Here is a 69,403-nt window from a genome sequence, read left to right as displayed (position 1 = left end):
CTGGAATGCTGGAAGTGTATCTACCACTGTACCCCTGTCCCTAGCTCGGCCCTGCTCTGTCCACTTGAGCCTTTTAAGCAGAGAACATGGATACCATATTCTCACACTCCTTGCTTAGACCTGTTAGCAATTACTGACAGCTACGCTGAGCAGGTGAGTGGCCACATGAGGGACAGGGTGGACAGGAAGATGGGCAGCTGGATGAATGGACAGATAAATGAATGGGTGTGAGCTACCCAAGCACCCCCACCCCCAGCAGGCAGCAACATGAGAGTAGAGGCCTGCCCCCCCTCCAGTACCCTGGTTGCCTGGTTACAGGATACACACTCACACAACCCCAGGGAGCCATGCACTCAAGAGCTCTCCTCACTTCTCCCAGGGCTTTGATCAGCTTTTCCTAAGTGCTTTGCCAGGCTCTACTCTGCTGAGGGCGGGAGGAAGGGAGGGAGGCCCTGACAGGTAGGTGGGGAGGGCGGGCTTTATCCTCTTCCCGTTCCTTTCAGGACCCCCAGCCCACCCCTGCTCTCAGGAGCCTGAGACAGGAACACCGCCTGGGACAATGGCAAGGTGCTGCCTCTCCTGCAGAAGCAAGGTAAGCTCAGGTCTGTGGAGAGCAGAAGCCCCTAGGTAGAGTAGATACAAGTCTGGGCCAGGCCACACCCCGCCTGCCAGTTCTTTCCCCTGGTCTATCCACTCTCTGCTTGAGGCCTGGGAATCTCCCTCCCCCCTGCCCGCCCCCCCCCCCCCCCCCGCCGTGAACAGGGCCAAAGCTGACCCTACCTGCCTGCTCTGTAGCCAGTGCTTTCCTGGCAAGCCCTGCTAGCCTCAGCTCTGCTGGCCCCTGGGGACTTGCTGCATCTAAGCGTGGGAATAAGGAATGGTGGCAGGAGTGAGGTCCTCGTTCTCTGGGCCTGGCCTCAGCCTTGCTCTTTGTCTCAGAGGAAAGAGCAGGGTCTCTACCAGGCTTGGGCCAGTGAGACTTCAAACAGGCCCAGCCACCCTGCCTCAAAGCCCTGATGGCCCAGTCGATGGCAGTGGGCTACTGGCCTTTTCTGAACATAAGACACCCCAGAAGGGCAGTAGGAACAACAATCACCCCCCCCTCCATGGTGGCCCTGGGGAAGCCAGGTGATCCCTAGGCATCTCCTCACCCTCGGGCTAGCCCAGGAAGCCTTGAGCCTAACCCATCAAGGTAGCAGGGAGGGACAGGAGTCTTGGGAAAAACAGACTTGAGTCACCTGTCACCAGGGCTTGCTTTCCTGCTGGGAAGAGACTCTCATTGGAAGTAGTGGGTGGGCAGGGGAGCAGAGATTTCAAAGGGACCCTAGGGCCCCACTCATGCCTCTGGGGGATTTTCCCCACCCAGCTGGAAACCTGTATGGGCTGATTAGGGGTATGTACCCCACTAAGCCTCACCTCAGGGCCACCGCCAACAATGCCAACAACTCCAAAGAAAGCAGCCTATCCCAGAGCAAGGGCCATTTCATCCACAGATGGGGAAGTGTCGGCCTCTGCCCCGCCCCCATGTCCCTACCCCTACCTCCTAACAAGCCACTCCCCTTTCCTAACACTTCTTTAGCACCCAAAACAACCACCTAAAATATGATGAGTCCAGGCTCAGAACAAGTTGAGAAGCGGATGCATGGTGGCGGCGGGTGGGAGGTAGAGAGGTCACTTTAAAGAAAAGAGGATAGGAGAGGTGGGGAGGAGGGGAGGAAAGGGGGTGGGGAGTAAGGGGAGGAGGCCCAGGAGCCAAAGCTCTGCCAGCTTCGCTTTCCAGTCACTCCTGCTACCCGGTGGTGGCTGCCAACCTCCTCTGCTGCCACAGCCACTGCTGTGGCCACAACTTCAACAATAGCAGGGATGCCTCTGCCAGACTGTCAGCTACCACTACTGGTCCAGCGGCTGGGATGCCAGCCAGCCCAGCTGGGGCAAGAGATGCAGTAGGCAGAGGCTGGCCGGGTACATGCCAGCCAGCCAGTGTTGAGAAGCCTCGAACCACAATCACACAGTACCCAATGCTGGCGGGGGCCCCCACACACCATGCCTCCAGACCCGTCCTCGGTACTGTTTAATTGACAAGGGCCCCCGCCAGGGTGGCTCACCCCAAGCTTCCTGCTCTTCATCTTCACATAGCCTTGCTTGACGATGTCGTTGAAATTGGTCGCCATGGTTGCCCCTCCGCCTTTGGGGTGCCGGCTGGGCTGAGGCCGGGAGGGGTGGGTGCTCAGGTGATAAGCCCAGGTGTCTTGGTCTTCCCTGATCACCTGTTCAAGACACTCCTCACCTCCCCCGCCTCAGCATTGTTCTAGCAGCTGCTTCGCCCAGCTCCTGCTGGAAACCCAAATGACAGGGAGATTAGAGCCAGTGACATCTTTCTCTTCCCCTGGTTGTCTCCTTTTTTTTCCTTCCTCTTCCCACACTCCTCCCTCCCTCTGCCCGCCTGCCCGCCCGCCCTTCCTCCTTCCCTTCCTCCCCACCCCAGGACGGCAGAACCATTCAGGAAAAGCGAGGTGGAGGCAGAGCAGGAAAATGGTCCAGCCCAGTCCCCTCCCTCAAGGCTGGGGCTGGCAGTTAACCCCTTCCTGGGCTGGCTGGCTGGCTCCCGTTCTGCTTGCTGTGGAGGCGAAGGCAAAAGAAGAAGGGAGGTAGCTGACTCTGGAGTAGCCTGGCCCCTCAGCTTGGCAGCATCTGGCCATCCTGATAAAACTTTGGGGCAGACTTAAAGGAACTTGCCAGAGCACCCGTCTCCTGGGTGCTGGAATCCCAGCGGAGAACTTCCAGAAAATGGCCCAGGGTCCTTTATCTACAAAAGCCTGTACTTCCAGGTTAAAGACAGTACACTTTTGGTTTCACAGACCCCAAGCCCTCTGCCCGCCACACTATACCTGGTTCTCCCCAGCCCTGGTGAGAGGCTGGGAGTCACCAGCTCAAGCCATTCAGATCCTGCTCCTGGTCCCTGGACTCTTGGGCAGCTCTGCTGGGTGCTGGCGTTCCCTGGGTAGGAGGGTAGAGTCCAGGGGGTGGGGCCCCGGATAAGTCTGAGGAATGTGTGGGACTGCAGGCTGTGGCCTCTGAGGAAGTAGACACTTACCCTGGCCCTGAGCTAGGAGGAGTAGGCCAGCCTGAGGGTGGGGACATGGCCCCACCAGGCCATTTGGTCTAGCCAAGCCAAGCTGTGTTATGTCCTGAGCATGGTCAGGCATTAATTATAGGAAGGATGACCCAGGGCATGGGCTGTAGCCTACGCAATGCAGGAAAAATGGGAATAGCCGGGGAAGATTTGGGATCAGTTAACACAGACTCAGGCAATCTCAGCAGTGACCCAATCTAACACCTTCATAGTATACACTGGAAAAGAAAGTTGCCCAGAGAGAATTAGCCACCAGCCTAAGGTCACACAGGAAGCCCAGGACACAGCCAGAGAGGAATGAGGACACTCCTGAGTGGAATGTTGTCCTGTAGCCCCCTTTGGCTGCCTGCCACCACATAAGCTTTCTCTGTCATGAAGCCTCAGGAGTCAGGGCTATGCTAGCAACATGGCTCCCCGCATCTCCAGGAATACTGGGTGGCAATGCAGTAGCGTTTCTGGAGTTAGCTGGACATCTGCGTCTCCAGGATGGGGCCCTAGGGCAAGCACGAATCTCAATCCTCCAGCATCTTGGCATTAATTAATCTCTTGGAGGCCTGTCTATTGCATCCCTAACGAGGAGCAGATGGGACACCCCAGTGGGCACATGCAAACAAGAGGTGGGGCAGAGCGATTACTTCTCTCCTGTGCACAGGCCCTTTACATCCTCTCTTCCAGCTCCCATGTCCAGGATGCTCCCACGGCAAGTGCTCTGCCTCTCCCGGGTCTAGTCCTCGCCAGCCCTGTCACACCTGGGCTCTGGTAGAGGGGTTATTTTCCCAGCTCTGTCTCCACCGCCTGCCTCTGGGGTTGTCTTGTCCCAAGAACAAGGACTGGCTCTATGGAGTTCCCTCCAAACTGACTATCAAGCTAAGCTGGCCCCTGGCAGCTAGTCCACAGCACTCAAGGCCAGTTTCCCAAGCAGCCTACAAGAAGCCACAGGCTTAGAGGCTGGAGAGAGATGGCTCAGAGGTTAAGAGCACTGGCTGCTCTTCCAGCGGTCCTGAGTTCAATTCCCAGCAACCACATGGTGGCTCACAACCATCTATGAGATCTGGTGCCCTTTTCTGGTGGGCAGGCATACATGCAGACAGAACATTGTATACATAATAAATTAATTTTTAAAAAAGAAGAAGCCACAGGCTCAGTGGCCCAGACAACCAGGAGTATGACTGCAATTCCTCAGTTTCACATTGGTTGTTTTTGTTTTTGTTTTTTTCTAAAGAACCTAGGCAGGATGTAGCGATGTATGCCTGTAATCCCAAAGCTAGGGAGGCAGAAACAGGAGGAATGCCAAAGGTCCAATCTACTCTGACTGAGGAAGTGAAGCCAGAAGGTACACATGCTCCAGACCCTCCTGCCCAGTCCAGGCCATAACCCCACTACAAACCAACCTCCATATGCCCAGTGCAGACCACTCCCTGTTGGCTCCATCAACCATCTCCCCTATACAATCCATGGCCACCAAGGTCCCAGAGCTTCCTGCTGAGTCTGTCCATAGAACATCCAGCCCCAGAACCACTAAAAATCAACATTATGGGAGAGCCTAAGACCGGCCAGCATGCTCTGGCCTCTGGTCTCATTCAATACTGACCCAGGACCCCAAATGGAGTGAGTGCAAAGAGGATTAGGAAGGTGAGGATGGAGAAGGTAACACCAAGAGAGGGATCCATGCCCACCCCTGTCCCTGCCAAGAGGGAGTATACGGTCTTAAACAGAAAGTCATTACTAACCTGCCCCAGAAGGTCCCTCAAAGGCTAAATAGACAAAAAACTAGGGGCAGTGAGAAAGCCCCCGTCCCTCCATGGCTCCCACCAGCCTCTCCCAGGCCTGCAGAGACAGATACCTCCAACGGTGAGAGGACCTGAGCTATACCACCCTCCGCTTTAGGATGAAGCCCTTGAGACAGTGCACATACCTAGATGGCTAAGCTGGGTTGCCAGTAGCCATTCCCATGATTCTAGGGGCAACCCCCCACCCACCCACACACACCTCCTCTATCCTGGAATCAATGTGGCTGGTTATTCTTGGAAAGACAGTAGCTGCCCTGGGCCAGGCCAACACAAAGAGCCAGACTGGACAACACACTGCTGCCCTCCCCAGGAAGGGCAGCATCCCCTAATGCTCCATGGGCAACACTGAGCGCTCCTCCCAGAATCCCGCCTGGAGGCTTTGGCTCTAGAACAAACACAGAGGTTCCACCGGTGGCAGAGCCCAGTGCTGCCTGCCTGGCCATGCTGCCCCGCCTCTGATAGACCAGATCTTATCGGGGGCTGCGGATCGGCCCTATCTGGACACAATCTCACCTGTCATCAGTCTGTTTCCACTTCGCAGCAGAGACACCTGATTGCAGGTGTCTCCTGCAGGGAGAACTCTCCCCACTACCTACCCCGCTGTCCCATCCATCTGTGATTGCTATCTGGGGCCAGCAGGGTGCGCTCCCGCAGATTCCCATGCCCCAGAAGGTCCTGTCTAGGGAGAGCCACAAAGACAGACCAAACACTAAACTGGGTAGAGGAACAGAAGGGAAGCAGGACATCTGAACACTCATGGCCCCCAGGAACATGGTCCAGTGCCCCACACCAATGCTGTTTCCCCTGGTGCCCTGCCACTTCTCAATATGTAAATACCTTCTCAGGGCAGCTCTCGGTATTTGCCGCTCCCTACCTCTAACACACTTCCCTCCTATGGTCTCAAGTCTACTCCGCTGCCTCATTCAGATCTCGGCTGAAAGTCTGCCTCCTCCTAAAGGCTCTCCTGACACCCTGGCCTTGCTAATTAGCTGTCTCGCAGCACCCAGTGTTACGGTCTATCACGCGTCACTATGAGATTTTCCTGTTCCTTCAATCTGTCACTTGGTCATGTAGAGACACCTACAATGACAGTTCCCCGATGTCCAAGCCTTTTCAGTCTAGCTATAGCTCCATCCCAGTGACCAGGACACTGATAGAGGACAGAGTAGGGAGGGACACTACTTTAAATCTATGATTGTCCCCATCCTTTCCCCCTCACCAACACTATCTAGCACCAGCACTATCTAGCTCTGCTCCGAGAGTGTGCGAGAGGCAGCAGGCTCTCACTTCTCTGCAACTCCGTGCCAACCGGCAGGACCAGCAAAGTCCAAGAGACCAGGGGGACCAGTGGGTTCTATGCCCCACAGTTTGGTTCAAAGCTGCCCCAGGGGACGTGTGCTGCTGCTGACACCATTTCTGAGCTTGGCTAGGGGCCCCACCTTAGCTGGGGTTGTTGGGTGAGGTCACATCCAGCCTGATGCCCTGCCCAGGAATACCCAGCACCCAGGCACACAGAAAAAGCAACTGTGAGAGGAACAAAGCTTCCAGGATCCACCTGGGACGCCACATTTCCCCGAAAAAGGCCAGCAAAGAATGTGGAGAAAGCACAGCCCTGGCGGCTGCTGGAATGTGCTGGAGCTGACACCCGGCCCCTGGCTGCCCTGGCTTATCAAAGCCCTCCATCCCAGCCCTCCACCCAAGTGCTTGGTAACTGTTTTGCTCCCACAGCTCCAGGCAGGCAGGTTGCACAGAGCTCCTGTCTGCCCAAGGCTCTGCTCCTGTCCCTTTTCAGTGACAGAAACCAGTTAGCTGGCCCCAAGGTGGGCAGAATCCCAGAGACAGAGGAGGAAGATTTTAGGGCAAGAGACTGCTGGCCCGGAGGACTGCAATCAATCGGAAAGCCACTTGCAGGTCCGGTAGGCAGTAGGGAGAAGTCTCTTGGAATTTGGGGATCAGGAAGGCGAGGAAGGCTGCTTCCGGAAAGAAGCTAAGGAAGCCAGAGATCAGGGTTTCTCTGTTGGAATACGTGGTAGGGCAGGTGAGGTAAGGTCCAGACCTAGGCTTCCCAGAGATGGGAGCTGGGTGGGGGACGGCTCATGGAGTTTCAGGGTCCCGCTGGATTCGGGGGGCGCGTCTGAGCCCTCCTCCCTTAAATCAAGACACTCCCGTGGCTGGGAGAGTCCGCAGGTTCCTGAGGTGACCGAGGGCGCCCCAGGGTGAGAGTCGCCGGGATCTCTCACAGCTTGGTGTGGCCTAGGGACCCTCTCCCCGCTTCACACTCCCCCATTTACCTGGGCACCGAGGAGCGGGCTGGGGACTCTGGCTCATGCCCGCGTCTAGGCGCAGCCCGGCGGTGGTGGCGGGATGGTGGCTCACGACTCGGGCTGGAGACTGGAGTGAGGCGCAGCCTCCAGATCCGGATCCAGCGGAGGCTCGGCTCGGGAGGTAGCCGGTTCTGCTGATCCCGCGACGCCACGCCCCTTGAGGCCACGCCCCGCGACGCCCTGGCGCCACACCACGCCCCACCGCCACACCCCCGCCCATCACTGGCGTTGTGTCACGCCCCTTCCCGGAGCCACGCCCACCCGAGAGATCCGCCCAGTCCCGGAGCTCCGCCAAAGCCATATTCCTCCGAACTGCAGGACATGTTCCAATCCTCAGCTCACTACTAGTACCAACTCAGTTATACCAACTCTTCTCTGTATTTCAAAGCCCAAACTCACGTTGCCCCGCATCTTCTGGAGGTGAACCCCACATCAATTCCCAGCTTTTGAACCTCACCAACTTGAAGAGTCAATACCCTGCTAATGCCCAGACCTGCCCAGGACTCGCTCGGCTTCACCATCACTAACCTCACACTCAGCTGTACTCACCTGCTCCCTCTGCAAGCCTGGGCAGACTACATTATCATACTTTATTTTTTACTTACTATATTTCTTGAAACTAGGTCATATATGTGTGCGTGCGTGCGTGCGTGCGTGTGTGTGTGTGTGTGTGTGTGTGTGTGTGTGCGTGTATTCATGAGTAGAGGCCAGAGTCTGATACTGGGTGTTTTCCAGATAGCTAGTAAGAGCCCTGCAATTTAGGCGCACTGGTTGTCCATGAGGCCTTGGGATCTATCTCAGCCCCACAGTGCTGGGTTACAAACTTGCTTGGACATGGATGCTGGGGACTCACACTGAGGCATCTCCCCAGTCCAGGGTCTTGCTATGTAGCCTAGGCTGTTATTGATCTTGCTATGTAGCCTAGGCTGTTACTGAACTTATTACAATCTTTCTGCCTCTATTTCTGGATACCGGGCTTACCTCTGCCACCAGGCCAGGCTACATCTACACACTTTGAGATCTGAGGATTTGAAAGCATGCTCTCTCAACCAGAAGTGTGGGTGTTCTCATGAAACAAATTCCATCCCTGACATGTGAAATCAGAATTTGTGGGAGTTGCAGCCAGAAATATGTTAGATCTCTCCAGGTGCTTTTGTCAAATGTTGACACCTGAGGACCCCTACTTTAAGCCATAAGTACAAGGCCAAACAAAAGGCTATACCTAATTGACTGAAACCCTGAGAAATGAAAATGCACAAGTTTGACCTTTGTCTCTGAGGGATTAGCCTAGTGCATGAAGAAACCAGGAACTCAGCACCAATGCATGGAGTCCATCTGCCAGCCTCCAGGATACCAGAGACTTACAGTGAACTTCTAGAATCATTTTCTGTCCCCTGAAAACGTCCCAGGGTTGTCACTGAAATGCACATCACGTGCAAGGGAGGCCATGGGGCTACGGGACAAGGAGGTGGCTTTCTCTTTCCTCACCACTAAGCTGGACCTCCTGACCTTCCCATGACCTCATGACTTCCCGTGCATCTTCCAAACTTGACCCCACCTGCTTTACTGCAAACAGCAGCTCATAAAGTCCTCAGGCCTCGAGTCACACAGTGAACTGCTTTCATCCCCAGACACTTGGAGGAGTTGCCTGGCCACAAAGAAAACATGAGTTTCAGCAATAAAGAGACCTTTCAGCCTGGGCTGGTGGCACATGCCTATAATCGCAGGCTGAGGCAGGAGACTGATGAGTTCAAGGAATGTCTGCAAGTCTGAATGACTTAGTGAGACTCTGCCTCAAAAGTAAAAAAGCCAAGAGAGCTGAGGTAAGGGTATAATATAGCTCAGTGGTGGAGGACTTGCCCTAGGTTCAGTCCCCTGAATTTCAAAAGTAATCATCATCACAATATAATGAAATTTAAGAAGCATCTTCTCTAAGTGGGATTCCTGAACTTCATTCTCTCACTCTCAAAACTTTCACCCAATCTACCCTCTCCACCTACTGTGCTACCTAATCTAATTGCCATTTATTTATTTATTTATTTATTTATTTATTTATTTATTTATTTATTTATTTTGAGGCAGGGTTCCTGGCCATCCTGGAACTCATTCTATAGACCAGGCTGGCCTCAAACTAAGAGATCTGCCTGCCTCTGCCTCTTGGATTAAAGGCAACCACTGTAGAGTTTTCTCTCTCTTTTGAGACAGGGTTTCTCTGTGTAGCCTAGCTATCCTGGAGCTGGCTGTGTAGACCAGGCTGGCCTTGACTTCACAGAGATCTGCTTTCTAACTCTCAAGTGCTATCATACCCAGATTTTTTTAAAAATCAAACTTTTGCATTTACATTTCTTATTTGGCTGTTTGTAAATCCACACTCAGGTAGATGCAGAGGCAATCTGAGTCCCTTGCAAGGCCACAGTACAGGATATTGGCCCTTCGAAATCACCATAGGGAATGTTTCTAACCCTGCAAAGGTGTCCCCTGCCCCCATCCCTTCTTTAACCATACCCAATTCCTTTCTCTCTTCTGTAAGCCCTGGCAGACACCTCCAAGTTCCCCATTTCTACACTTGTTAGAAGGCTTCCCAGCCGGCAATTGTCCACTCGGTGACTTTTTTAAAGGTGGTGCTGGAGACGGAACTAGGACCTCTCTCTGGCAGGCAAGCGTCTTATCACTGAGCTACAACCAGGCTTACTTTTACTTTCTATTTCAAGACAGGCTCTTGAAAGTTATCCAGACAGGCCTGGAACATATGGCGTTTCCAGACCAGCCATAAATTTGTCATCCTGCCTCAGCCTCTGGATTAGCTGGATTTATCAGCTATTCTAAAGAGCCCATCCTTCTTAGTAATGTTTGGCAGTTTATGCAAGTCATAGCAGGAATCAGTAGTTTGGTTTTGTGCTGGTTGTATAGTGTTCCTACATTTTGCTGTATGGGTATACCACCATCTGTTTATTCATGCACAAGTAGTCTGGGGATGATGGCATACCTTTAATCCCAGCACTCTAGAGGGGGAGGCAGGTGGATCTCTGTGAGCATGAGGCCCGCCTGGCCTATACAGTGAGTTCCATGCAAGCTGGGCTACATAGTGAGACCCCTTATAAAACAAAATAAATAAAAAATAGAAATATTAGCATATTTTACATGAGCATGTTAATGTAATCTATATTAATATATTGATATTATTGCATGTTATTATGTATTTGTTAGAATATTAGGTGAAGATGTGTTATATTCATTTATGCTGTAGAACATTTGTTTAATGATGCAAAGATGTGTTACATTCTTTTATGTTGCATTTGTTTAACTCTGTGAAGCTGTGTTACTTTGCCTGTCTAAATCGCCTGATTGTTCTAATAAATAATAATAATAAACAAATAATCACCTGAATGACCAATAGCTTGGCAGGAGCAAGGATAGGTGGGGCTGGCAGGCAGAGAGAATAAATAGAAGGAGAAAAAGAGAAAAGGGACAAGTCAGAAAAGGAGAAGAGGAGGATGCTGAGAGCCAGTCACATGGCCACGCAGCCAGACACAGAGAAATGTAGTGATGAGCAGCGGGCTGTGTTCCTGCCACCCAGCTCCCGGCCACCTGCCTAGCTTATGCCCCGAAATAATAACACACAAATAGTATTCATTTAAACACTGCCTGGCCCATTAGCTCTAGCCTCTTACTGGCTAACTCTTACATCTTGCCTAACCTATTTCTAATAATCTGTGTAGCACCACGAAGTGGTGGCTTACCGGGAAAGATTCAGCATGTCTGACCTGGTAGCTGGCTCCATGGCGTCTGACCCAGAGAGGAGAGGCATGGCGATTGCCTCACTTCCCTCTTCCTCCCAGCATTCTGTTCTGTCTACTCCACCCACCTAAGGGCTGGCCTATCAAATGGCCAAAGCAGTTTCTTTATTAACCAATGATATCAACACAAAACATCATATCCCCTTTTTCTGTTTAAACAAAAAAAGAAGGCTTTAACTTTAACTTAGCAAAATTACTTATAACAAAACAGTTATCAAGTAAGAATTACAGTTACAATATTTATATCTACTTTATCTTTTATCATAACTAAGGAAAACTATATCTATTTATTCTTCAACTCCATCAGAGACTCCAGAAGGACACAATATTACCTAGGTGAACAAGAAGTAAGCAACTTCCAAAATTCTAGAAATGACTGAGACATCTTGCTACCTGGACAGTCACCCAAAGTTCCTCTGTACCGTTGGGGCATCCATCTTCAGCCTACAGGCCCATAGTATCCAGCAGACTTCCATGAAGCAGGAAATTTCAAAGGCAGTTCAGTCACTATCTGCTATGTACCAGGTGGAGCGATAGGTGGGAAGAGGAGCACAACTTCTTCACTTGGCTATGTGGACACTCTGCAGATTCTTTTTTTTTGGGGGGGGGTCGAGACAGGGTTTTCCTGTAGTTTCTAGATCCTGTCCTGGAACTAGCTCTTGTAGACCAGGCTGGTCTCGAACTCAGAGATCCTCCTGCCTCTGCCTCCCGAGTGCTGGGATTAAAGGCGTGCGCCACCACCGCCCGGCTCGCTCTGCAGATTCTTGTCGCTCATCACTGTAGGGCAGGGGTGGCATAGTTCCACTGACAGCACTGTGTGGGATGAATTCTTATCCCTGGGTCACATGAAAGTCTCCACTATTACTATATTTCCTCAATTAACCACTCCAAAAGGGAGGGATTGGGACAGCTCATAACTGCACTGCTGGGCCGGACAGCTCCACATGGACACTTATTTCTGAAGCAGGAAGACCTCGTTATTAGCTGGTAAAAATTTTGGGTGCTTTATGATAGCCTAGCAAGTATGAAAAACTATAGGGTCCCCACTCTAACAAGAGTGGAGAGATTCAGCTACAGATTTTTTTTCCTGTGCTTTTTAACCAGAGTAAGGTGATATTAACGGAAATTTTTTGTCTAGTGAGGATGCCTCTCTCCTGGTACTTAGATTAGAGACAAAGGCTTTCTGTGTCTGCTGTTTGTTACTGCCTTTATCTGGGCTTCCAGCACTGCTGAGCTGTTGCTATCTTCAGCTCCATGTGACGTACAGAGGACAGAATGAAAAGCCAGGGATTCCCGGTTGAGCTGTTTCCTAGGCTGTGAGTCTTCTCTCTGCCTTTCAGCATCTTCCTGGGTCTTGTTCCACCTTCCCAGAAACAGCTGTCTCTCTCTCTCTCTCTCTCTCTCTCTCTCTCTCTCTCTCGCACACACACACACACACACACACACACACACACACACAAATCTAAGTAAACGCCATTCCTGATCTTCCCTTAAACCAGGCAATTGGTGTCTATTAAATCATAGGTCTGATGGTGCTAGACTGAATGTGGATGTATGTGGGTGCATGCATGCACATACACTCACACACATGTGTTGCAGTAGTAGTCATTGATGTATATCTGACATGTAATAAACTTCACATATTTCAACCGTGCTGAATTCTGATAGGGATACACTCATGAAACTATCAACATTCAACACAGTGAACATCTCCCTCCCTCGGAGCCCTCCCCCAGCACTCCCCTTGCCTTGCCAAGCCCCAAGCATCCATATGTGAGTTTGTAATGCTGATGAGCTGGAGGGGTGGTGCATGGTTTTAGTCAGGAGTTAAAGGCCAGCCCCAGCTGTGGAGCCAGGCCAAGGTCGATCTGGGCTCCCTGTGAATTCAACAGCATAGGTAACTATTTCTAGATAATTATGCAGAGTGAACATGAAGAAAGCCATTCCAAAACAAAAGATCAACAGAATAACTTCATATACATGCTCACACAAGGCATACATATACACAAACATATGTGTCACCATATACCTGTATGGTGTATACATGTACAGAGCATATCTCCATATGGAACTGTTTTGTTCCTATCCTATCTAAAATTCAGCATTCATAAACAGCTGTTCTGAGAAATCTTCCCAGAGGGAAATGAGATGGCTTTCCTAAATAAAGGCACTTGTCAAGATTGATAGCCTGAGTTTTCTCCCCGGGACCCACACAGTAGAAGGAGGAAACGACCCTGTAAATTATTCTCCAACCTCTACATATGTGCTGTGGCATATCTCCCCTCCCCCAACGAATAAGTAAATGTTAAAACATTTAAACCTTATCCAGACGTGATAGCGCACACCTTTAATCTTAGCACTAGGGAGGCAGAGGCAGGTTTATCTCTGTGAGTTCCAGGACAGCCAGGGCCACATAGTGAGACCCTGGCTCAAAAGAAAAGAAAATCATCTCCCCAAGGTCCACTCTCAGAATCTGAACTCTGAAGCTGCACACCCTAAACGGTCTTTCAAGTCTAGGGGACAGGAGGGGGTACGATGATGGAGGGTGGTGAGGGTGACTAAGGAAAGACTTCAAAGGAGACTAGAGGGTGTGTCCCAGCCTCAGCCTGATCGTCCTCTGCTTACAAAGCAAGTCTTTTCCCGTCTCAGAACCCCAGGTCCTCTGGTTTGCAATCACAGCTGAGATCAGGACTGGCTCTGAATCCAGGGGATGAGATTGCTAACAGCCCCAGTGCTGAGTAGGGGAGGATGGTGTCTGCTCATAGGACGATGGGCAATGCCCATTGTCTGCTGGGCTGGGGGCTGGGGCAGCTAGCAGTGTGCTGAGCTAATGGACCCGGGTCGTAGGAAGCTCACTGGGGCCACTCAACCCCAAATGCCCCTTATGGAGGTCTACCTGCCCTACCAGACTGATCAACTTTATTGTATAAGACTTTCACTCCCGCCTCATTTCCCTTCAGAGCCTGTAGGACACCTGTCCTCTCTAGCTCCCCTTCAGCTTAAAGAGGCCCTAGAGCCTACAGTTAGAAAGCAGTGCCTGGGGGGCTGAGAGAGTGGAAACGATACACTCAACTTTGTGCCTGTATTCCCCCTCTGAGTTCATGGAGAAAGAGCTCTTATGGTGGGATGAGAAACTGTGCTTGGGAATCCAGAAGAACCTAGAAGACAAGAGCTGTGCTCAAGCACACGAGGCCGGGAAGTCAGGCTGTGGTTCCACCGTTGGGAGACTTCTCTTTCCCCTCTGCACCTCTGTTTGTCATCTGTGAGGCAGAGGATGACGACAACAGAGTATTTTCCCCTTAGAATGCAGAGAAAATATATACCAAGGCCTTGGGATGGGGGACTCCCCCCCAAATACTTATTTTATTTATGTGTGAGTGAATGGCGTGTGTTCACAGGGGCCCACAGAAGATGGTATCAGATCTTTTGGTGACAGAGTCACGGGTGCTGTGTACTGTCTGGCATGGGTGCTGGGAACTGACCTGTGTCCTCTGCAGGAGCAGCAAGGCTCTTAACCTGAGCCAACCCTCCAGCCTCTGTTACTTTTTTTTCTTTTTTAAGATTTATTTTGCTTTTTTTTTTTTTGCTATCTTTTACACAGGGTTTTCTTTTTCTTTCTTTTTTTTAAAAAATTTTATTTTATTTTTACTTTTTTTCGAGACAGGGTTTTCTCTGTAGCTTTGGAGCCTGTCCTGGAACTAGCTCTTGTAGACCAGGCTGGTCTCGAACTCACAGAGATCCGCCTGCTTTTTGCCTCCCGAGTGCTGGGATTAAAGGCAGGTGTCAGAACCCTTGGAACTAGAGTTACAGACAGTTGAGAGCTGCCATGTGGGTGCTAGAAACTGAACCTGGGGCCTCTGGAAGAGAAGCCAGTGCTCTTAACTACTGGGCCACCTCACCAGCCCCGATTTATTTTACTTTTTCATCTTGTACCTGGATGTGTCTGTGTCAGTGTAGGTGTTGGGTCCCCTGAAGCTGGAGTAACAGGTGTTCCGAACATGGGTCAGTTACTTGCCTTGCTGAGTGCTGGGATTACAGGTATGTACCATGATGTCCAGCTGAAAAGGATTATTTTCGCTGAACAAATGCAATTATTCCTCCTGCTTCCTGTCATGGGTTATTTGGGGGTGGGGTGGGGATAGTGCCCAGTGAGGGATTCCATACCAGATTCTGATCAGCCTTGTGTGCAGTAGGCAAAGGCCTCAGCCGGGCATTGTGTGGAGAGAGTGTGGGGAGGGTGTGTATGTGATGGCGGGGGCATCGGCCCTGGGCTCTTGCAAGTGTCTCTGAGAAGGAGATGTTCAGACCCAACCCAGCTATGTCTTATAATGAACACCATCTGAGCTCAGAGGGGGTTCTTGCCCTGCTGTGGCAGCACTAATGTCAACAAACAGCAATTACAGGAGCGTGAAGTGCCCCGGGTGTGCAGAGGGCGGCTGATACAGGAGCGTGCGGTGCCCAGGTGTGCGGAGGGCGGCTGATACAGGAGCGTGCGGTGCCCAGGTGTGCGGAGGGCGGCTGATACAGGAGCGTGCGGTGCCCAGGTGTGCGGAGGGCGGCTGATACAGGAGCGTGCGGTGCCCAGGTGTGCGGAGGGCGGCTGATACAGGAGCGTGCGGTGCCCAGGTGTGCGGAGGGTGGCTGATACAGGAGCGTGCGGTGCCCAGGTGTGCGGAGGGCGGCTGATACAGGAGCGTGCGGTGCCCAGGTGTGCGGAGGGCGGCTGATACAGGAGCGTGCGGTGCCCAGGTGTGCGGAGGGCGGCTGATACAGGAGCGTGCGGTGTCCAGGTGTGCGGAGGGCGGCTGATACAGGAGCGTGCGGTGCCCAGGTGTGTGGAGGGCAGCTTCATTTTTATCATTTCAATTCTCTCTGGGCTTTCCTGAGATTTTTCCTCCTCAGGAAGGCGTAGCCTTTCTCCGAAGCTGACCCTTCAGGTCCCTGACTTCACTCCACATTTTTATCCTTTTAGCAGCTTGGAATCTTTGCCCACCTCACAGCAGTAAATAACCCCAAGTTCCGGACACTTGGCCATGTAGAGTTTTGCCAGATTCAAGCAGCTCCCGTTATTTACTCAGGGTTTTCCTTATGTCTACTGCTTCCTCCTCCCTCCTCCCGCTGCTTCTTTTTGAGTGCTTAGGCAAGCTTCTACCTTTGAGCCATGTCCTCAGCCTCTTTTGCTGCCTAAAACCAATGTGTCTCTCCCTGTTCTTTCCCCCTCCTCTCCTCTCTCTTCCTTCTTCTCTTCCTCCTCTTCCACTTCAAAACTATTTATCTTTGTTGTTTGTTTTTGGGACAGGGTCTCTCTGTGTGGCCTTGGCTGGTCTGGAACTCACAGTGTAGCCTAAGCAGTTTTAAACTCAGAATAATCTCCCACTACTGGGATGATAGACACGAGCCACCACACTGGGTTATTATTTCTTCTTCTTCATTTCTTATTTTATTTTAGTGTGTGTGTGCCTATATATCACAGCATGTATGTGGACGTAAAAAGACAACTTGTAGGGGTCAGTTCTCTTTTTTGTCCTTGTAGGTTCCGGGATCTTCAGGTTTGGTGACAAGCCCCTTTAGCCACTGAGCCAGCCCCACCCCCAGTTCATTCTACTTGGGTTTTTTTGGTTTTGTTTTGCTTTTTTTGTTTTGTTAAAGGATTTTGTATATTTTAATTTTATGTGGCTGGGTGTTTTGCCTGCATGTATGTTAGTGCATCATGTGTGTGCTGTGCCTGAGAAGGCTGGAAGAGAGCACTGGACCCGTGGGAACTGGAGTTCCAGAGCATCCAAATGGTGCTCACAACCAGCTGCAACCCCGATTTCAGAGGATTTGACCCCTTGTCTTCCTCTGTCATGTCTGTGATGCATATGCATACATACCTACCGGCAAAACATTCATCTGCATAAAATAAAACTAAAAGTAAAAAGCCCGCAGCAAGAGCTAGGGAAGGGTGAACTTTAGGCCCCACCTGCCCAAGACTTTCTCCTTGAACACAGTCAGGAGATGGGGAGAAAAGGAAGAGAGAAAACCAGGTGTGGTGGTACGGCCTTTAGTCTCTGTTAACAGGAAGGCTGAGGCAGGAGGATTATGAACTTGAGTCAGGCTCCAAAGCTACAGAGAAACCCTGTCTCGAAAAAAAAAAAAAAAAAAAAAAAAAAAAACAAAAACCTCACTATATAGACCAGAATGGCTTTCAAATCACAGAGATCTGCTGCCTCTGTCTCCTGAAGGCTGGGATTCAAGGTGTGTACCACCATGCCTGGCCAGACCATATCCCCCCTCTTTTTTTTTTTTTTTTAAGAACTGGGACTATAGCACAGTAAAGACTTGCCAAACACAAGGTCCTGGATTCAAACCCCAGTACTGCAAAGGACAAAGCAAGAGATCAGTAAACATCTTCTCCGTGCTCTGACCTGGTGCTCCACAGAAACATGGACCTAGCTTCCTGGGAACACCAGCTCTAACCAGAATAGGCAGCACCGGTCCCATTTCACACAGAAAAACTGAGGCCCAAGAGTAGAAGAATCTGTCCTACGGGAGATGGCTCAGTCAGTAAAGTACTAGGACCTGCGTGGTATCCCTGGGACCCATGTAAAAAAGGCCAAGCTGTGTGGTGTCACACGCTTGTAATCCTGGTGCTGGGGGAGGGGGGGTGCAAAGACACGCAGCTCCCTGGGGCTTGCTGGCCAGCCTAGACTGCTTACCGAGCTCTAGGCAAATGAGGCATCCTGTCTCAACAAACAAGATGGATAGTGTTCTTGTGGAAAGGTACCTGAGTTTGACCTCAGGCCTACACATGTGCTCAGGCACATTTACACCTCCACACATGAAAAACACACACCCCCACATCACATACACACATCACACACACACACACTCACACATCACATCACACATTATACACACATACCACACACACCACACACTCACATAAAAATATGTCTAAGACAATATAGTTGCTCAGAACGTGAACTGATGACCATGGAGATTGTTTCTTGGGGTCTTAACGTAACCTATTGGGGTCCTTGCCCGTGTCACTCCCACACATGGGGTTACACCTACAAGGTTTTTTATGCCCTCCCAACAGCCCAGCTCTACTCTCAGGCAAAGAGCAGGCTTGGCCACACCCAAGAGATGAAACCAGGTGGGTGCCTCAGGAATCTCCAGCTCCCAGCTGCCCAGCACAGCCATTGGGCCTGGTGAATTCTTTTAAGCAAAGCTGGTGAGTGTGGTGAATGGCCAGTATCTCTGAGATCCCAGGTTCCTCTGCACAGGCACACTGACGTTCCCGTCCCTTGGCCAGTTAAGACGAAGCCCCTTGTGTTTCCCAACCCCAGCTGACAGTGATAGAAGCCAGCCTCCCCAGGAAACTTTACATCAAAGGAGATGGACCAGGAGGGGTGGAGAGGAAAGAGGAGGGCCCCTAGCTGCTTCTGTTTCCTTCCTCTAGACATGCTGGTGAGGGGCCACTTCCTATTCCTGATGGGCCAGGAGAGCGGACCTCAGGAAGGAGGCTCAAGACAACAGCCCATCCCCCCTCTAGCCACATTCCTCACAGCTAGTATCCAAGGTCCCTGTCTCAAGCACGCGCGTGTGAGCAGAATGGCAGGTAAGACAAGCTGTTTCGGGGTGAGCACGCCCATCAGAGTAAAGAGAGACTCCTCGTCCTCCTGGACTCACCGATTCAATGAACACCTGTGCACCTGTTGTAGGGCAGGCGTTGTGCCGGGCACTAGTGGTCCACCAGCACAACGCATGTTCTTTCACAGTCCAGGGCCAGAGACAAGCCTTGATCCAAGCACCCACTAGTTACAGGTAGGACTCTAAGAAGGGCGGAGAGAACAATGAACTGCAGTGCTGACCAGGATCGAGGGAGGCCAGACTTGCGGTCAGTGAGCCAGGTGAAAAGGAGATGGCTCTGGCATGAAGGAGCAGCACATGCAAGACCCTGGGTCACAGGCAAGCACGGCCTGCCTCATAACATGGGAGGAAGCCAGAGGGAAGCATGAAGTTTGGCGGGCCTGGCCACACAGGATCTCAAAGGACAGCCTACGGATCGGTCTCCATCGGAAGAGTGATAGATGGCTAAACAAGGTGGGAAGAGGAAAGGACTCCAGTGGCATCTTGAAAAACATCCCTGGGGCTGCTTATAGAGAATACACAGAGGGGCCTGCATGTAACGGAGAGGAGGTCAGGAAGTGAAGGCTGGCCTTTGGAAAAGAGATATCGGGCCAACACAGCAGGAAGACCCGAGACTCTTCGCAAGACCAGCATCCCTGACCACAGACGTTGGCTCCAGGAAGCCAGAGATTTAAAAAGAGGTCAGGAAAGCAATGACCTCAAGACCCCACTGCAGTGCCGGCCTCCCACCCCTACCCCAGAGATCCTCCCTGTAATGTAAGCCTTTGCGAATATGGCTGGCCTTCCTCCTCCTCCTCCTCTTTTAAAAAGGCAGCTTTGTGAGTGTCCAAGTGCCCCGGAGGACACTGACACCCACTCCTCCACCCCCCCCCCCAGATCTTTATACAACAACACTACAGTGAGTACTTGTGCGGCTGAATATTTGCACCCACGCCTATAGATTGCATGTGCTCACACATGTCCCTGGGGGATATGCCCAAAAGCGAAAGGTCTTTGTTCTTGATGCATTTTGCCAGACTGCCTGTTGCCATCTAAGGATAGGCATCATGGGTGTAGGAAAGCTTCCCAAGGCCTAAGGTCAAAGCCCTTGTACCTTTAATATACATTCCTGAATTATAAAAAAAAAAAACCAAACAAACAAACACAAGTTGCCCAAACGTCACTGTGATGTCTCTAGGTCACTTAAATTTATTTGTACTCCCACTGGTGTGCCATTTCACACGTCCCTTGGATGATGGTTGGGTGGATGAAGGGAAAAGGATGTGTATTCAGTTCACAAGTGAGTCTTACGAACACAGGGATTCAGGAGAACCCACCAGTGCCTGCAAAGGTCTGTCCCCACTAGTTAGCTATTAGATGGGAACCTAAAGGGCTGTAGTACAGTGTGTGTGAGAGATTTTGATGGCATCTGGCAGGACATGGTGGGACCTGGAGACAAATGAGGTGAAGGGAAGGCATATACCAGCCTTCCATAGGAATAGCCTATCCCCAAGAAGCAGAGAACTATCTTTGGGACCCAACCTGTGGCCATTTTTGGAAACAGCACTGTCCCTTGACAATAAATCCAGCTATGTAATTTGTGTGGCCCTGTGCAAAACCACCCCATCACAAATCATCAATAATTCTAGGGAGGCAGAGACAGAGCATTAAGCCACATAAGGGGGGGGGCCTCCAGAAGTGCAAGATAGCACCAGCACAGGTTGTCTGCATGCCCACCTTGCCTGGTACGTGCCTTCTCTCCCAGTGGCCATTGGTCATGGGTTATTCCAGCCTGACCCAGTCCAGTCCCGACCCACTGCTGCCCAGCTGCGGGTAAGGATGATGGGCTGAATACATGGTGGTGGTTGGAGCAGTAGATGGAGCCCAAGTGGGGCTAGAGTGTGGGGGCCCCACACACCACACACTAGAGACCTGGAGGACAAATGTGTACAGAATAAGGCTGGGAAGTACAGTGTGAGAGAGAGAGAGAGAGAGAGAGAGAGAGAGAGAGAGAGAGAGAGAGAGAGAGAGAGAGATATTCAAGGCTGCAGAGCCAGCAGAAGAATGCTGGGACCAACCCAAAGCTGCCGTGCACATCTGTTGTTTAGCAGGCTCTTGGCTCAGTCCTCAGAGCCAACCCACCCTTGGACCTATGAGAAACAGAGGTTCAGAGAAGGGAAAGGGGCAGAATGGATGCTCCGCCTCCCACTCGCTCTCCTCTTTCACCTCTTAGCCCACCAGCCAGGGATGGCAGGGAGCAAGTACCTGGAGTGGGTGTGGCCTGGCCATCAGTGTGGCTGGGGAGGACCCAGGGTCCTTAGTCAACTCATTCCACGGGGCCCTCTGCTTCTCCTGCCTTCATGAGACTTCACTAGGTCTGGGAGAGTGCGGGGGGCGGGCAGTGTCCTGGCCTCCCAGGGATGTCCCACCTTCTTTGATGGAGTCAGCCCCAGCCAGCTAACATCCAGAGCCAAAGCTAGCACCATGGCCATGGCCCCCATGTGCATCCTTGGCGCCTTGGCTGCCGTTCTGAAGCACTGTGTGGCAGACTTTCCACTCTACCAGGGTGTACTCATCCATAAAAAAATTAATGGTCCCTGCGAATAAAGAGGCACAACAGCAGAGGAAGGCTTTTTAGACAATCAATTAAAAGCCTAGAAGAGAGATTATCTCATTGAAATATCAATTTTTAATAGCCTTGCATCTTTGAGTTTCCTCTAAAAAAAAAAACTTTGCCCAGGCCCATTAGCTTGCTTGCTTCTGACTTTGACTCCTGCTGCCTTGACAGAGTGGGCACTCCCTGTAGCTGGGCCCAAGCAGAACAGAAGTGCTGGCTCACTTGTTCAGTGCTCTCAGGCTCGCTCGCTCGCTCACTCACTCACCCACCCATCCTGTACAGTGAGTTCAGCTGTGCTGGGTAACCTAGTGAAGCCAAGAGGAGGAACCACAAGTGAGTGAGGGACCTGGAGGGCAGCACCAGCCAGGTGACCATGTCAGCAGTCACAGAAGGTGGACCCATTTGGAAAAATGACTATCAAGGAACAGAAGGGAGGAGCCTTGGAAGACAGGAGAGGGAATCTCTGGGTGGCTGGAGGAGCCAGGGAAACACCTGTCACTCCCTTGTCCTTGGGCAGTGGCATTTGAAATGAGACTAGAAGCGTGTAAGGATGGAAAGAAGGCCCCAGGCAGAAAGAATAACGTGTCTGGTGGCCCCAAGGCAGGAAGGGGTTTGGGGTCCTACAGGAATGGAAAGGAGGCTGTAGGTGGGAACAACGAACGAACGAGAGGTTGTGGGGGGAGCAGGGAACCTGGAAAAGAACACCATGAGCATCACGGTCCTGCAGTCGAGAAGGGGTGTGTGGAACGTTCAGCTGCCCCACGAACCTCTGGGACAGCAGCGTGCGCACATCTGCTCTGGAGAGTAGCCCCAGTTCAGGCTGTGCTTCCGAGCTGCTACAACATTTGGGAGGCTGCAAAAGGCCTTGGTCTAAGTTCCTCACCTGCAAGGTGGGAGAACAACTTTGATTGTCCCCCTGGGCTGTCAGGGGTGTGGTAGCTGACCCAGGCAAACTGCTCCACCCAGCGCCTCCTCTTCTGCCCATCTTCTCTTGGCAGCCTCTTCAGTTTACCCCCCAGGGACTCTGGGATCAGATAAGCTCTGTCTGATGAAGGGTTCCCACCAGCCAAGTTCCCAAGCAGATAGCTACACCCCTAAGTTTCAGTGCCCCAGCCAGCAAAGGGGACCAGGAACAGTCAAGGCTGCTCACTGCGGTTGCTCCAATCCATCCCCTCATGGAACTAACCACCAGACACCCGAGTGACCATCAGGTTGGGAGTCTGAGATGGCGCTGAGTGGGAGAGAGTGGGAGGAACTTGGTGGGGTGGTCCTTGCCCCTGGACAAGACTCCAACCCCAATATGGACACATACATGTTCCCTTTCTGGACAACTGGCTTCCCACCCAAACAGGACAAAGGTGGAGGACTGACCCGTGTCTCTTCTTATTTCCCATAGGCGTACGTGGAAACCGAGGCTCAGAGAGGTGGTGTTTCTTGCTTAGTTAGCAGTTAGCCAATCCTCATTTACTTGGTTGCTCCTTTCCCAGTTAATAACTTTATCCGCCCCATCTGTGTGTGCGCATGCAAATGTGCATGTGTATTTGTGTGTGTGTGTGTGTGCATTCCCGTGTGTATACATGGAGACCGAAGGTCAACAACATCAGGCATCATCCAATCATTCTCCATCTTATTTTTTCAGCATCTCTCGCTGAACTAAGAGCTCACTGTGAGCAAGCTATGAGGAGTAAGGCAGGAAGCAGCCCCCTCTTGGGCTCTGCATCAGCTCCTGCCTCCGGGTTCCTGCCCTGTTTGGGTTCCTGTCCTGACTTCCTCTGGGGAGGAACAACATGGAAGTGTAAGCCCAACAAGCCCGTCCCTCCCCAGTTGCTTTGGTCCTACTGTTCCATCACAGCAACAGTCACCCTAAGACGGTCCCTTCCTTCTTTGCGGTGCTGAAGATGGGACTCAAGGTCTTGCACAAGCTGAGCAAAATTTCTACCATTGAACTCCATCTTCTTGAGATACCTGAATATAGGATCAGGGACTGTTGGAAGGAGCTATGATTCCCAGGATGGACCTGCAGGGTCAGGGATAACCTCACTGGATCTCAGCTTCTAGGTAATGAAGATCCTAGCTTGAAATTCCTAAATAAAGATGGAATGAAGCTTCGGATGAAAAAGGGCTCTGCAGAGGACCCAAATTCTGGTTGTGGCTGTGGTGGCATCCTTAGCTCGGGCCTCCCCTCCCCCATCCTTCCCTCTCTTCCCCAACAAGTTAACCAGCAACTACTCAGAATCAGGCTTCAGAATCAGTGGCTGGCCCCTCCCCTCTGTGGTCTCATTTTTTCCTCCACTTCCCAGGTAGCTAAGAAGATTAACATTCAACAGCACAGGTGGAAAGGAGGAGCATGATTCTAAAACCTCGGGCTCCTCTGCTGGGAAGACCAGGAGTCCTGCAGGCAGGACTCCTTCTTCCTTAGAGGTTGAAATCCAATCCAAGCCCTGTGGAGTAGTCTGGCATCCAGTATCCAGACTGACCTGGTCAGGGATGCTCTGGCCCACAAGGCAAGCTCAGAGACGGGCAAAGAGGGTCCCCCCCCCCCAGAAGGAGGCTTGTCTTGACTGTGGGTGAGTGCCAGGGTATGTGCTCAGGGCAAGAGTGGGTCCCCGGGTTTGTGGGTGGAAACTTGTATAGCAGAGGACAGCCGTGGCTAGTTCTTGGGTGGAGAGGGAAACCTGTATGTGGGAGCCAGAGGCTTCTGTTTAGAGCCCACCAGGCCCCTCCTTTGGGAGGATAAGGCACCACAGAGATTACCCAGTACAGCAGGGGGGGGGAGGCATGGACTGGAGGAGGGCTGGAAGGCCTTTCCAGGGAGCCCCTACTCCCCTGAGAGGCACCTGCCTGGGGCCAGGGAGGCAGCTGGCATCTCAAAACCCTGCAATTAGTAGATGAAGTCAGCAGTCTTCTGCTGATGGTGGCAGTGGGGGCCGCAGGCTGAGCTGCAGCTGGCTCCTGAGGGCTACCTCTGCCTCTAGTCCCCACCGGATGCCTTGGACAGGTTGGCTGGCGGGAATGGCTGTCAACCTCCTAAGTGGGCAAGGCACTAGGATCTTGGGTGGCTCGGCAGAGCAGTGGAGGAAGGAAGAAAGAACATGGTCTTACAGGAGGTGGGCTTGGCCAGCCCATGGTTGAGCTTCCCTTTGTACAGAGAAACTAAAGCTTATCACGGGCCGTGTCATGTAAACCTGGAGGGCTCCAGTGAGACCGGCTTTCCTGGAGAGACAAGACCCGATAAAGGCTCCTAGGGTTAATGATATTGGCTAAACAGCAAGGACAGACTCTACGGTCCCCAACCTTCAGTCCCAATGCAGAGTGAGGCGTTACACTTGGTTCCAGCCTATTGGGAACTCCAAGGCCTGGGATGAGAGGCGCTGAGTCCCTGGGCTGCCCGCTCTCTCCAAAAGTCTTGGATGCCCCCTCCCCAGACAAGTAGCTGGGGTGGGCCGGGATCTGGCTTCAGCCTTCTATTACCTGACCCTCCATTTTCCTCCACTCTTTTTATAATACCCCTCCGCCATTCAAGATAGGGTCTCACTACGTAGCTGTGGCTATCCTGGAACTCACTATGTAGACCAGGCTTGCCTTGAACTCAGAGGTCTGCCTGCCTCTACTTCTGAGTGCTGGGATTAAAGGTGAGCATCACTATACCCGTTTTACTCTAACTTTCTCTATCCCTCATTCATTCCTCCTTCCTACTATCCCAGGACACTGTGCTGCAGGCTGGTGGGGCAGGGGTAGCAGACAAACCACCATTCACACTAAGAGAGAAATGGGTAGGCTGAGGCTGAGAAGGGCTGTTGAGGGAGGGTAATCCTGGGTGGGGCCGGGGCGAGGGGAGGTGAGTGCTTCAGGAAGGCTTGGAAAGGCCAGATATGCAGAGAAGTGGGTGAAACCACAGGCTCCATGTCATGGATGGGGAGCATGGGCAGGCTCAGCATTCAGGCTGCCGGGGTCGGGATGGGGCCATGGCGACAAGGCTGTGTGGTTGTGGGATAAGTACTTGTTCCCTCCGAGAGTCTGGATCTCGGCATAAATGGGACAGCGACAGTGGTACCTGTCTCACCGGCTGGTGGGGGAACTGCTGTGAAACTTGGCCATCACCCTTCCAGTGACCCAAGCCTGTAAGTGACGCGTGTGTACTTGAAATGGCTGTACCTCACACTGACTGCCTTCCGTCTCTCCCCTGCATTTGTTCAAAAGGGATCCTGCCCCAAATGCCTCCCAAAGTAGGTAAGAGATAAGGCTGCAGGGGCTGGTGGGAACTGGGGTGCCAAATGCCTCTCATCTCCTGAGAGCAGCCTCGGCCACGTGGGAGCTGTGGCCACGTGGGAGCAGGGGCTGTGCGGTCAGAGGTGCTGGCGGCTCAGGAGAGGGAAACCCACATTTGGACGGGCAAACTTCCCAGGACTAATATTAGCAGAGCATTAAAGATTTTCCTTAAGGCACCATGTGAGCCGAAGCTAATGCTTCTGTGGGCCATGACCCCTAGGTGACTTTGACTGAAAGTAGCTGTGACCCATGGAAGCACTGTGAGAAGAGCCCAGCCCCCATCCTCCACATCCCCCAGAAGCTCGGAGGCTTCCCTTTCCCAGGCCTGATCCTCTGTCCACTGCCACTCTCCAAGCAGTCTGGTGGGAAGATAGGCACTGCGAGGAGGCCCCCGCGCCACACTATCTCTCTGGAGGTGCCAGGGAGTCTGGGGGAGCCAGGGCTCTGCTCTGTGTCTGGAAATAGCAGCTGCCAGTGGGGGCCTGGCTTCTAGCTCCTAGAGGTCAAAGGGCAGCTGTCCCAGTCTTTCCTTGGGCCCATTTCCTGTTTGAGAGAGGAAGAAGACAGATCCCTGGCAGGAGAGGGTCTTTTCCTGCTGGGCTGGATCCTGGGGACAGCTTTCCGGGGGGAGGTGGGGTGAGGTAGGGTGGGGATGGGGGTGCAGCTGCCTTTTTCTCCCTTCTTCCTTCACCTGAGAGCCCAGGAGGAGACCTGGAACTTCTGACACACCACCAACACCATCAGTTAGGCCTGGTGAGGACAAAGACTCAGGCTCTGCCTCTGACTCCCAGCTGGGGTCCCTTGGCAGCCTTATTCCCTCCTTGGTCCCCAGGCTCACAGCACCTCTGTTTCCCAGCAGTGTGGCCTCCAGGGACCTTCTTGACCAGATCACACAGAGATAAAGTGTTTACTGCAGCTCTCCACTCTGAACGGGGAACCTTTTTATGAGCTCAATTTAACTTCTCTTGGTGCTAGGCTGAGCCCTAGCCCTTTTGCATACCCCTGAGTACAGGAAGCTCACCACCTGCCCATGGGAGCGACCCTGACTTCTGCATAGCCTGCCAGGAAGGCAGGATCCCTGGATTCCCTGACTTCGGAACATTTAAGGGTCTGCGGCTGTGGCTCCAATACTGATTTCCTTCATATTCTATATAAATATTCTAATTAAGTTTGGAAATTAGATGTCAAAAATAAAATTACCGTCTGGGTGTGGTAGTACATGCCTATAACCCTAGTACTCGGAGACTGAGGAAGGGGAGCTGAGTTCAAGGACAGTCTGGGCTGCATAGTTCCTTACTAGCCAGACCCTACCTCAAATAAACAACCAAAATGGGCCTTCCTATTTCCTTTGAGGAAACCTCCCCCAATCAGCTAATCCCACAGCAACCGGCTCTTCACCCTGCTAGCAAATCCTCCTGCCCAAAGTAAACCTCCAAGAATTTTTAAAGTAGCTTTTTAGTTACAAAATTTATTATTATTAGTGTGTGTGCACCTGCAGAGGTCAGAAGACTTTTTTTTTTCTTTTGGTTTTTTGAAACAGTGTTTCTCTTTGTAGCCCCGTCTGTCCTGGAATGAGTTCTGTAGACCAGGCTGGCCTTGAACTCACAGAGCTCCGCCTGCCTCTGCCTCCCAGGTGTTGGGAGGCACCACCATCTGGCTGAGGTCAGAGGACTTTAAAGGGTTCATTCCCTCTTTCCATCTTTATGTGGGTTCTAAGGATGGAGCCCAGGGTCTCAGGCTTGCCAGCAAGTGTTTTCCCAGCGACCCACAGATCACTAAACTACAGCTGGAAACCCCGAGGCTCACAGAGGGTGCGTGATGTCCCCTAGGCTGCAATCAGTAAAGGGAAGAGCAGAGATGGAACCCGCGAGGTCATGGAACTGAGGCCCCTTCCTGTGCACATCAGACAGGCACCACACTTCCTTCTTTCCTGACACACTGGACCCCAGATTGGCCAGCCTCTCGGACACTCATTCGTTCATGCAACAATCCTGGACTCCAGTTCAGTGTTAGGGTGCAGGTGATGTGGACCCACCAGGCCTCCTGCAGTTTCAGAACTCCGTCTTGAGAGCGTGAACTCCATTTATTACAAAAGTCTGAGTTCATGGTATCTTATTATGAATAGCCCCTGCAAAGACCACCAAGCCTCCCTCAACATGTTCCATCCCTGCATGGGGTCTGAAGAACTGGGCGCTGGGCTATCCTGTGTTTATAAAATCAAATGGGTCCAAGCAACCCCAGGCACATATACAATATACATATCCAACAGGATCCCCATCAATGGGGTGTGAGTGGGTGAGATTGCAGCCTTCCTGGGAAAGGAGGAAGTGGTCCACAGCAGGGGGATGGGACCCAGGGGAGTGCAGAGAGCTTGGCCAGCTGCAGTTTGGTTTGAGTGGATGCTCAGCTGGGCACCTGTGGCATTGGGCCAGTCCTGTTCTGCCCTGGATGTTCTAGGCCACCTGGATTTGCAGGTCCTCATCCTCGTCGAGGTCACTGGCTCCATCTCCGGCTTCCTCGGTGCCAAATCGGGTACTACGGATCTTCCCAAAAAGGGGGGCATTTTGCTGCTGCCTTCGGAGCCTGAGGGGTGGGGGTGACAGGTCAGAGCAGGACTCACAGAGCATCTGTGCTGGTAGTGGCTCCACCCTTTCCAGCTACAATGCACTCAGATGGGGGGGCAATGCTATTGCCACCCCAATTTATGCACAAGGACAGAGGCACAAAGAAGTTAAATGACTTGCCTAAAGTCACTCAGACAGGAGATAGTGGGGTTGTCCTCTGAGCTGCAGTGCCAGCTCTCATGTAGACGGCAGACTTAGAGAGGTGACTGGGATAGGGGGTTGGTCCCTCATAGGGATCCAAGACACCAAGGAATAGGGTGTGGAGCGCACTACGCTCCTAGTGTCTGCTCAGCCCTAGTTCCTCACGGTATAATTTCCAAAGGCAAAATGTGCTAGACAAACTTCGTCCATACAATGAGGAGGAGGAGGTGGAGGAAACACACTGCCCCCAACAAGGCAGTTGCTCTGCGCATCTTACTGGAAGGCATGAATTATTAACGAGGCAGGGAGGGGAGAGAGTGCGGGGCCCCATTACTGCTCAGTGATTTAGTGCGCTGTCCCGGAACATTAAAGCAAGAAAAGTTACAAACTAAAATGAGGCAGCAGTCCTGGGTGGCCCTGCCCACCCCGGCAGAGGTGCTGGGGAGGCTGAGCAGAGCCAGGCTGCCCATTTTTGGGAGTTTATGGCTCCCCAGGAATGTGGCTGAGACTTCTGGAAAGGCTGTGAGTTGACCTGTTGGGGTGTGTAATGTACAGGGCTGGACCGTGTGGAGCTGGGCATACAACAAGCCCGACTCGGATCAGTGCCTGGGCCCTATATAAATTTCAGGTGTCACTCCAGGCTATGGGGAAACCGAGACTCCAGTTACGCCACATAAACGTGAGGCCTGGCTCCAAAACTTCTCCCAACCACAAGCTCTCAGCACACAGTAGCACTAGGTAGATGCTCAATAAACCCATTGCTGACCATCAGGAGATTCCACTAGGCCACCCACTATTGGGCAGTCATAGAAGGGCTTTCCTTTGTCTTCTAGTACTGAGGGGGAAGGATCGGGTCCCTTCTTTGCCTCACAGTAGGTTCTTGACACAATATCTATCTAGCCCACACATAAGTCCCCTTCCAGGAGAGGCAATGAGAGTGGCCAATCAGTGCAAAGAGCAACTCAGTATTTGTTGGTCCAGATGCTTCCCCCCAATCTTCATGCAGCCCAGGCTAACCTCCAATGCCCTATATAGCTGAGGATGACCGCCAGTGTCTCTACCTCTTGAGTACTGGCATCATACCCATGGAACCCCAGGTTAAGTTTATGTGGCGCTGGGAATCAAACCCAAGTGTAGAATATTTGCAGCAAGCTGCCGAGCTACACCGCCGCCCCGTCAGGTGCAAATGACATCACAGCCTCTGTTGGCTCAGGTGCTTTTTAAAAGAGTCAATTTTTAAAGAGTCAATAAGCCCTCTTCACTTCCACAGTGACTTGTCTCCATTTTACAGTGGGGAGAGCTGACCCACAAGGGTTCAGGGTCCTAAGATCACCCAGTGTTTCCCCTACCCAAGAATTCTGGTTGCAGGACCACAGGTAAGAAGGCAGGTATGGGTGTGGTCACACTGGCCACATGCTTTGGGGCTTCTTAGCTCTGATTCTGGAGGGCTCTGCCTGAAGTGCTTTGACACGTCCAGGTGGTCCTGGAAGTGAAGGATACGAAGGAGGCAGGATTTCGAGTGTCGGGACAGGGCATGGGGACAGGAAAGGAGACGGTGTGCCAGGTGGGTGGATCTAAGCACCTCTCCACTTCCTTCAGGGGTCGACAGTTCCTGCTATAGCTGAGGGACTTGGCCTGTCACTCTCTGCCATTCCCTGCCCTTCAACCTTTCATATTCCTGCTGACCCTGGGGTCACCCGTCCCTAAGACCCTGGCGCATGCTGCTTCCTGCCAAGGACTCCCAGCATCCCTGGCCCTGCCCAGAGCCCGGCCTCCCTCCTTGGCAGCCCTCCATGTACTCACACCACCGGCTGGCCCACCCCAAGGAGACAATTCCAGAGCCTACAGATGGGCTGTCTTCCTGCAGCCACTCCCCACTGGCTTCCTGGCCCTGGCCCTTCCTGTTCAGAGGGGACAGGATTCAGGCCCCAGGAGCTCTTCCTTCTTGGTCTTCCCCTCTGGCTCTCTTGAGAGTTCTGGCCCTCACCCCGTGCATTTAGGGTCTTCCCCGCCCCCCTCCCCCCCGCAGAGCACCCCTGCCCACCTGGACTGCAGGTGTTCCAGCTGCACCTGCAGGTTCTCGCTCTGCTCTGTCTGCTCGTCCAGGGACCGCTGCAGCTTCCGTGCCTGGTTGTGGGCCTCATCCAGCTGGGTCGAGCAGGACAGAGAACAGGAGGATCAGCTTGAACAGAGGCCGCCTGGCTGCTCCTGGCTGCTCAGTCACGTCCCCTGTTCTCTATGCCCAGTTTCCAGCTCTTGTTCCTGAGGGTCCCTAGGACCACTTCCATTCTGTTCTCCATCGCTGTCAGCCGCCAGCCTCCAAATCTACCTAGCATGCATCAATCTAACCAGCACCTACTCAACTGCCCAGCCACATAGCTGCTCCACCCCCTATTCACCTGCTTCTCATCAAATGCCTTTCATGCCCTGTCCACTCACCCAGCCAGTCATCAATCTGTTTGTATACCCATCACCCAGTAGCCACCTGTTCCTTTAGCTCATCCATCTGTCCGTCTAATCCTCCGTGCACGTGGAATCCTCCTGCCTTCCACCGAACCATCCACACCACCATTCACCTCACCTCACCCACTATCCTTCCCCTCCACCTGCTGTCACCTGCTCCCTGCCTTAGGTGCCAGCCCCTCCGTATACAGCAGCACAGGTGGGCACGTGCCCCAGTCCTCTCAGGGCTGCCGGTACTTGCCTCATCCTCAGCCTGGGCCAGCTCTTTCTTGAGTTCCTCCACCCGCAGCCGCAGCTTCTTTACCTCCGTCTCGTGCTGCTCCACACGCCGGTTGGCATGTGCCAGCTCTGCCACCTTCTCCTGGAACTGCTTTTTGAGCTTGCCATGCATATGCTTCAGGTCTGCCAGCTCCTACAGGGGTGGGAAGGCTCAGGTCACATGCTCACTCGGGGAGTTCCGGGGGTCAGTCAGGTAGTGGGGGGCCTGGCATCTCCTCTACAGGAATGTCATATTTGCTGTTGAAGGTTAAGGCTTAGTGATCAGCTGGGAGCTGGCAGTGCCATCTAGTGAGGTCAGAAGGCTGGCTGGGTGGGTGACTCAGTGGCTCCATTTGGATGTATAACTACAGTGGTGAGCCAGGAAGGTGTCCAGTGGGCTGGGGACCTTCAGGTCAGGGTCTGGGGAAGCAATGAGGTCTACAGTCTTGGTGACAAGCCTATGTTAAACTTCTAAGTCTGGGATGAGCCAGACTGTGGAGTAACTATGTGGCATGGGAAGAGAGCTGAGGTCAGAGTGGGACAGCCAGGAAGAGAGATGGCCACCCCGCTCTGGGGTGTCTCAGTTCCCATCTACAGAAGGAGGGGGTGTTCAGCCCTGTCTTTACTCTCTCCTGCACCAGCTCCAGCAGGGTCTGGTTGTCTGTCACCCCTTGCAGCCTTGGGAACTGCAGTGGCTCCCATCCTCTGTCACCACCTTCCACCTGGCAGTCACCTACCCCACTCCGCTTACTGCTCTCGCAACACAGCCTACAGTTCCTGCTTTCTCTACCTGGGCCCCCTTGTCACACCCGTCCAGTCGGGAGTCCCCATTTCTTTTGTGACTCCCCAGTTCTCGCTCTACCCTCTGGAAAGTCAGTTCACTACCAGTTACCTCCTGGAGGTCTCAGCTCAAGCTCATGGCTCCGCCCCCACCCCCGAAGTCTTTAGGACTAGGTCTAACCACGTGTGATGAGAGCAATATGTCCTTCTAAGCCATCAGATCCATGGGAACAGATAGACACATCTGTCTGTCCATTGCTGTCACTATCACACAGCGGGTGTTCAGTCTATGTAGCCACCATAATTACCAACGGCTTAATCTTATAGTAGTTGTTTAATAAATGTTTTATAGGTTGAGTATCTTTTATCTGAAGTGCCTAGGCTCAAAAATATTTCAGTTTTCATCGAATTTTCTCTGTAGGCAAGGATGACTTTGAACTTCTGATCTTCCCGCCTCTACCTCCTGGGCACTGGGACGACATCCACTACGTTACATGGTGTGATGGGACCCAGGGCTCTGTGCATGCTTGGCAAATACTCTACCAAACTTTATCTTCAACCTAGATTCCAGAATTTTTAGACTTTTGGGGTATTCACATATATATTATGAGATCTCTTGGGGATAGAACCTGGGTCTAAACATAGAATCCATTAGTTTCACGTATGTCATTAGGGCCTGATTGCAATTTTCTTTAGCGTTTTTATTGCCCTCGCATTTTGACTGAGACCTACCACCCCTAAGAGTGAAATTTTCTGCTCTTTTGAGGCATCCTGTTGATGCTCAAAGTTGGGGGTTTGGGAGCCTTTTGGATGTCTGGTTTGGGGATCAAGGAGGCTCAGTCTGTACTGCAGTTATTCGCATGCAAGACATACAGTGAGTGTTGATTAGCTGGATGGGAGCCCTGGACATCACCCCCAGCCCCACCTTGTTCTTCTCGAAGAGAGCGGCTTGGCTGGCTCTCAGGTCACAGTCCAGGGCACTGGCATTCTGCCGCCGTCTGCGGGCCAGGGCCTCCTCCAGGTCTCCGACCTGTGCACGCAGCTTCTTGTTCTCCCTCTCTAGGCCCAGCTTCTCCGTCTCCAGCCTCTCTCTGCGGCCCCACTCGGCTGCATTTTCTGCCTGAAGTCTTTCCATCTGCAACAGCAAGGGATGCAGTGAGACTCCTGGGGCCAGGGGTGGAGAGACAAGCTAGATGTACCCCCCCCCCCCCCCGTCCTGCAGCCAAAAATGGCACCAGGAAGCAGATCCAGCTGCAGCAGCTATAATTATGCCGGGTTTTTTTTTTTTCATAATGTTCAGGATGTGGGGGCGCTTCTGGGTTTTGTTTGGGAAAGGGGGTACCTCCTGCAGGCTAGGCCCCTAGAGTGGGGCTGGCCCCTCACAGCACAGCACAGGTTTCTGTTTTCCACGGATTGCTCAATAGGTCCCCTGAACCCCTGAGCCCCTGGCACTGCCCACTCCCTCCTGCCAGCCACTCACCTCACCCCTCAGCTCAGCCATCTTGCGATCCATGCTAGAGCGCGCGCCCAGCTCATCCTCTAGGTCTTCAGACATGCGGCCCAATTCATCCTGGTGTGTCTCCTTGAGGATGCTGAGCTGCAAAGACATCGCCCAGCCTGCTCATGAGGACCACCAGGATACAGCCCAGAGGCAATGCTGGATGAAGGTAAGTACCAGCCAGGGTAATGGGGTCCCCAAGGGACCTGAGCAGGCTGAATCTGGCCACTTGGTATTTCAGATGTCTGTCCCCTCCTACCTCATCACAGCCTGGCCTTTTGGTACCTGCATGTGACTTGGTCAGCTCACTGTCCATCATGGGGATCAAGAGTGAACTTTAACAAAGTTAATTCAACCCTACACACACACACACCCCAAAGCCCCTCTGAGGTTTTTCTCAGTCCCTTTAGATAGACCACCCAACCCCTGTGTTCTCACAAAGACATACAACATCATGTTCCTGTGTGCTCCTCCCATCCACCTGGCCTTGTCCCACTGCCCACGACTCAAGCCTAGGGAACTTGCTTGCCTTCCCCATGCCTCTCAACACACACTGGTGGCTCTAAACACCAGTGTGCATGTGTAGACATAAGAACCACTGTGGGCACTTCTCCAAGCTCTGCTTCCCACAAGCACACAGTGAGCCTCTAAGACAATGCTGTGGAAGGAAGCCAGGCACAAGAGGATTTCTCTGCTCGACTGTACATTGGTGCTCCATTTGTGTCCTTCTGCAACTATACTTGGTAATCTGAATAGTGTGGGGGCCAGGTTCCTGGACCCCAAAAGAAGAAGAGAGAGTCAAGTAGGCAGGGAGGGGCCTGGGACTCTTTTAGGAGCTTGAAGAGATTCCCAGGGAAGACCAGGTCTGGACAATTTTCCTATGCAAGTCTCTGCTCTTTGACCTCTGTGATCCCAGAGGATCCGGCAAGGCTTTCCCAGGATGGCTGCGCCCCCTGGTGGCCATACCCAATCTGTACAAGGGGCAGAAGTGGCAGCCAGCTTCCCAAACTCAAGAGCCTCACTGCTAAGATAGGAACGTGAGGACACAGCTCCTTTGACCGCAAGGAGCTTCAGTTTCACTTGAAATACATTCATTTGACATACATACATCTGATACCTCCATTCTGGCCACAAACCCTCTGAAATCCGACCTCTGACACAATTCTCCAGCCACATGAGCCTTCTCTGTGTCCAGCAGATACACTGGTGTCTGCCCATTTCAGGACTGCCGCAGTGAGTACCCAGATCCCCTATCTTCTCACAATGACTTTATCAAGCCCCTTTAGGTCTTGGTCTCACTCCAAACAGCATCTTGTAGGGAGTGGAGCAAGGATGTTGAGACAGGGGCTCACTCTGTCTCAAACTGGCCTTGAACTCAAGGCAATCCTCCTGTCTCAGTGTCCCACATGCTAGGATTACAGGTGTGACCTGCCACTCCTGGCTCGGACGTCATCTTATAGAGACCCTCCTCGGCCTATTGACGCCATCTCCTTCATGCTGTTCCCCCCCACACACACACCCAAGACAGGGTTTCTCTGTGTAGCCCTGACTGTCCTGGAACTCAGAGATCCTCCTGCTTCTGCGTTCAAGTGCTGGCATTAAAGGCACACACCACCACTGCCTGGCTCTTCATGCTGTTTTGGTGCCTTCTCAACACACAGACCTTAGCTGCTAGGCTACCAGCATCTCCCTGCCTGCGCTGGTGCTGGTACTCAGAACCATGGACAAGTGAAGGGATTCCACCCTAACCTGTCCCCAAGACTGGAACTCCCCAGCATGCGGATGCCACCACCAGGAGCCCCCCAGCCTTACTTGCTTGAGCATCTCCTGCTTGGTCTTGCTTAGCTCCTCGTATTTGATCTTCCACTGGCTAAGCTCCCCCTCTAGCTTCTCGATGCTCCTGCTCAGGGCCAGTTTGTCCCTGGGGAGGGGAACAGGCAAGCACACGGACTTTATTAGACTCCTTTTGTTTTTACTTCATATTTCAGGGGCTGTATTAGCTTGATTTTGCTGTTGTTATTTAAATGGTAGACTGTATTCTCCCACATTCTGCGGCTAGAAGTCCAAGATGAGGTGGGCACGGGAGGCAGTTGGGAAGACGCCGCCATTTCGTCTTCTCCCCAGCTTCTGCCGGTTACTGGTCCCTTTGGCTTTCCTTAGCCAAAGATGCAATGATACCCACAGAGGCATCATTCTGACTATCATCACAGGGCATGCTTTCTTCCTTCCTCCCCTCCTTCCCCCGACCCATGGAACCCCAGGCTTTATACACGCCTGGTGAGCACTCTACCACTGAGCTGGTCCCCTCTTCCCAAGCCCTTATTTTGATTTTTTCAAAAGTAAAATCATATGTGTGAACCAAGTATATAATCTATACGCTTATTTCCTGGTCACCAGGGCTGCAGAATATTCATGAGCATCAGATCATACCCTCTGGATGCTGTCATCCAAGTTACTGATGAGCTACACATTCTAAATCCACTGGTCAGCTAAGTGCTCAGCCCATCCACCCACTCTCCTACTCCACAGTCTCTCTTCCTTCTCTCTGCAGATGTCTCCCTTTCCTCTCCCCCCACCCCTTCCTCTAGCCGGCCTCGGAACCTGACCGAGCCAGGACTCCATGTCATAACCTACTCCTTGCCCATCTACTTCTGATTCTCAGATTCCTGGCTTTCAAGGTCACTTGTTCATTGAGGACCCCTGCCTTCCAGACCCATCCACCCACTCACAAATTGCTACCTTCCTGTGCCAAACACAACTCCTCTAAAACCAGACTTTCCAACTTCCTTTCCCATTCCCGCTTTCCTTGAGCCTGCTACCCTCTGTCACCAGAAGTTTGGGGTCACCAGAGACTGCACAGCAAGCTCAAGGTCATCTGGGGTTCATGTACTGAGGCTCTACTTTATAAAAAAAGGATAAGGGATGGAGAGATGGCTTAGAGGTAAAAGTACTTGCTCTTATGGAGGACCCAGGTTTGGTTCCCAGCATCCAAAATGGTAGTTTACAACCATGTATAATTCCAGTTCCAGGGGGATCCAATACCCTGTTCTGGTACCCATGGGCACCAGACAGTCACATGGTACACATATATACAAATCACTCACACACATAATTTGTTTTTTGAGATAGGATTTCTCTGTGTAACTGCCCTGGCTATCCTAGAACTCACTCTGTAGACAACTCACTCTGGTCGCCAACTCACAGAGAACTCCCTGCCTCTGTCTCTCTGGTGTTGGTATTAAAGGTGTGTGCCGCCACCACCATCCAGCAAAGAAGGCACACATGAAATAAATTTTTTAAAAATCTTGATTAAAAAAATGAAAAAGACACAGTAGTAGTGGATTCACTCACTACTCTAAAATCTTAGATTGTGGGGCTGGAGATTTAGCTCAATGGTAGAGTGCTTGCCTCGCAAGTCCAAAGCTTTCTGGCTGGGTTCTTTCTTCATCTGGCAGGGGCTGGGGAGGGGGCTGGGGCAGGGATTGGGCAGGGGTGGGGAGGGGGGGGATGACAAAAAGACCAAACAAAACAATAACAAAAACAAAAACCCCCCAAACCATCCCAAGGTAACTAAAATCCAAACTTTTGCCTCAGTAGATTTCATGTAATGGCCTGGGATCCCAGGGTGCCCAGCCCCAGGTCCGACCTTCCCCTCAGGACTCACTCTCGTTCCTTGAGCAGCACCTTCTGAGATTCATCCAGCCGCAGCCGCAGGGCAGTGAGCTTGGAGGCATCCTCCTCTGTACTGGCTGTGTCCTCCCAGGGCAGGCGGTTGCGATCCTGGCGGCCTGAGCTAGCCCGAGAGCCCCCAGCCGCCACACTGCAGGTATCCCAGCAGCCCTCAGGCTCCTCTGCTCTGCTCTTCAGCAGGCTCTCTACCAGGTCCAGCTCCTGTGGGGACCAAGGTAGGGACTGCACCTGGCCCAGGGCTTCACCCTGGCCACCATCCTCACGGCCATCTCTGGCCCTGCTCTGGAATAAGTGACCTGGGGCAGGTGACACAGGACCTCTGGGCCCTGGTTTCTTTTGTTGCTTACTTCATTCTCTTTCTCTGGGCCTCTTCCTTCACATCTTGGAAGTACACTGCCAGCCCCCAGAGCTTCCTATATCCTGGGAGGGCTCCCTGTCACCCCAAGTATGCAATCATTGGGTGAACTAGTTGGAAAAGATGCTGAAGTAGGGATTTCTACTACGGCTTAGGATTCCAATTCAGGGGCAAACATGGTCACAGGGAGATTGGTGGCTCCGAGGACTTTTGAAGGACTGACCTCCCACCCTACTGACCTCAGGTGGTCCTGGCGGGGCACTCTGGTTGCCACTTGGGACAGATGGAAACACCAGAAAGGAGGATCACAGGATAGAATGACTGGGCTGGTGTGCAAACACACACTGCAGATTTGAGGGTCCCTAAACTGTCCCTAGAGACTCCGGGGCTGTGAGGACAACCAATCCAAAAGAGGGCAAGAAGAGGATGAGGTCCTGGCAGCTAGGTTAGAGAATGTCTTCAAATACCAGGCCACACAGAGAGGGCTAGGCCAGAGTGGAGGGTGTCAGCTAAGAGTCTCATTGATAGGATCCGGTCTCCCAGGGACCAAAGCCCAGACTTTGCCTGTATGGCCTGCCCTGGTACCATTATCCTGTCCCAGCCATACTACATGTTACCACTCACTATCAGGAGCAAACCCAGCAGCTGGAGAAGCATCACAGACCTTGCTTGGTTCTGCATCTTCCTGTCTCAGGGACTGCTATAGGGACTAAGGAGATAATGCATCTACAGGCACGAGGTTAAGGGTATAGATACCACTACTCCCCAGGCTCAGCAGGCCTCCAACCTCCCAGCTTTAGCAATGACCCAACTACCTACTATGGAGTCTGGCACTTTCCACAGCTGATCTGAATGCCTCCTATCAGTCTGGGCTTAACTAACTTCTTTGGGGAAAGCTTTTCTGACGCCCCTCCCAAAGGCCTGGCTCAGGACCAGAGAGCCAGCTCTACCACTAATCTAAGCCAAGTCCATGGATATCTCCTGTGCTTGGTGTGGAAGATTCTTTGATTTTGATGACATCTAAGGTATGTGGGGGTGGGAGGGGCGAGGGGTGGGCAGACCGCCAGAACTTGGAGCTCTCCAATGCAAGATGATTTTTACCTGCCCTCTCCACTACCACCACGTGGGGCTGAAAGACTCCCCACTGGAAACCAGAGCCTTTCTAGTTCTTTTTCATTGCTCCCTCCCACCTGTGCCCCTGTGCAAGGCTGGCCCAAATGCCAGCCTTCTTCTAAGCCGTGTAGTTGGGCGCACCTGGCTACCAGGCGGCCTCTCCGCCCCGATGTCGCGCACAGGTTCATTCTCGCGCTCAGGCTCCGGGCCATCGTGTGTCTTGTCCACTGTGCCACGCGCTCCCCGCAGCCGGGCCAGCTCGCGGCCGCGCGCCTCGCACTCGCCCTGAGCCTCCTGGCGCTCGCGGCGCGCGCCCGCCAACTCCTTGGTGAGCGTGTCCAGGCGCTGGCGCAGCTGGCGCACCTCCTCGCGCGCACGGTTGCGCTCGGCGCGCACCTTGCTCCACTTCTCGCGCCAGTTCGCCGTGCAGTCGGACCACCAGCGCATCGTTTTCTCCATTTGCGCGGCTCGTGCGCGCGCCTCCTCCAGCTCCCGCAGCCGCAGCTCCTCGCGGCTCTCCCAGTCGCCGTCGGCCAGCAAGGCGGGCGCGGGCAGGGGTAGCGCGGGTGGCGGCCCCGGTGATGGCGTGCCGCTGGGCGGCGTGGGTGGCAGCGAGTCGGCAGGGCCCATGCGATCCGGGGAAGGGCTGCCCAGGATCGTAAGCAGGCTGCTCTTGGACAGCTGCGGGGATTCCGCCAGTCGCGGGCTCGGGCCGTGGCTCATAGTGAGGCTGGGCGGGCCTTGGGTGCGAACTCGTCAAGGACGATGCGGGACAAGAGACCTACATGATACCACTGTGTGTGATGGACGCCGCGACTCAGCCGCGACCCACTGCTCCCTAGGATAGCCGTCTCGGACGCCTTTTCAGACCTGAGAGAGAACACAACCATTATTGGGCTGTGACCCCCACCGACAGTCACCCAATCAGCCAGCTCTGTGCAGGCTCAGGAAGAAGTGGGCAGTACCGGCAGAAGCAGGAGGAGGGAGGTGTGTTCCAGGGCGGCCCCAAGGAGGCCACCCTTCAGCTACTTTCTCCCTGGCTCCCAGTTCCCCTCATCCCTTCAAGGCGGTTGATCCGAACCCTTGATTTGTTGTCTGAGCTTCATGTAAGCCACAGGGCCTTTCTGGGCTTCCACTTCTCCTCTATGGGGGCAGGGTGCAGGGTAAGGAAACCCAGGATACTTTCATCAGAGTGCGCTTCTGGTTCACCTGGAGCCTTGCTCAACAATTAGCAGTTCTATGGCCTGGGGTGTTTGGCAGGTATACAGCAGAGCCTACATTTCAGGAATCCATGTTTGGGGCTTGTGAATATTCAAGTAATCTCTGGGCAGGTCCAAGTCTCTGTCTCCCCAGCTTCTCCATGGGACGCCATTAGCAAGCCCTCTCCTACTGAGTTATGGCCCCAAGCCCGTGTCACCCTCATTCCTTAAGGTTCCATACACATCTCAACCCCAAAGGCACTGTATGGACAGTCACCAGGCAACCACAAGGACCCAGGCTCTAGTTCCTGACAGGCTGTGTACCCTTCCTTTCTGACTCAGTGTCTCGGCCTGTGTGATGAGTTGGTAGCTTTGGCGCCCACAAGCATCTAGACGTTTCTGCACACAGACACATCTGTGAACATACGAGCAACCCCAGCCACACAAAACAGGGATAAGTAACACATACAGTCAGAGGTGGACCTACAGGCACACAGCTATACGCATACAGATACACATGTATACATACACCAGCATGCTAATGGACCCCCAAAAATACACTCTGAAGAGAACTCTGAACACACACACACTCCTTCCCCATTTTCCTGGCCCAGTTCCACTAGAACAGCCCTAAGAGAAACAATACGAGCATCTGCAGGGGAGAGGAGAGGAGGGAGTTGGCAGGAAGCCCAAGCACAGTGTTGAAGGTCGGTCTTCCCACAGCCCTACAGCAGAAGTGTGGCAGTGGGGGCTGCCGCCACATCCACGGCCTAGAAGCTGCCAGGCCTGGCATAGGGCTCTGCTTGGCTGAGAGAGGACTCCAACTGGCTCCTTCCAGAAATTCTAAGCCCCTGGCACAGGAGCAGGGCAGACATCATCCAGGCCCCTAATGGCTTCCAGGCTGGGGCCTCCAAAGTCAGCCCTCTGGGGTGCACAGTGGGGCAGGGAGGCTGTGAACGCCTTCTGCCTTTCAACCTCAGGCCCAGAACAGGTATGCACATGCATGGGGGAAGAGGTGGAGCACACCTACCCCACCCCCACAAGCACACCTGTGCAGACCCCTGTGCAGCTGGCCTCTGCCTAGCAACGCTTCCCCACCCCCTACTCATATAACAGCCTTGGAAACACTCAAGGAGCTGTGGAAACCCAGGTACACAGAGGCCCTGCTCATGCCTCATGCTATAGATAGGCAGGCAGGGCCCAGCTGCCTGTCACTTGCCCCTCCCTCCCCAGGGTCAGTGCCTTGTTCCTGTGGTGACATTAAGGGGGGTTGGGCTCCTGATTACCTTCACTCCGAGGAGCAGCTCAGGGTGGGGGCAGCCCCCACATGCTCAGAGAGTGCCTGTCTACATCCCTTCCAAAGCCAGCCAGCCCACGCTTCCAACTCGGGTGCCACTAGGAAATGTCCTGATATGCCCTGTCCCATCCCGCGGCCATACCTGGCCAAAGACCCCTTCTAGCACTGCCTGCCACTCCGTAGGGACATCCGTGCCACTTACAACTTGGTACTTGCCTCAAGTACTTGCTAGTGGGATGGAAGATGTGGAGCTGTATTATACGGCCTTGCATCTGAGCCGAGCAGCAGAGCTGAGCAGGTTCCGGAGCTCCTGAACCTCAGCCAGAACTCAGTCCCTGCCTGCTCCAGGAAGCAAGCACACTTTGACTGGACACTCATTGCAGGCCACAGGTTCAGCGCTCTCCATAGAGAGTGGCCACTGTCTTCTTTTCGTTCACAGACTCATTGGGAACCTCTCTCCCTCTTCTTGTCTACATCTGCAAACTCCCGCATATCCCTCAGGACCCATCTGCATCACTGCCTCGTCTTTCCTAATCTCTGGGTATTTCATGCCAGTTTTCCTGAACCCCAACTGCCTTGTTTTGGGGAATGAACATACTGTGATGCTCTCAAAGGCTTCTTGGTCTTGTTGGCTATCTGAACAGAGCTGAGGAACAGGAAAGGATGCTATGTGAATGTTTCCTGAGCTCAGGGAAGACGGACAAAGTTCCTATTAAGGGTTCAGACAGTTTGGGAAAGTTGTATCATCCCATAAATCAGAAGTCAGTTTTCGGCCCAGTGCTAGTATGAGTAGGTGCTAAGCCCATCTGTGGTCAAGGTCAGAGTCACACATCTGAGCTCTTGCCCAAGGAAGTCTCTTTGATTGGGGGGAGCAGGGAGATACTCAACTTTGTATTCCGTCCTCAGTGTTTGGTTGGTTCTCTCAGTATCCGTGGAGAAGAATGAGCATCATTAAGACCTGGACGGGGGCCAGTTGAGGGACTGGGGTACCCGGGGACCTCTCCACAAATCAGACTCCTCCCACGTCCTCTTAGAATCTTTCAGGTGGACTCTGGGCTAAGCCCAGGGCCACAGGCCTAGCTGTGGGTAGGGATTAGAGCCCAGTAGGAAACCACAGGGGGACTGCCTGATTGGATAAGTGCAGGGCCCAAGGCTGGTCAGCCCGCAGAGTGTGGGATATTGAGAGAGCCGGGCATACAGTTGCTGGACCTCCAGGAGAGAAACGGAGGAGTGGGATAGAGGGAGGAGAGCTAGGTCTCCATGCTGGAACAGAGCCCAGGTAGCCCAATATTGAACTAAAGAGTCACAAAAAATATCCTAAGTCACAGATTCCAACATTTCCCTTACAGCAGGGTCAACCGAGGCCTAGATGAACAGTTACTTGCCTGCCACAGCACAGCATGCTAGTAGTAAACGGAGCGGGAAAAGTGGAATTGGATGCCTCTGAGGCTGGGTCATGACTACCCGAGGAGCACCACCTCCCTGGGAGCATCTACTGGGGGGATCTTCAGACATGAGGCCCACCAAACAAATGCAGCTTGGATAAGGGAAAGGGAAAGTCTTCGTGGGCACTGACTCCAGTCCCAGGGACTCAGCAACTCTTGGGATGGCGCAGTCGTGTACAAGAGACGTTAATCCTAGCTTCGATATCGATATGCCCTGTGGAATGTGCAGGTCCCTGGTCTCTGGGCCTGTTTCCTTATGTATAGAATCGAGAGGCACCAACATGATTCTTAAGACCTTCAGCAGGTATGCAGACTCCGCGCTAATAAGAACCAATCCAACTCCCACAAAAGCTTAGGGAGCAGGCCGAATAAGGGACATATCTCACTTACACAGACTGGAGCCGCGGGATGGGGAAGAGGCATGCAGACTTCACCCCCTGGCAGTGGGCTGCTGAGGCCCCTCCCTTCTCTTAGCACCGAGCCCTTGCTCCACCTGTCCCCATTACTTCCCAAAGTTAAGTTTTCTGCTTCCCAGGGCCCAGTGTAGCCTCAGTCCCTACTAGGTCGCCCCTTCCCGGGCCACTAGCCCCGCTCCCCCTAGCGGCTGGCGGGGGTGCGGGGGTCCGGTCCTGCAAGGGAGGTCCCGCCCACCCCACGGCGCGGCTTCCATTGGCAGTGCCGAGGGTCTGGGAGTGAAACCGGGCTCTGATTGGCCAGTGCCACCCGTCCGTCTGGCACTCGCCATGGTGACCACGTTGGGTCCCCCGGGAGAGTTCCACATTCCGCCCCCGCCCGCCGCCCCTCCCGGCCCAGCGGGCATTCCACGGGCGCCCCTTCCCCCACTGTCCGGCCGCAGGACCCGGTCCCCGCCGGGGCGGGGGAGGGTTGGGGGACCCGAAGAGGGGACTAAAAAGTTGGGCTCAGAGTTTGGGGTTCGTCGGGCCCCGCCCCGGCTCCTGTCCCGGCAGCAGAGCTCGTCCCGCGCGTGAGAGGCTCCGGGCCGCAGCAAATCCCCAGCCGCCGTGACCCTCCCACCCCGCGATCCCCTCTCACCTCGGGTCCCGGACGTCCGAGATGCAGCGCAGGGTGGAGAGGGCGCGGGGCTGGCTGCAGCGGCCGTCGGGAGGCCGGGGGAGGGCCGCCGAGTCTCCTCCTCCCGCCGGGGGAGGGGAAGGGGAGCGGGCGGGGGCCCTGTGTGGGGCGCGGCCTGCGGCGGGCTGGGGCCAAGCCGCGGGACCCCCGCTGGCTCACCCAAGCGTGGGATCTCCCACGCATCTTCCACGACCTCGGCTTTCCCGCCAACCAGGGACAGGAGTGGGCACCACGGGCCCACGTGGAGCGTCACCAAGTCCTCACTTTGGTTAATTGCATTCTTCTCAGTGCCAGCGTTGTCATCGACTGGACCTGGACCAAAGAGTCCATGTCCTCCACCGGCCTCAATTTCCCTTATTTGTACAACCAAAGTGACCTCAGGCCTATAACGGGGCGTGATGGGGACCTACCCACACTGTGGAGTTTTTTCCCCTCTGGTGTGTGATGGTGCTTGGCAGAGCCCTCCAACCCCCTGTGCACAGCCCTTGGGGTCGAGGTGGGGCTACCTCTCTCCTGGGGGTAGAGTGTAGCCTTGTCAAGGGGAAAGGAAGATCAGGCTAGCCAGGTATGGTGGTACACACCTTTAATCCCAACACTTGGGACCTTTAATCCCAGCATCTGTGAGTTCGAGGCCAGCCTGTGCTACCTACATAGTGAGTTTCAAGACAGCCAGGGCTATTGTGGAGAAACCCTATCTTACAAAACAGACAAGGGCTGCCTCGGAAACAAGGATCACTTTGAATCTCTTCCCCGGCTAAGAGCACCGTGTGGGTATCTGGTGCCCTCGGATAGTTGTGAGTCACCAGGAGGGTGCTGGGAACCAAACTGGGGCCCTCTGAAACAGCACTTTGTGCTCCTAACCTCCAAGCCACCTCTTCAGCATCTTCTGAGAGCTTAGTACTTGTTTTGAAGGCAGTCACTTCCCCCATAGACCGCTCTGTGGTCTTCTGCTCCCTTTTCTGCCTCGCCTCCACCGACTTCGTGAAATCCCACAGATTTTGCAAATTCTGTAGTTTCACTTGCCGTGTGTGGCGGACGCTCGACAGCCTTCTCTGACTCCACAGTGCCCACTATTGAGATTCAGTCGCGTTCTACTAAATGTCCTTCCAGATAGAGTTGATGGCATGTGCCTGTGATCCCAGCATTTGGGAGGCCAAGGCAGGAGGACCAGGAATTCAAGGTCGTCATTAGCTGTGTATCAAGACTAAGGCCAAAATGATCTACAGGAGCCTGTTTCCTGCCCTCGGGGGGAATAGGCAGTAGAACCAAAGGCTCCAAGCCAGCCTGGGCTATATAACCTTTGGAAAAACTGTCCTTTTAAGATGTTTAATGATATTCCACTGTGTATAGGCAGTTTTTCTACCCATTCACCTGTGGATGGGCAGGGTCTCCCGCTGCCTACTGACTGCTGTTAATACCGCCAGTGCACACGGGTGAACAAACAATCTTTTTGGACAAAGAGAATGTTTCTAGCTAAATTTTATTTATTTCGTTTTGTTGAGATAGGGTCTTACTATGTAACCCTTGGCTGTCCTGAAACTTACTATGTAGACTGGGCTGGTCTTGAACTCAGAGACTTGCCTGCTTCTGCCTCCTGAGTGTTGGGATTAAAAGCATATGCCACCACACACAGCTTTCTAGCTAAAATTTAAGAGTATTATTTTGTTTGAATGCTATTCATTTTTATGATTTTCTTTTATTTATAGCAACTTATACATGGATCTTTTATTTACTCTAATAATATGAAGCATTCCCTTAAAATATACTTACATTCTAAAAAGTAAAACGACTCGAAAAATGTCAACATGGGGGGCTGGAGAGATGGCTCAGCGGTTAAGATCATTGCCTGCTCTTCCAAAGGTCCTGAGTTCAATTCCCAGCAATCACATGGTGGCTCACAACCATCTGTAATAAGTTCTGTTGCCCTCTTCTGGCCTTTAGGCATACATACAGACAGAATAATAAATAAATAAATATTTAAAAAATGTTAACGTGTTGATGGCTAGGGGTGTGTTTCAGTGTGCAGATACTGGCCCTGTGTGCACAGGGCCCTGAGATTGAGGCCAAGCGCCACAAAAGACAATAACAAGGCAAAAAAAACCCCAAATCCATAAAGGGTAAATGCTTAACTAAGTCACCCAGTGGGAATGTGGCCAAGGAGATGAGACACAGTTGTAGCAGGGTTCCTGCAAAACCTTTGATGGCATCTAGGCGGGCGGGGGTGGGGGAGCGGTGCCCCTTTTCCCTCTGAGCCCAGTGCACCCACTGTGAGCTGTGCTGAGTCAACACTCGAAGGAGCTGGTTTGGGTGGCAGAGAGGAGGGACACTGTGCTGGGACCTCCCTGCTTTCTCCCTTTGGCTGGATCTCTATCCTCCCCTCCATCCCCAGGAGTAGAAGGGCATGTTGTTGGGTCATGGTTTCCCCAGGGATTTGGATAGACTGGGCAAGGGCCAGCATCTCTACTCCCCATCCCTGAATCACTTCCTCATTCTCTTTAGGGCTCTGTAGAGAGCGAGGCTGGTGTTATAGGGTAGGATTGTGGGAGTTCTGGCTAAAGACTGATCAGCTTCACTTCCCCTGCTGCTCTGGCTATACTTTCTGAGCTCTGCCCTGGGCTACCTGGAGCTGGGTCCTTATCCTCTCTAGGTGATCATCTCAGCACCTGTAACACTTGTCGGTCTTATTGTTGATATGTCCCCACCCCAAGATATTACTACCAGCACCTCCATCTTACAGAGGGGATATTGAAGCTCAGTCAGTTTAAAGACATTACCCCCACTCTCCTAGCCCATGGGAGGCTTGGAACTTGAACCCAGCATTTCCCAGCCTCAGATCTCTGGATCGATCCACGGGTTGTCATGTACTTAGTGGCCATTTCCCCCTTTCTATAAATGGGGAAACTGAGACTCAGGGAGGATCCATAGCTTGCCCAAGGTTGCGGAGCTGCCAGCCAGCATCTCGAACCCTCCACGTTACCACACTGCCCTTCCTGGCACACCTTTGGAGTTCCAGCCCACTCCTACCCTACCCCCCTCCCAGGAAGTACGGGAGGGGCCCCAGAGTGAGCTCAAGGGTAGACTTTGGTTTGGCCAACAGCTCAGAGGAAACAGAGGCTGCTACCACGAAAGAAGAAGTGAGGCGTGGTGAGCATAGGGTGAAGTGAGACCAGAGAAGCGAGGGGACAAGGAGCTGAGGTGAACTGAGAAGTCACAGCTCTCTGCTCCCCACAACTTCCTTTTCTCCCTGCAAACGCTGGAAGGCTGAATCAAGACAGCTCTGAGGACGTGACTGCAGCAGCTGCCACAGGTTAGTCCTAGACCCCTCCACCCTCCCACCAGTTGGTCCCCATCCGCAGACCCCACGAGCCCCTTCCCAGGTGTACAAGCTTCGGGACATCCCAGGCGTCTTGACCTAGGGATCCGCCTCCTTCCAATTCTAAAGAAACCCCTGCTTTCGGAAGTAGCTGCTGAAGTCGAGGCATGGCTGTTTTGGGGCCTTGCTTTCTGGGACCCCAGTTTCTCATCTATAAAGCCCTGTAACGTGGGTCTTAGGTGACAGAGTGTGGATCGTCAGATGCTCTGCTTTGGGCTTAGCGCAGAGCCTGTGTCCGGGGAATGGGAACTGCTGAAGTTCCTGAGCAGCCTGGACGCAGTGACTCACAGAAAGTAGACTCCTTGGTGTCTTGCTGTGGCTTTCCTTGCCCAGCTGTGACACAGGCTCATAGTGGCATCTCTGTGGGTTGTGGTTTGCAGATCCACACTGGTGCATTTCTCACCCAGGCCAGAGGCAGCTAGAGGAAGCCAGAATCAGGGTCCCCTCCTGTGGTTGGCAGGGGTTTGAGGGAGCATGTATATAGGAACATTGTGCTGGGCATGCCCTGGTGCTGCTGGTGGGGTACATGATCTGTTCTGGGGAGGAAACAGGGGCTCCCAAGCCTCAGGCACAGATGCCTTCCTGCCCAAGGCCTTTAGTTAGGGAACCAGACCTAAGGCAGGGCCTGATTCCCACAAGTAAGGATTCTGGAAGGGGTTATTTGAGTTCTTCTGGGGAAGTAGGTCTCTTTGGCCACATTTTACACATGAGAAACTTGGAGCTTAGAGGGTCATTGAGGCCAAGTTTTATGTTTTGGTTTTTTTTTTTTTTTTTTTTTTTTTTGGTTTTTTGAGATATGATTTCTCTGTAGTTTTGAAGCCTGTCCTGGAACTAGCTCTTGTAGACCAGGCTGACCTCGAACTCACAGAGAGCTACCTGCCTCTGCCTCCTGAGTGCTGGGATTAAAGATGCATGTGCCACCACCGCCTGGCTGAGCCCAAGTTCTTAACTCAGTGTCATACAGCCTGGGCACTGGATAGTGGAGCTGCTTATTAAATCCAGAGCTTTCTAAGCTCTTTCCTTTGTTCACAGATATCTTAATCTCCCCGTTGACCTAAAATAGGTCTTGCCTACTTCCACTTGACTCTCCAGCCACCTTTGGGAAGCTGGTGCTGGTGCTGGCTTAGAGCCTGGAGCCCAGGTTTGGGTCCTATCTTAGGTACCAGGCTTCTGTAGAACCCCAAGCAAACCCTTTGCTTTCATGGCGTGTGTTGTCTTGCAGTCTTTTGGAACCATCTGGAAAGTCAGGAAATGGATTCCTGTTTCTCAGGGGGCATCAAGTGATGGGTTACAGGGTGGTGGTGCATGGGTCCTACTCAGCAGGGACAGGAAAGGTACCTGGAGGTTACAGTAAAGATAGTGGTTTACCCTGGGAGTGAGGTAGAAACCACAACTTCTGTCTGTTTGGAAGGGGGGACTTCTGCTCTGGCCTTGATTTTTATAGTCATACGTGGAGTCAGGCTGCTCCTCTCTCTGTGTCTGCTTGGGAGTGGCATAGCTAAGGCCTGCATACCAAGCCTCAGGGCCCAGCCCCTCGAGGTCGAATACTTCTGCCCACTGAGTTTCAGTTTCTCCGCTAATAGTTCTGTCAGCTGAGGTCTTCTGCACTACCAGGTCCTGGCTGTCTCACTGGAAACAGCTCACGTTGTCCCTTCCAAAGCCTCCTCAGTCGTCCCAAAGCTTGCCCTGCATCCCTTCTCTGAGATCTCAGGAAGGTAAGTGAATCGTGTCATCTAGCAACCTAGCTCAATTCCTCTCTTAAAACTGGCTGATATATTAATATAGTATTAGGGAAAAACTGTGGGCAAGGAATGTAGTTCAGTTTGTAGAGTGCTTTGCCTAACATTTTACAAAGCCTAGGTTCGATCTCCCGCACCACAGAAAACCAGATGTAGGGGTGCATGCCTGTGATCTCAGAACTTGGGAAGTGGAGGCAGGAGGATACTAGGACTGAGACCAGCCTTAGCTACAAAGTGAGTTTGAGGCTAGCTATGCAGTGTGTGACCCTGCCTCAAAACCCAAACCAAAACAAATCAAAAGATTAAAAATGATGCTTTTACATCACAAAATAAAGAGCCATGTGATGTTAAAAAAATAAATGTCAGACTAGAAACTATTTGTGTTCATGTAACAGACAGGGGCTGATTTTCCTGTTATAGAAACTTCCTATAAAGCGATAGGTACATTGTACCGCAGTGTGCAAATGGTGAACCTGCACACGTTGGGATGACACACACACAGTGACAATTCTTTTTTGTTTCTGGCAGCACTGGGGATGGGACCCAGGGCCTGGTTGTGCTCAACAAGTGCTCTATCACTGAACAACTTCCTAGCCTGGCTGCTTGTTTGTAAGGGCAAAAGACTAGAACCGGCCAGAGAGTTTAGAATCCTGCCCCGTTAAATGTTAGTCACAGAGGGCTGTGAGCTAAATCCTGACTCATCCCTAAGATAGCATTAGCACATGCAGTTGGAGAGGTGGCTTCCCTGGATACAGCTGTAGCAGACGCTCCCAGATGTGTTTTCAAGAGAGAGAGAGCGGAAGGCAGACTAGTACGGCCCAGGCGCCACTTTGTATAGTTGATGGCAGAAGTCTCGTCTGTCTATATTTGTTTAAAAAAACATCAGAAGCTAGCTTGAGCAGACTCCAAGAAAGGGAGTCTCCCGCAGGCCATGGAGTAGCTGGGCCTGTAAAATGGAGGACTGCTTTGTACTTTACAGCTTTTTGTGGTTATTTCTTTACTTGCTGTTTATATTTGAAAGATGTGAATGTCTAAGCTGTCAGGGAAGTAACTACAAACAGAGACGTGCAAGCATAGCATATGGGTAAGTCTGAGGAGCCCAGACGAGGGCGGCAGAGAGAAGCGGTGTCATTCCTACACAGATGTACACCTTCCGCTTTTGCACATGTAAGAAAGGCAGCTTGCGCCGGGCGGCGGTGGCGCACGCCTTTAATCCCAGCACTCGGGAGGCAGAGACAGGCGGATCTCTGTGAGTTCGAGGCCAGCCTGGTCTACAAGAGCTAGTTCCAGGACAGGCTCCAAAAGCTACAGAGAAACCCTGTCTCGAAAAACCAAAAAAAAAAAAAAAAAAAAAAAAAAAAAAAAGAAAGGCAGCTTGCTTTTGCACGGATGGAATTACATTGTTTTACAACCTTAAAATCTTTTTATATGTATGGATGTTTTGCCTGTATATATGACTATGCACTACTGTGAGCCTGGTGTCTAGGGAGGGTCAGAAGAGGGTGCTGGATCCCTTGGGACCAGAGTTCAGGTGTTCGTGAGCTGCCATGTGTCCTCTGGAACTGCAGCCAGCGCTCTTAACCGCTTGAACTGTCTCTCCAGGCTCTGGTGTTTGCAACCGTAAAGCATTATTTTTCTCCTTTAGTGCTGACAATCCCCAGGGCTTTGTGTGTACTAGGACAGTGCTCTGCCATGGAACCACACCTTGGCCCCGGTGTGTGTCACTTTCAGAATCTCTTTCACTCAAAATGCTGTGTTGTGCATTTTTAACTTTCAAAAGAAAAAATTTAATTCATTGTACTCTCTCAACACTGGTCATCAAACCTAAGCCCCGTGGTTGCTAAGCAGTTACCACTGAGCTACGTTTCTGGTTCTCCTTTTTTAAATGTTAATTTTGGGAGAAGTTTCAAATCCACAGGTGCTTGCAAAAAAAAAAAAAAAAAGAATCATGCAGAAAAATTCTGTGTGTTCTTCACCCAGTTTTCTCCTATAAGGATACATAGTGTAATCACTAGCTCAAGAAATTCACATTAGTGTGATTCTCAGAGATCACTAGCTCGGTATGTGTTTGCTTGCACACCAGTACAGTGTGGGTGGGGATCAAGTTCTAGGCAGTTTATCAACTGTAAAGTCCCGGAGCAGTCAACAAACACAGTCACAGCACAAACTGCTCCATCCCCACATGGGTCCTAGATGCACAGGAGCCCTCCCTTGCCCGTGGCAACCACTGATCTCATCTGCGTCTCTGTAATTATCATTTCAAGCATGTTCTGCTAGTCACAACACAAGTCTTAACATTTTGAGATTTTTTTTGTTTACTCAGTTGAATTCCTTTGAGATATATCTAAGTATATAGTTTCTTGTTTTTTTTTGGTTTGTTTGTTTTGTTTTATTTTGTCTTTGGTTGATACAGGACTCACTAGGTAGACCAGGCTGTCCCCGAACTCAAAGAGATTCACCTACTTCTGCCTCAAGTGATGGGATTAATGGCATGTGCCACCACACCTGGCCAGTATATAGATTTATAAAGAAATATACTTCTCTGAATTGCTGAGTTCTTACGGCATGGCTGTGTTACAGTTGTACGTCGTGTGTGTGAGCGGGGTGCACACACGCTATTGAAATGTTGATGTCAAAGGACAACATCATGGATTTTGTTCTCTCCAACCTTTACTTGGGTGGCAGGCACCGAATTCATGTCACCAGGCTTTTGTGGCAAGTGCCCTTACCCACTGAGCCATCTTGCAGGAGCCTATTATTTTTATGAGATATTTTCATTTGTTTCTGTGTGTAAGAGTTTGCCTATGCATGCACACAGAGGCCAAAAACGATGTGGGGCATCCTACATCCTCTGTAACTGTTCCTCTTAGGTAGAGCCTCGTGAACCTGATGTTTATGCCTCGGTTAGGCTGGAAACCAGCAAATCCCAGACATCTCCCTGCTTCTCTCCACTTGGCACTGGGGTACAGGTGCTTGTGGGGAACAGTGGCTTGTTACATGGGAGCTGGGATCTGGATCTCAGGCCTCATGATTGTAAGGCAAACAGTCTTAACTGTGCGGCTATCTTTTCGTCTGCAAGCTAACTAACTCCTTCCTCCTTCCTTCCTTTCCTCCTCCTTCCTTTCCTCCTCCTTCCTTTCCTCTTCCTTCCTTTCCTCCTTCCTTCCTTTCCTCCTTCCTTCCTTTCCTCCTCCTTCCTTTCTTTCCCTTTTTTTTTTCTTTTTGTGGTACTGAATATTGAATCCAAGGCCTCACATATGCTAGGCAAATGTTCCACCACTGAGCAATATTCTGCGGTTCTTTTTATTTTTGTAATCTTTAGAATTTATTTATTTATTTATCTGGTTTTTCGAGACAGGGTTTCTCTGTAGCTTTGGTGCCTGCCTGCCCTGGAACTAGCTCTTGTAGCCCAAGCTGGCCTCGAACTCACAGAGATCCATCCGCCTGTCTCTGCCTCCCTAGGGCTGGAATTAAAGGCGTGCGCCACCACCGCCCGGCTAGAATTTATTTTATTTATTGTCTTTGGGTTTCTGTTGCTGTGACAAAACCTCATGACCAAAAGCAACCTGAGGAGGAAAGGGTTTATTTCAGCTTACAGTTCACAGTCTATCATGAAAGGAAATTAGGGCAGGGTCTCAAGACAGGAACCAGGAAGTAGGAACTGAAACAGAGGCCATGGAGAAATGTTTCTTTCTGGCTTGTTCTTCATGGCTTGCTCAGCCTGATTTCTTTCTTTCTTTTTAAGCTTAAAAAAATTGTGTGTATTGATGCTTTGCTCACCTGTGTATTTATTCACCTTGTATGTGCCCGATGCTGAGGGAGGCCAGAAGAGGGGGTTAGGTCCCCTCGAACTGAAATTACAGATGGTTGTTAGCCACCATGGGGGTCCTGGGAATTGAACCCACCCAGGTCCTCTGGAAGAACACTCGGTACTCTTAACTGCTGAGCTGTATCTCCAGCCCTTAGCCTGCTTTCCTATAGCACCTAGGACCACCAGTCCTGGGGTGGCACCTCCCACAGTGAGCTGGAAACTCTCACATCCATCAGCAAAGGAAACGCCACGCAGGTCAGTCTGGCAGGATGATTTTCTCAGTTGAGTTTCCTTCTTCCCAAATGACTCTAGCCAGCACATTATTACTTAATTATCATGTTGTACAAAAAGTGTGTACACACGTGGGCATGTGCGTGGCTTTATTTTTTAATTATTTATTTATTTTGTGTGTGTGTGTGTGTGTTTGTGTATGCACGCGAGAGCTCGCGTTCATACTCCTCCACAGCATGTATGTGAGGTCAAGGCACAACCTTTGGGAGCGGGCTTTCTTCCACCATGCACTCTGCAGAAGGAATTCAGGTAGTCAGGCCTGCGCAAAATGCGGTGTAGTCGGTTTTTTTTTTTTTTTTGTTTGTTTGTTTTGTTTTGCTTTGCTGTCAATGTGACATAAGTTAGAAGCGTTTTAGGAAGAGGAAATGCCTGTTGAAGAATTGTCTCCATCACACTGCCCTGGGGGCATTGTCTTGACTAACGATGGGAGGGGAGGACCAGTGTGGGTGGTGCCCCCGTGGGGGGGGGGCGCAGGTGGTCCTGGGTTCTATGGGAAAGCAGGCTGGGAAAGTCACGAGGAGCAAGTCAGTAGGCATGTTCCTTCATGGATTCTGCTCTAGCCCCTGCCCTGACTTCCCTTCACGGTGGAATGTGAGCTGTAAGCTGAAATGCCCCCAGCCAGATGCTTTTGGTCATGATGTTTATCACGCAGCCAACGCTCTTACTGTCTGAGCATCTCACTGGCCCTATTTTTTTTTTTTTAAAAAAAATTCTTTCCTTAATAGCTTTAATTAATTCCTGAAGTGATTTAGTGAAAAGTAAGTCCCACTGATCAGGTTAGGCGCATTCTAAACAGACGATCCCAGAAATAGCCCGTGCACGCTGTGTACAACGGCGTGAAGGATTGCTTTGCTTAGTTTTGCTAAACTGTTTGTTCTTTCCGAATTTTCATCCTTTGGGGCTCATGTTTGCATTCTTCTGAATGAAGTCACAACGCAGATATACAGTTTGGGAAGCATCAAGGTCTGATGCTGTGATGTGTCAAAAGCAGGAAGCAGCACGGGTGGCTACCAGTCATGGCTGCTGTCTTCATCCCGTTTGCTTGGCAAAAGGACCAAGCAAAATTCTTCAGGCCATTCAGACACGTGGAATTTTTGCTGTATTATTTTATTCTTCTTTCAAGATTTTTATGTCAGGGCTGGAGAGATGGTTAAGAGGTTAAGAACACTGACTATTCTTTCAGAGGTCCTGAGTTCAATTCCCAGAAACCACATGGGTAGCTCACAACTGTCTATAATAAGATCTGGTGCCCTCTTCTGGTCTGCAAGGATACATGCAGGCAGATACTGTATACATAATTAATAAATAAATCTTTTTTAAAAAATTGTTTTTATTGAGCTATATATTTTTTCTCTGCTCCCCTTCCTTTCTCTCCCCTCCCCACTTCTACTCTCTCCCAAGGTCCCCCTGCTCCCAATTTACTCAGGAGATCTTGTCTTTTTCTACTTCCCATGTAGATTAGATCCATGTGTGTCTCTCTTAGTGTCCTCTTTGTTGTCTAGGTTCTCTGGGATTGTGAATTGTAGGCTGATTTTTCTTTGCTTTATGTCTAAATGCCACTTATGAGAGAGTACATGATGTTTGTCTTTCTGAGTCTGGGTTACCTCACCCAATATGATGTTTTCTAGATCCATCCATTTGCCCATAAATTTCAAGATGTCGTTATTTTTCCTTGCCATGTAGTACTTCATTGTGTAAATGTACCACATCTTCTTTATCCATTCATAAATAAATCTTTTAAGAAAAGATTTTTATATCAAATGGATTCTTGGCTTAAATGAATAATGTTACCAAATCACTAAAAAAGTGATGAAGGCAGGCATGGTAACCACGCCTTTAATCCCAGCATTTCTGTGGCAGGGGACTCTCTGCGAGTTTGAGGCCAGCCTGGTCTACACCATGAGTTCCAGGATAACCAGAGCTACATAGTGAGACCGTGTATCAAAAAGCAAATTTACTTTTACATTTATTCATCTATCTATCTATCTATCTATCTATCTATCTATCTATCTATCTATCTATCTATCTATCTATCTATTCATCTATCTATCATCTATCTATCCTCCTTTCCTCCCTCCTATCCATATTCAATGAGGCAGGGGCTCTCAATCAAACCCAGAGCTAACCAATGTGGTTAATCTAGGCAGCATGCTCTGGGGATTCCCTGTCTTTTGAAGCTGGAATAACAGATGATCACTTTGCTCACCCAGTATTTACATGGGTTTTGGGGATCCAAACTCAGTCCTCTTGTTACTGTGGCAAGGGCTTACCCACTAGGCTATCTCCTCCCCACCCACTGGGCTGTCTCCCTGACTAAATCCTCATGTGTAGCCTCATCTTCCATGCCCCTCTTCAGAGGCCCCTGATGCCTCCCATTCTCAAGGGCCTCCAAGGCCATGAGCCTTGAACTAGCTGATGTCTCCTTGCTCCCATATCTCTCCCATGAGCCCCTCCTCTGCCCATTGCCATAATAGATTAAAATGGACAAATTGATTTCCCAGGCAGCCACTTGCTCGGGGTCACTAGAAAGTTTCAGCTGGCATCATCCTCCCCATTTTCTGTCTTGTAGCTTTGTGCTTATCTTTCTTTGTTTCTCCAGACAAGGGTTTCTTTGTGTAGCCCTGATCGTCCTGGAACTCTTTATAGACCAGGCTGGCCTCGAACTCAGAGATTTGCCTGCCTCTGCCTCCGAGTACTGGGATTAAAGATATGCATCATCATGCCCTTTGCTTTGAGCTTATCTTAATCTATTTAGTCTCCTTTTGGAAGGGTTTTTGGGGTAGACATACTCTTACTCTATTTAGGTAGAAGTTCATTCATCTATTCCCCTCTTTTCCTAAGGTGCTGGGGATTGAACCAGAGCCTTGGACTCACTCGGCAAGGTTCGCCAACATGGAGAGAAACTTGGGGAAGGATGTGGGAAGACATTTTGTATTAGTACAGTTAGTGACAGGATGGGTCAGGATTATGCCTTGCTTGCTTTTAGCAGTACCCTGCCCCCACCCACTGAGGCTGGGGAACCCCCAGGGAGACTCTCAGGCTGAGCAGCTAATGGTAGCTATACTCAGTGGGTCAAACTTTCTGGAGTCAGAGACACTTGGCTTTAGCAATTCTCAAGCAAAGACAGAGTCTTTGTCCTCAGCCTGGGTTTCCGTCCCGGAAATACAGAAGTTGGAGAAGCAGCGAAGAAGCTAACGGTCCTGGGTTAGAGATGTAGTTTGGTTGGCAGAGTGCTTGGCTGGCATGCATGGGGCCTGTGTGTGATCCTCAGTACTGTTGGGTACTGGGATGAGCTATGCCATCTCTCTCAGCTACATAGCACGTTTGAGGCCAGCCTGGGCTACAGAAGATCCTATCTCAACAACAGCAACAAAAACAAAGAAGAAAAAGGAGAAGGAGGAGGAGGAAAAGGAGAAGAAGAAAAGAAGAAAGCCAAGGGGGGGAGTATTTATAGAAATATCTAGAAGGTAGAGGTACTGACTGTGGTCTCCCCTCTCCAAGACCACGAGGATCCCAGCAGAGGACATGGATGTACACGTGTCCCTTTTCGTCTGCCTGTGCCTCCTGGCTGCTCAAAGTATCCCAGCAGGTAGGTGATGACCTCCCGGGGGCGGAGTGCCGAGAAGCTGGCTCAAGGCCTGAGTCCCACTATCCACAGAAACAATATCAGAGCTACTGACCTTGATGACGCACCTGGAGCGGCCCAGAGGCCGGACCTCGTCTTCCAGAGTGAAGTGAGTCAGCCATACACATATTCAGCTAGCGGTGACTGAGTACCCACTGTGTGAGTACCCACTCGCTGTGTGCCTGGTACCAGGGCCTGGAGTTTTAGCAAAGGCTCGCCTCAGCCCTTCCAGAGTTTATTGAGGCCCCTTGATGAAGTGTTACCCGTCAATAGGTCCTTGCATTTCCTAGGTAGGGACTTTAAGACTTGGCCTGGGGACATGGGTTACACAGGGCAGGTTGCGGGCAGGGAGGAGAGATGCAATGGTGGGAGGGCTGGGTGGGGTTGGAAGGCCCCACCCCCAGGCTGTCTCCAGCTCCTCCCCCATGACCACCCAGTCCCAGGCATATCCATCACCTGGAGCAGATGTTGCTCAACGCCAGCTTCTGCGGGCACAACCTGACGCTGCAGACGAACGCCATCCAGTCTCTGGTCTTCAAGTTGGGTTGCAGCTTTCCTGGCCTTTCCCTGTCTAGTACCACCCTGCCAAATGTCCCCCAGGTCAGAGGCAGCCAGGGAAGGCCTGCAGGGGCTTACGGTCAAGATCTTCCCCCACTGCTGGTCCCCAGTCCCCTGTTCATGCTCTGTCCTGATCTGCTGGGAGTTGCCCCTTCTGCTTTGCTGTCTGGAGAGCAGAAAGAGGAGGTACCCCAGGACCCCCCATGGTCAGGCTCTTCATCCTGATTTTGCTTGGAGGCAGGTGGAGGGCCGGTCCCTGGGGCTGGTAGGACTCTGGTGTTCACGGGGCCAGATGCTTGGTTGGTGCTGGGGTGGTTCTGTTCTTAGGGAGTGAAGATGGGTGGGGAGGTCTGGGAGGAGAGGGTGCTATCGAAAAGTGGGGCTCAGGTGAGGTCTGGAAATGTTTAATGGGGCGGGAGCCCAAAGGTGTTGGGACTGGATCTGTGGTCTCTGATCAATCGGCCTCAGCCCATCTGCTGCCATCCACAGGCCTGGGCCCCACATGGCATGCAATTTCCTGCTGAGCTGACCAAGGATGCCTGTGTGGCCTCCCAGCCTGCTGGGCTCCGACTCATCTGCATCTACTTCTTCACGGCGGCACAGCTCTTCCAGGTCAGCAGAAGGTGACCAAGGACGCCTCTGTGTCACAGGTTGGCCCGTCACTGTGCAACTGTAGGCGGTCACTGCCATTCTGGGACCCGCTTTCCCTACCTGCTTTAGAGAGAGACAAAAGCTACTTAAGGAAAGAAGAATGGGTTTTGAGGATGGAGTCCATCGTGGTGGGCAGGAGTGCACAGGCCTAACCTATTCCAGAAAATCCCTCACTAGCCTGCCCAGAGGCTTGACTTAAGGCAATCTGAGGTCTTTTCAAACATAATCTATAGTCACCCTCCCAGAGAGGTAGGCTTGCAGTCTGAGACCCAAGACCTTGGTATATCAATGTCTGTGCTGAGACGGGAGACACACGGAAGGGAAGAGGACTGGGATGAGAATTCTGATCTCACGCAGGATCTCTCTGATCCCCCCCCACTTAACCCTTCTTCTACTGCCTTTCCAGGATGACAGTAACTCATCCCTGCTCAATAACTATGTCCTGGGGGCCCAGCTGGATCACAGGGCTGTGAAAAACCTTCAGAATCCTGTCAACATCAGCTTCTGGCACAACCGAAGTCTGGTACTGTTGGGCCCAGCCTCTGAAGCTTTCCCGTCAGCCCCGGTTTGACCAAACTGAAAATGTGGCACCATATGGGAAACAACTTTAAATCTGTTCTTTGAAATTTTCTGTAAAGAAACGAGGAAGAATTTTGTCGTGATTTGCTTTCAGTTGCTAGCACTAGAGAGTCAGCTTAAGCACTAAAGGGGATGTATACATCCCTATCAATGGAATGTCCACCTTCAGGTATGGCTAGATCCAGGCATGGACATAATACTGTTAAAGCTCAGTCTTCTCTGGTCTCAGCCATGTTTTCCCGCCTTGGCTTTTGTTCCTATGGTAAGATGGGATGGATGCTGAAGATATCGGGTTCACATCTGTTCTTCTAGGAAGGTTCTTCTCCACCAGTGCAAACCAGGGCTCCAAAAGGTTTGACTGAATCGTGTGTCTATGGCTGAACCAGGCGGTGTCCAGGAGGAGAGATACGTGGATTTGCTAGGCTGGGTCACATGGGGTGGGGGTAGCGCTGGTGCTGATGCTGGAACAGGAAAGTGTAGCCGGGAGGCACAAGTCCTCCTCCTCCTCCTCTTCCTCTTGCTGCTACTGCTGCTGCTGCTGCTGCTGCTGCTGCTGCTGCTGCTGCTGCTGCTGCTGCTTCTGGGTCCCTGTCTGCCTGCCTCCCTGTGAAGAACCAAAGTGCTATTTTCTGGCTCCACCTGCCTCAGTCTGGGCAGGAAGGCTGGCATTGCCAACTTCACAGCAACCTTCCCTTTTACCTTCAAGACCTTTGCCTTTGGAATGAGTGTCCAGTTCCACTTCCATTCAATCCCTGTACCCCTAAGGCCTCCCTTCCCTCTGTCCCTCCTCTTCTGTTTTCCATAGTGTGTCTGTGTCGCACCCCTAATGCCCATTGTAAGGCTTGGCTGCCAATGAGTTTCCCATGACTGGTGTGGGAGGAGGTAGCAAACAGTGGTTTGTAGAAGATCTGTCACAGGAAGAGCCAGCACTGCCCCTCCCCCAAATGCTGAATGGCCTTTTTTGCTTCTGCCAACCTTGGGACTTGGATGTGTATAGTCCATTTTACACATGAATAAACTGAGGTTCAGAGAAGCTTGCCCGTTTGTCCAGGACACTGAGAACTCATGGTGAAGGTGGGACTGGCATCTGGGATTGTCAAAGCCCAGCCAGCACCCATAAAATGTTGACGGGGTGCAGTTGAATCTCTCTTGGGCCCCAGCTCCTCACATGGGATCTCATCCTGTGCCCCTAGACTGATCCCCGCGTCTCATTTCAGGAAGGGTACACTGTGACCTGTGTTTTCTGGAAGGAGGGAGCCGGCCAGCACAGCTGGGGGACCTGGAGCCCTGAGGGCTGCTATACAGAGCAGCCTTCACCCTCTCAGGTCCTCTGTCGCTGCAACCACCTCACCTACTTCGCAGTTCTCATGGTATGCCGCCATTCGCCACGAGTGAGGGGGACAGGAGCTGCAGGAGCCCCTGGTGGGTGGGTACAGGAGTAAGATCAGCCCAGCCCTCCCAGGCTTGAGTCACACAAGTCAGCTTAGGGACCTGCTTTCCTTTAAAGATTTGTAGGCTTCAGGCACGACTTGATCTTGGGGCTAAATCATACCAAGACAGGATTCAATCTCTGTCCCTCAACTCTGCTTACTCTGTCCTGGCTTGGCCTTCAGCTAGGATGCCCTAGGGGATAATAACAGCTGCCAGCACCTTCAGGCTCATACCTTGCTGGCTTTTAGACCAATGGACTCAAGAGCCTCCCTTACCCAAGCTTGGCGGTTGTCCCAGCTGTGTGTATGGACTGGGATAAGTGTGCTTTCGGGAGGCTGTGGGTAACAAAAGCCACAGTGCAGGCCATGGCTTCATGCAGGGCAGGGCCGGGCTGGGCTGTGGGGAAGGGACTTGGAACTGAGGTCTGGGAGACTTCTCTGGCAGAGCCCAGAGAGAGCTGGGCATTTCCATGCTTCAGGCCCTCAGCCCTTTTGCCCTATAGCAGGTCTCTGGAGATCCAGTGCCTGCTGAGCTACGAGTGCCTCTTGAATACATCTCCTTGGTGGGCTGCAGCATCTCTGTCGTGGCCGCGCTGCTCACCATACTACTGTACGCCCACTCCAGGTAATCCTCGCCCTGCTCAGCCCACCTACTTCCGCTGCGCATCTTCCTTCATGTCCCAGCTTCCTGGGGTAGGTGGGGCTATTCAGAGGGAAGGGCCGCAGGACTTAAGCCATCCTAACAGCGTGGCAGCTAGTGGGTCGTTCCCCATTAGCTTCAATTCCCCCATCATTGTGCATCTGTGAGCCAGGCCCTGGCGCCGACTGGGCAATGTTCCACCCGCAGGAAGCAAAGTGACTCCGTCACACGTATCCACATGAACCTGCAGGGCTCTGTTCTGCTCCTGAATGTCAGCTTCCTTCTGAGCTCCCAGATGGCCCTGCCCACAGTGCCCAGGTCAGTGTGCACGGTGCTGGCTGCCACCCTCCACTATGCGCTGCTCAGCTGCCTTACCTGGATAGCCATTGAAGGTTTCAACCTCTACCTTCTCCTGGGGCGCGTCTACAATGTCTACATCCACCGATACTTGCTCAAGCTCTGCGTGCTGGGCTGGGGTAAGGGACATCTATCTAACCTGCCTCTGAATCTTCCAGAGCACAGGGTGCTAACCCCAAGTCCCCCCGCCTGTCACGGCAACTGCTGTGTGACCATCCCTGTCAACCCTCAACGCCATTTTCAATAATACTAAGTGCTCACTACAGTCTCTAACTCCATCTCCATCGATGACATCACTTCCACGGCCACCTCCACCCCCAGCAGCACCATTGCCCCTGCGTGTCCTCACCTCCGGATCTGCATCTGTTTCCAACACTGTCGTTTCTACTATTGTGACTTCATCACCTCTACCTCCAGCAGCACCATTGCCCCTGCGTGTCCTCACCTCCGGATCTGCATCTGTTTCCAACACTGTCGTTTCTACTATTGTGACTTCATCACCTCCACTCTTGGCACTGCCGTCACCCCCAGTCCCCTTTCCCCACCATCACCCCCACCATGTCCCTGGCCATACCTACCTTTACTTCCGTTTCCAGCACCCCGTCTCCTTCATCCTCATCACCATCCTCATCTTCACTGCACCCCGCCACCCTCCCCTTACTATTCTTTACCGCAGCATCACGGACATCTCCATGACCTCAGTAACCTCTTGTTATGGTCTCTAGTTCCTCTCAAGTTCCCCGGCTACCCCCACCTCCTGTCAGCTCCCTGCCACCTCCCAGGTGGCCACCACCACTGCTGCCACTCAGCCCTGGAACCTCACTGATACCATCTTGGAAATGAGCCTCTTCCAAGACCACTAAGCTAGCTCCGGGGCTGCAGCTCAGCATAGTGGCATGCCTCCCTCCCCCCTTACCCCCCCCCATGTCAGCAGGCCCAAGGACCGGAGCCAGCTTGTCTTGGGGTCTCGCCCTCCAGGCTTTCCAGCCCTCTTGGTGCTGCTGCTTCTGGTGATCAAGAGCTCAGTGTATGGGCCCCACATGATCTCTTTCTCCAAAAGCCAGGAAAATGGCACAGGCTTCCAGAATGTGTCCATGTGAGTGCCTGGTGAGGCAGAGGGGCCCCCGTGCGGGCCTGGTCTCTCTAAGGTGACGTAATGGCTGAGGGGTGAAGAGCCATGATTTAGACGCAGGGGGGATTCCAGTGGGAGGGTCTTCCCACCTCAGTTAACGTATGATAATGTCCAAAGGCCTGCCTTCCAGGTGGGTCTATGTTCTGTTGATGATTAATACTAATCCACACAGTGTCTGTCTGTCTGTCTACCTACCTACCTACCTGTCATCTACTTTTCTATCTACCTTTTATCTACCCTCCTTCATCTGTCTGCATCTCTAAACTAAAATGACTTTCCAAACGCAGTCTGGTCATATAGCAGGGATGCTGGAGTAGTAAGCAGTGGTAGAGCCTTGTGCTAGAATATTCTGTAACAGCAAAAGCAAAGGATGCATAATGCTGCTCACCCATGTGCATGACTCTTGCAAATGATGTTCAAGGACATTGTGACTCCAGCATCAGGGCCCCAGGAGGGGATATCTAGATACATGACTGTGACAGGAACCCAGACTCAGGTCCCAGGCCAAGAGGCTTCAAGTTCAACCCTTGCCCCAGCCAGCGTATGCTCCTAAGCAGAAGTCTTAACTGTGGGATGGAGATGGTTAGGTGCCCGCTCCTGGTCTGTTGTGAGGATTGCCTGGGATCACTCATGCTGACCATGCGGCATGCTCTGACTGAAGCAAAGATTAGCACCTCTTTTGAAGTGTCCTAGAGAGGAAAAGTCCAACGCCTCTTGGAGGGCCTAGGCCCAGGTCATGGCCCAGCAGGCACCCCCAAGTTCAGTGTCCTCTGTGGAATCTCCCTACCGCTCTTCTGCCCCCCAGCTCTTTTATGCTCGAGCATCTACCCAGCAAACTGTGGGGTGGTGCTTCACGTACTGCTTGACTCTAGGTGGGGAAGCATCTAGGGAGGTGTGTCCCATTACACAGAGGTGGTGGCAAGATGGTGGCGGTGGTGGGTGGAGTGGAAGAGGAAGCTTCTAGAATGAGAGCCTAGATCAGCGATCTACAAGACATCGATCAGGTTGGCATGGAGAAGGTGAGGCAGCAAGATGAGGGAAGTAGACTCAGGAAGTGGATGGAGGTGTCAGATGGGCTCAGGGTTTGGGCATATAAACTATCAGGCAAGTTACAATCCCTGGAACAGCAAGACCAGGCAGGGGTAGAGTCAGCCCCAAGGCTCAGGTGCACTTGGCATCCTGCAGGTCTTGAGGTCTTGCTAATCCTGACCTTTCCTCCTGTCCTGCAGGTGCTGGGTACGCAGTCCCATGGTACACAATGTCCTGGTCATGGGCTATGGTGGCCTCACATCTCTGTTTAACCTGGTGGTGCTGGCCTGGGCTCTGCGGATTTTGTGCAGGTTACGGGCGCGGAAGAAGGCTCTGAGCTCCTGGGCCTACCGGGACACCGTCATGGTGCTGGGCCTCACGGTGCTCCTGGGCACCACCTGGGCCCTGGCCTTCTTCTCCTTTGGTGTCTTCCTGCTGCCTCAGCTCTTCCTCTTCACCATCTTCAACTCGCTCTATGGTAGGGCTGCAGGAGCTCACAGGGTGGCAGGCACTGGGAGGGGACTAGTCACCGAGGGTCTCTAGGTCAAGGGGTGGATGATGGCGGAGTCCACAGCTCCATTTAAGCTGATCTGGGGACATATCTGCCCAGAGGGGAGGGTTGCCTTTGAACTGCACAAAGGTGACCTCCGGGTCTGTCCCTTCATCCCCCAACGATAGGAGGTTGTTGGTTCTGGTGCCGTTCTCACTGACCAGCCTGTCTTGCAGGTTTCTTCCTCTTCCTGTGGTTCTGTTTGCAAAGGCATTACTCAGACGCCGAAGCCAAGGCAGAGATGGAGGCAGTCAGCTTCTCCCAGACGACACATTAACCCAGCTCCCGGCCTGCAGCCTCAGCCTATCCTGCTTCCAGCAGCCCACGGCCTTGGCTCATCCTGGGACAGTGGTGGGCAGGTTGTGGAACACCAGAGTCCACTGTACCCTCAAGGGATCCTTTTTACCTCCCAGAATTACCTAGGGCAGAAGGCAGCGTGTCCTGGGTGCAACTCCATTGGCCAGGCTATGGTCTGCGAGCCAGGAGGTTACGCCAGACTGGATCACACCTTGCACCCTGCTCAGCACTTACAGATACAGCCTTGTGGCCTGTTTCTGGGGCCATTCTTCCTTTTGCCAGTCCCATCTGATGACGACTTCAAGTTTCCATCTTTCCAAAGGTCAAGAAATCCAGCCCTTCCCCCTCCTTAACCTACACAGCCAAGACAAGACCTCTGTGTCTTTCCCTGAAGCAGAGCCCGCTGGGCTTGAGGGATCTAGCTGCTAGCCCACTGTGTAGGACCCGATTTTCCTGGTGGGCCTGAGGGTGTGTGTTCAAAATCTACAAATTCTGCCCACAATGGGAGCGCATCTGTGTTGCTATTCAGACCAGGTGGGAGACCGCGCTTCCCCCAGGATGGACAGTAGGGGGCGCTGTTGCCTTGTGTGCCAAGGCATTGGCTCCAAAATTGCCGCTGGAAATGCAGCTGTTACCTACCTGTCTGAGGACCCATCGACAAGTAGGAGAGTCTGGGACCTACAACGCCATTGGCTTTCACACATCCATTGTCTCTTTCTCTGTGCAGTTGAACAAGGTCATGTTTGGGGGTTTGGGCCCAGGTGTTTCTGGCACCCAAACAGCTGCTTGGGGTAGACATCAGACATACCATGTACTTGAACCACAGAAAGGGAATCAGAGCTGGATGCTATCCTCCTGGACATTTCTGGGTAATCATGTCTCCATCCTCCCAGGAGGTCCTCTGAGTGTTTCTGGGTAATCATGTCTCCATCCTCCCAGGGAGTCCTCTGTGTGTTTCTGGGTAATCATGTCTCCATCCTCCCAGGGAGTCCTCTGTGTGTTTCTGGGTAATCATGTCTCCATCCTCCCAGGGAGTCCTCTGTGTGTTTCTGGGTAATCATGTCTCCATCCTCCCAGGGAGTCCTCTGTGTGTTTCTGGGTAATCGTGTACTTAGCCCCCCACTGGCTGCGGAGTGTACAGGCTCTGGGCCAGGCTGCCTGGGATCAGATGCCAGGTCTGTGGCTGTGGGCAAGTTGTTCAGCCTCTTTGTGCCTTAGTTTCTCCATCTACAGCAGGGACAATAGTAGTAACTGTTTGGAAGATTCAGTAAAAGAAAATCCACTTAAGTCTTACTACATGAGGCCTCAAAAAGTGGTCACTGTTATTACTAGATTTATAGTATCATTTTTATTCTAATTATTTCTCTCTCTGTGTGTGTATGTAGTGTATGTGCACACACGTGTGCAGGTGCAATATCCTTGCACATATGTCCTGGAACCAGAGAAGGATATTGGGTGCCCTGTTCTCTGACTCTCTGCCTTATTCCCTTGAGACTGGGTTTCTCAGTGATCATGGAGCCAGGCTGATAGCCAACAACCCCAGCAATCCTTTACTTTCACCCAACACCCCTCCTGCCCCCCACCCCGACCAGCACTGGGGTTACAGGCTCATGTGACATACTTGACTTTTTTTTACATAGGCGCTGGGATCTGAACTCAGGATCTCATGCGTGTGCACAAATGCTCCTATGTACTAAACCATCTCTTCAAAGGCCTAGTTATTGATAACAGCTTCAACTGAGGGAAGCTGTTTAGGTCCCAGGCCTGGTGCTGTTTGACCCCACAGCTCCTCCTTAGGCATATCCTTCCATCTTGTGGCTTCCTCCCCCACTTTTCTTGGAGAAGGACCTTGCTCACCCCCTCTGGCCCCTACTGTATCAATGATGTTCCCTACATTCTACGACTCCAGGCTAGCCATGTCTCCACCCCAGTTTCTGAGTCCTCCACTTATCCATTTATCATATCTTTCATGAAACCTCCCCAGTTGCACCACAGGGAAGGCCTCTTTCCCACGCTGGCTCCAGGCTGGATCCTCCACCAGAACCCCCCATGGTTAGTCCAGCATGGAGATCCTTGGGTTTGGTCTCCACGTTAATGAGGAACCTTTGGACAACTGGATGGGTGGGAGAGAGGTGACCCAAGTGAAACAGGGGCCTTGCTTGAGCCAAGGACCTGGCCTCTCAGAACTGGTAAACCCAGAGCCACCCGAAGGAGGACATGGTCGCAAGGACAGCCTGTGGCTCTGCACCCCACTGAGGTCCAGACTCTGGGGTAGCACTTCATGTATCTACCCCAGTAGGGGCGGGAAGTTGGGTCAGCCGGAGGAGGTATGGGCTGCCAGGTCTGCTCTAGCTTAGTGTTCCCAATAGACATAGCCTAGGTGGTGGACCAGCTTCTGAGCTTCCAGATGGGCAGGAAGGTAGGAAGGTCTGGGATGGAGTTTGGGGATGCTGCCCAGAGGAAGGCTCTGAGGAAGGGCTGACAGTGGGCGTGGTCTCAGGAAGGCCTGGTACATCAGGCACGAGCATGGGTGAACAGTGGCTGTTGAAGAGAGAATTCCAGATAATGCAAAGGAATTTTACTTTTGAAGACACGCTCACACTAAGAAGTTAACTCGTCTATCTGAAATTCAAATTCCGCCTCATGTCCCATATATCTATTTTTATTTTTGCTAAATCCAACCTTAATTAAAAAGTATTGGCTCAGGAGTCTGGGCTGTGGGCTCTTCATCTTTCCGATCACCCTAACCAACACCAACTGAGCAGCCCCTCTGCCCATCAAACGAGCCCACTCACTCAGCCCACTCAGCGTGTCCTTCCACCAGCAGGAACCCCAAGGGGTCCCACTGCCTCATCAGCCCTGGCTCAGAACCAGCGCCCCTCTGAACGGAGCCTCCTTCCAGGCCTCTTTGCCTCCCCAGAAGCCAGAGGGAACCTGTAGCCTCAGCATGTTCTCTCCACAGCTGAAAGCTCCCCTTCTCCTCACTCCCAAACTACCAGTGGACTTTGGGAGCACAGGGAGGTCTGACCTGCCATCTCTCTCCAGCCCAGCTTCCCTTCCTCAATCTTGCCACACCAAACAACTTTCATTTTCCCAGAGAGCATCCTTCTCATCTTTGAAGCTGGCCTTTTTTCTGGAATATTCTCCCTGATGGCTTTTGTTTGTGGAATTATGGCTCCACATCTTTAGCATCTCAGTTTGTTCCACCCCCAGCCCCCTCCAGCCCGGGCGGAGAAGCCCCTGTCCTCCAGTCTGGATGGAGCTTCCTTTCCACACTCCCTTCCCCCACAGCAGAAGTCATTTCTCCTGTGTTGCAGCTAACTGTCCCTGTCTGCTCAGCTGCCAGACGGAGAGCATTTGGAGACAGGTGCTGTGTCTCATTTGCTCATTCAGCCATCATATAATGGTTTAGCACTTATATTTTGGGCATTGCACTAGTTGCTAGGGATATATAAATGAACAAGTCATCACATTCTAGTGTGGGGGTGGCCTACAAGAAGCAGTTTAGCAAACGGATATAAAATATGACATCTGGTAACGTGCACTGTGAAGAAACATAAAAGAAGTGAGAAGTGGGGGCTGAAACCCTGGTTTCATCAGGTGGGTGCTGGGGTATTGGGCTTGGGGTGCAGGAGAGGGTCAGTGAGTGGACCCCAACTGGTCATTGTTGGGGCAAGGTTTCTCTCTCCATCCATCTCTCTCTTCTTTCCTTCCTTCCTTCCTTCCTTCCTTCCTTCCTTCCTTCCTTCCTTTCCTTCTTTTTTTTTTTTTTTTTTTGGTTTTTCGAGACAGGGTTTCTCTGCAGCTTTAGAGCCTGTCCTGGAGCTAGCTCTTGTAGACCAGGCTGGTCTCGAACTCACAGAGATCTGCCTGCCTCTGCCTCCCGAGTGCTGGGATTAAAGGCGTGCGCCACCACCGCCCGGCTCCTTTTTTTCTTTCTCTTTCCTTCCTTCCTTATTTTAATAATTTATTATTTGTATATTATGCACATTGGTGTTTTGGCTGAATGTCTATGTGAGGGTCTTGGATCCCCTGGAACTGGAGGTACAGACAGTTGTGAGCTGTCATATGGGTGCTGGGAATTAAACTGGGGTCCTCTGGAAAAGCAGTCAGTGCTCTTAACCTCTGAACCTCTGAACCATCTCTCCAGCCCCAAGGACAGGGTTTCTTAAAGCATTTTTCCCATGTGGTGGTAGTGAACTTTGGGGAACCTCGGGGTAGGGAGGTTGGGAAGGTGAGTCTCCTCTGAAATTAGGCTCCCAGGGATCTGGGGTGGTTCTGGGTTGGGAAAACCTCTGTAAGAGATTGGTAATGGTCTCAACCTGGAGGAAAACATCCCTAGGTTAGGTCAGGAGGATTTTATCTGTGAGTAATATCAAATAAAAAGCTTCCAAATTTATCTTCCTGAATCACAAGAGGTGAGCCACCATGAGGGGCAGGCCATGGAAGGGAAAGGAAGAGCAATGGAATACTGAGAGGCCATGGGAGATGCTTAAAGACATAAAAGCTTCAATGACAGGAAGTGCACATAAGTAAGACAAGTAAAAATGGTGGGGAGGAGAAGGAGGAAGAAGAAGAAGCGAAGGGAGAGGAGCAACAGAAACCCAGTCTTGAAAAACCAAAAAAACCAAAAAAAAAATTTTTTTTTACTTTTTATTTGTTTTATTTATTTATTTTCAAGACAGGGTATCTCTGTGGCTTTGAAACCTGTCCTGAAACTAGCTCTTGTAGACCAGGCTAGCCTCGAACTCACAGAGGTCTCCCTGCCTCTGCCTCTCGAGTGCTGAGATTAAAGGCGTGCGCCGCCACCACCCGGCTAATTCTCAAACCTAAAATTCAACAGACAATCCACAGGGGAATGAAGGTGTAAGCTGGGGACTGTTTACACGGTGACAGAGCCTTGGCATGAAATACGAGAAGAATGACAGAGGCCCAGAGAACGGAATCAGAAAAATCTCACAGTGGAGTCCAGAAGAGGAAACTAGAGGAATGAAATGAACATAAAAGTTCCAGGTTTTCTAGAAGCGATGAGAAGCAGACCCGCAGAACCCGGGGAGTGCGGCGCGTCTCAAGCACCACCTGTGAAAATGAAGTCATGTTTTACACACCTGGAGAAGTGAGGAGAGCAGTCACAGGACAGACCGCGTGCACGGCGCGAGCTTCTGCTTAGCAACCACAGGCTGGGAGACTGTAACGACAGCCCCACAGAGAGGAGAACATGGAAATGTTAGCTGGAATTCCCTGCAGCCAACAGCCCTTTCGTGAACTAAGACCCAAAGGAAAATCCGTTCCTTCTAACATTTAAATGTCAATGAAAGCTGCGAGCAATCTTAACGGCATTTCGGGAAGAGCGAATTTCAACACGGAAAGGGATTCCGGGAGATCACGCTGAGACACAAGAAGGAACGGTGAGCATAGGACACTCGTTCTAAAACATGTTTTGCCATTGTCTCACTTAGCCCCGGCTGAGCTCAAACTCACTATGGAGGTCAGGCTGGCCTTTTCTTTCTTTTGTTTTTCCTTTTTGTTTATTTGCTTGTTTTTTTGAGACAGGGTTTTTCTGTGTCTCCCTGGCTGTCCTGGATCTCAATGTGTAGACCAGGGTGGTCTCGCGAACTCAGAGACTTGCCTTCCTGCCCTCCTGAGTGTTGTGAGTACGGGCTTGCACTGTCACGCCCAGCTTGGCCTTGAACTTCTGATTCTCCTGCTACCTCCTCCCAGGCTAGGACTACAGGCAATTGTCAGCACGCCCAAACAGGTAATTGTTCTACAGAGAGTAAACTCTGATTCTCATCTTTTCCTGTGTTACCATGTGATCTCTTCTGGGCGCGCTCCTGGCACT

General features: G+C 52.0%; 3 protein-coding genes across 4 annotated transcripts in view; 1 reads left to right on the top strand and 2 right to left on the bottom strand.

The window, feature by feature from the left end:
- The window catches only part of Dok4 (docking protein 4), a 12,056-nt gene extending 4,696 nt beyond the window's left edge, over window positions 1-7,360 (bottom strand). Inside the window, exons 1-2 of the mRNA XM_038313000.1 lie at window positions 7,215-7,360; window positions 2,106-2,334 (exon numbers count right to left, since the gene is read on the bottom strand). Coding sequence (XP_038168928.1) covers window positions 2,106-2,171 — 66 coding nt within the window. The 5' untranslated portion in view covers window positions 2,172-2,334; window positions 7,215-7,360. The remainder of the gene's footprint in view (window positions 1-2,105; window positions 2,335-7,214) is intronic.
- Window positions 7,361-27,192: 19,832 nt separating this feature from the next.
- On the bottom strand, window positions 27,193-43,530 carry Ccdc102a (coiled-coil domain containing 102A). The gene is made up of 9 exons (XM_038313039.1): window positions 43,461-43,530; window positions 38,608-39,336; window positions 36,973-37,199; window positions 35,121-35,229; window positions 33,291-33,407; window positions 32,736-32,945; window positions 31,014-31,184; window positions 30,354-30,457; window positions 27,193-28,127 (listed from the first exon to the last, which is right to left on the bottom strand). The coding sequence occupies exons 2-9, from the start codon at window positions 39,187-39,189 to the stop codon at window positions 27,998-28,000; spliced, it is 1,650 nt and encodes a 549-aa protein (XP_038168967.1). The 5' UTR covers window positions 39,190-39,336; window positions 43,461-43,530; the 3' UTR covers window positions 27,193-27,997.
- A 3,158-nt stretch (window positions 43,531-46,688) lies between these two features.
- Adgrg5 (adhesion G protein-coupled receptor G5) lies at window positions 46,689-66,205 on the top strand. 2 transcript variants are annotated; one of them, XM_038312789.1, is made up of 13 exons: window positions 46,689-46,806; window positions 48,487-48,587; window positions 56,215-56,302; window positions 56,372-56,447; window positions 56,776-57,082; window positions 57,386-57,508; window positions 57,954-58,070; window positions 59,344-59,496; window positions 60,060-60,181; window positions 60,404-60,672; window positions 61,532-61,649; window positions 62,915-63,192; window positions 63,441-66,205. In XM_038312789.1, the coding sequence occupies exons 3-13, from the start codon at window positions 56,239-56,241 to the stop codon at window positions 63,539-63,541; spliced, it is 1,728 nt and encodes a 575-aa protein (XP_038168717.1). In that variant the 5' UTR covers window positions 46,689-46,806; window positions 48,487-48,587; window positions 56,215-56,238; the 3' UTR covers window positions 63,542-66,205. The 2 variants fall into 2 exon arrangements, with proteins under 2 accessions (XP_038168717.1, XP_038168718.1); XM_038312790.1 differs by having other exon boundaries at window positions 46,744-46,806; window positions 48,456-48,587; window positions 56,776-56,938.
- The last annotated feature ends 3,198 nt before the right edge of the window (window positions 66,206-69,403 follow it).

The sequence above is a fragment of the Arvicola amphibius genome, chromosome 15 (assembly GCF_903992535.2).
Source record: "Arvicola amphibius chromosome 15, mArvAmp1.2, whole genome shotgun sequence".
In the NCBI taxonomy this organism is placed as follows: Eukaryota; Metazoa; Chordata; class Mammalia; order Rodentia; family Cricetidae; genus Arvicola; species Arvicola amphibius.
Note: the sequence above shows the minus strand (reverse complement) of the source record. Positions and strands in the feature narration are given on the sequence as shown.

Excerpts from the sequence above, each read along its gene's own strand:
- Ccdc102a (XM_038313039.1), bottom strand. The coding sequence starts at position 39,189 with ATGAGCCACGGCCCGAGCCCGCGACTGGCGGAATCCCCGCAGCTGTCC. Across the intron at positions 37,200-38,607 it reads AGAGGCCGCCTGGTAGCCAG|GAGCTGGACCTGGTAGAGAG; the intron begins GTGCGCCCAACT and ends TGGTCCCCACAG. Across the intron at positions 33,408-35,120 it reads AGCAGGAGATGCTCAAGCAA|CTCAGCATCCTCAAGGAGAC; the intron begins GTAAGGCTGGGG and ends ATGTCTTTGCAG.
- Adgrg5 (XM_038312789.1), top strand. The coding sequence starts at position 56,239 with ATGGATGTACACGTGTCCCTTTTCGTCTGCCTGTGCCTCCTGGCTGCT. Across the intron at positions 57,083-57,385 it reads CTGGAGAGCAGAAAGAGGAG|GCCTGGGCCCCACATGGCAT; the intron begins GTACCCCAGGAC and ends TGCCATCCACAG. Across the intron at positions 57,509-57,953 it reads CGGCGGCACAGCTCTTCCAG|GATGACAGTAACTCATCCCT; the intron begins GTCAGCAGAAGG and ends CTGCCTTTCCAG.